This window comes from Salmo salar, chromosome ssa02 (assembly GCF_905237065.1).
Source record: "Salmo salar chromosome ssa02, Ssal_v3.1, whole genome shotgun sequence".
NCBI classification, from domain to species: Eukaryota; Metazoa; Chordata; class Actinopteri; order Salmoniformes; family Salmonidae; genus Salmo; species Salmo salar.
Window position 1 is genome coordinate 45514075 of NC_059443.1, and position 72089 is coordinate 45586163.

General features: G+C 43.8%; 1 protein-coding gene and 1 pseudogene across 1 annotated transcript; one reads left to right on the forward strand and one right to left on the reverse strand.

The window, feature by feature from the left end:
- Nucleotides 1-2052: 2052 nt before the first annotated feature.
- Nucleotides 2053-40004, forward strand: LOC106584038 (F-box/LRR-repeat protein 4-like). The gene is made up of 9 exons (XM_014168851.2): nucleotides 2053-2212; nucleotides 13819-14098; nucleotides 14282-14624; nucleotides 16599-16935; nucleotides 18076-18320; nucleotides 18756-18969; nucleotides 37249-37320; nucleotides 37487-37799; nucleotides 38027-40004. The coding sequence occupies exons 2-9, from the start codon at nucleotides 13945-13947 to the stop codon at nucleotides 38188-38190; spliced, it is 1842 nt and encodes a 613-aa protein (XP_014024326.1). The 5' UTR covers nucleotides 2053-2212; nucleotides 13819-13944; the 3' UTR covers nucleotides 38191-40004.
- Nucleotides 40005-42832: 2828 nt separating this feature from the next.
- On the reverse strand, nucleotides 42833-43789 carry LOC123737230 (serpin B6-like; annotated as a pseudogene).
- Between the last annotated feature and the right edge of the window lie 28300 nt (nucleotides 43790-72089).

The following is a 72089-nucleotide window of genomic DNA, read 5'->3' on the forward strand; positions in this document are numbered from 1 at the left end:
CGCTGATTTATTTGACGAGAGAAAAAAAATGATGTACATGGAAATAATACATCAGAACTATTGTAACATTGTCTACTATTGTCTGTTTTCTGTATTCAACTTTGATTAGGGTTGGTGAACATAGAAATATAATTATTAGATTGGACAATCCCATTCAAATCACATCAATGTTTTATGATGGGTGGACCGGTGGCCATATTGAGTGCACCCTATCTATTTCTATGTTAAGGCATGGCATTGGCCAGAGTCTATGCTAATGTCGAGGGGGATGCGCACTAGGCATGGCTAGATGTTCTATGCACCCCATGAGATGTTACCCCATGTGGCTTGACTAAGGCTGCCTGGGAAGGTGAGCATGGCTATAGCTATGCAGAGTGGCTTCTCTATCTACTGTCTGTCTGGTTCCAGGGGAAATGGAAGAAAGCCTGTGGTGCAACTTCCGCTTAGGGACGTTAACAAGGAGGCACTCCATCTGAACTCCTCCTCCACATTTACTGGTTTGGTTGAACAGTACAGAAGAGAAGAAGAGAACCTCCCCTGAACCTCACGTGTGCTAGTAAGGCAGAGGTCCTGAGTTTGCGCCAGGTATGGGCTGAATCGGGAGGAAGTGGTACTCGGCTAAACAAGCAGCGTAATGTATTTTACATTAGGTTAGTCTGACCCCCTCTTTAGTCTCTCCACAGAGGCAAGAGAGGGGCAGATTCGTTATTTAACTAAGTTTCTGACATCTGGGGCAAAGCACAGGGACAGAAATTAACTTTTGTGTGTGTGTGTGTGTGTGTGTGTGTGTGTGTGTGTGTGTGTGTGTGTGTGTGTGTGTGTGTGTGTGTGTGTGTGTGTCTGTGTGTGTGGTCATTTGCATTTGTGTGTGCTCACCCATGTGTATATGCATGTGTGGCACAGTGGGCTGGAACAAAGGCCTGACAGTAGACAGGCTAGACGGCGGTGATGCCTAGGGGAGCTGACAGCCGCCTGGACTGTCAATCACAGAACTGGCAGCCCCGGTGCCCGCTGGCTCCAAATCACCCCCCTTCTCTCTCGTTAACTCTGCAGCTGGATGGACACCAGCTTCTCCTCTGATACTCTCCTCTGTTCCAGTGTCTTGGTAATGTAACTTAGCCAGTGGCCAGTGACCACAGCAGCCTCAAAGCCTATTCTAGGGATAAGAAATAATCAAAGGAAATATAAGGAAATTATATTTATAAAATTGAACACATTGAATTGTTCTCCTTTATAATTTTTGTCTGAGAAGAAAAATATGCTAATCGTGTCAATTAAGTTATGATGACAAATATGTTTGGTTATTTGGTCATTGAATTGAAATCAAAGCTTCAAGGAGAAAAAAAGGATTTGTGATTATTAAATTATGTGTTTATTACTAAATAACCCAAAGGGTTATTTATTGTTAAAATTGAGAGAAAAGAGAAATGGAGCTCTGTTAGTCAAAGGTAATTAATCTGCTCAAGTCACCCACAAAGGATGCCTGCTAATGAGAGCTTGGCTTGTGATTGGCTGCTGAGGGTTCCGTAGGGACCCATTGCTCTTTTGTGGTGACAATAGGGCCTCAACTCACCAGAGAGACAAAGTGACTGGACAAGTCATTCATCTATGCAAATGCCAGCCAAGACATGACCATAAGCATCCATTAATCTCTGCCTCTCTCTCTCTCTCTCTCTCTCTCTCTCTCTCTCTCTCTCTCTCTCTCTCTCTCTCTCTCTATCTCTGATTTTGTGTGTGTGTTTGTGTGTGATGGACAGCCAACAATGCAGTCCCTCTGCCTCTGCCTTGAGAGGTCAGAGGCAGGTTGTGGCAGGAGAGTGCTCTGTTAGGAGAGGATAAATGTCACACCACTACATTCTCAGTCAATTCTGATGGACAAATGTTTTATTCATACTTTCTTTCCAGCCCTGATTATAATCACACACACACACACACACACACACACACACACACACACACACACACACACACACACACACACACACACACACACACACACACACACACACACACACAGTAGTAACAAGAATAAATCTGTTTCCAGTACAAAATACTATAATTCCCATAATGCTCCGCTTCATTGGCATTAATCCTCGATGTAAACAGAAGTGAGAACAAAAGTCTGTGCTTTCAGGATTTCTGCTACAATAATCTCAGATATGGAACTAAGACAGTCTTGCTATATTAATGCTTAATTTGATCTACTGTTAACGTAAGTACATATGTAATCCTTGTTATATTTGTTCTTATTATTGAGTCTGCCACAGTAGTTTGGTCGTTTGCTAGCTAGACAAATCATGCTAGCCAACGCTAAAATTGTAGTAGCTATCTGGCTGCAATATCTACTTAAATGTTCTTTAGTTACAAACGTCATATTATCATGTCATCCTTTCTTAATAGATTAAGTGAGCATTTGCATCAACTTTAGCAGAACTGATTTTATTTATTTTTACTGGTTTATTTTTGGTCCACCATATGTCAAGATAATCGCAGCTAACCTAGCCACATTTCTGGGTGATTAACGTTCATGTTTGTGGGTTCCATCAACGCGACAAGTTGGTTAATCATTAGCTAGCTATATAGTACATCACGAGAACAACTAACGTTACAACAGCAACATCGACGTAACAAGCTATATCTGGCATTTCTGCAATGGCATGTTCTGTCGCTAGTTGACAGGTGTTTGGGGTAGGGTTAGCTTAGCTAGTTATGTCAAGAATTTGGGTAAACTGTGAAGGGATTCTAGCTACAAAAATTGGCTAGGATGGGGGTAGACCCCCGGAGAGGGAAGTAGAGGAAAGATAAATTGACAAACTGCAGCATACCACTTAAAACATTAAACTGGTCCCTCTTTTCTCTCTCTTCTTTATTGCCATGTTATAACCAGCAGCACACAGCAATGCTGACCATATTTTGCTTTTATGAGAGATTTGCATTCAGAAATGCAAGCTGGCTCACTTTCGAGGGGCTGATGCGGTTTCTTCTCTCAGTAATTATTTGTCCCGTTTTCGAGAAGATCCTCTGAGGGAACGGATGTGGCCACTATGCAGAGTCTCCCTGTCATGACTTTAGTATGCCATGGGTAAACAGAAGCATTGTTCTTCCACCAGCTCAGAGGATCTGCAGATCTATTTGGAGGAGGGGCTCCTCCAAATAGGATCGGACCTCCATTATGGCATCTGCTGAGGGATTCCTTCGTGCTGCATCCCCAGTTGCTCTCTCGTCAAACAGCATCCAAACAGCAGACGTTTGTGGCACTACTGCTGGTGCTTCTGCCCCATCTGATCCCTCTTCTTCCTGTTGCCCTGGTGACTGAGCCAGCTGACTGCTGGGGCTGTCCCTCCCTGCTGCTGAGGTTATTCTTTCAAGAGCCTCCTCAATCGGTCTGGCATCACTGAAGGCTAACTTCTTAAATGTGTGGTCAAGTGCAGTGGTTTCTGATAGCATGTGATTATATTCCATTCTGTGGAACTTTCTGTCCATTGATGAACATAGGGTGTCCATCAACTCTGTCACATGTCCTGTGGTTACATTTGCTTCTCTCTGGCAGCTAGCTGTGATCTCCTTACACAGGAGTATCATTTTTGAGGCTGTCACAGCTGAAAAGAGCAAACAGTAACTTATTAGTTCAGGTTCATGTTTTGTCTACTGATACTACATTCTCGTCTACTGCTCATATACATATATAATACTGGATTAAATAATGATGTAGTAATAACTGCTTACTGTACCTCACTCCACTGATCTCCACAGTGACCTGCTCAAAGGGTTCCAGGACTCTGCACACCTCCACCACCACCTCCCATTCCTCTTGGGTCAGAGCATCAACAGGTGCATTGACAATGGCCAGGTTAGAGATGATGGCATCCTTTGACTCAAGAAACCGCTTCAACATATAAAATGTTGAATTCCACCTTGTAGTGCAGTCTTGTTTAGGCCTCAGCTCAGGCATCCCCATCTGGAAGTATTCCACAGATGCTTTCACTTTGTCCACAGTGGGCTTCATCACCGTCAAAGCATCTCTTACAATCAGGTTGATTGTGTGGGCAAGACATGGATGATGGGTCCATTTTAACATTTTCATGGCTTTGGTTAGGTTAGCTGCATTGTCGCTAACACAATAGACCACTTTTCTATCTACTTGCCATTCTCTGGCCATTCTCAACAGTTCCTCTGCCAAGTTCTCTGAGGTGTGTCTGTCGCTGAACTCAAAGCAGTCCAGAAGTCAGCGAGACATCGAAAAATCTTCAATGTAGTGACATGTAACCGACATGTAAGAAGTGGTTACCCTTGATGTACAGCATTCAGTGATAAGGCAAACTGCAGTAGCTTTTTGGACACTTTCCTGCACTGAAGCCAGTGTGCTCTCGTACAGTTGTGGAATAACTGATTTTGAAAGGGTTTTCCTGCTTGGAATTGTGTACATTGGATTTTGACTATTGCTATAATTTCTAAAACCTCTGTCCTCCACGATCGAAAATGGCTGGAAATCCGTGGCAATCCTTTTAGCCAATGCAATATCAATTTGGTCTTGTTTTGCTACAGACATAGACTTTGGCATAAACTGGTCTATAGAAGACTGCGTTGCTGTGGGTCGCGGAGTAGGCCTACTTGACTGAGTGGATACATCTCCACGTGTGGAGGTGCTGGCTCCACCACTATCACTAGCAGGCCCGCTAGTTTATCGAAGCTCCGCTACAGCTAGCTTCACAGTTGGGTGCACAGTTCTCATATGCCGGTGTAGGTTGTGCGTAGAACAACTTTTTATATGAGATTTTGTTTTGGCAAATTCTACACTGTGCTCTAACATTGTCTACATTATTAAAATGCATCCAAATGCTACTGTGCTTCCGACTCATTTTCCAGCTGTAGTTTTCACAGTTGTCCTTCGTCTCTCTCTTTGGCTGCTAAGTGTGTGACTGTGAGTGAGTTGGCTCGGCCCTCCCTCATGCATCTTTGGTTCATTGATTGACAGGAACAACAGGTGAGGCTGTTAGTCTGAGCAGACAGTCAGAACGAATGTGTGTGCGCTTGAGCATTTAGGCCTATATTATTATTATTTGTATTATTATTATGTATATATTTTTTCGTTCTTTAAATTAGTTAATTCTATTCATTTAAATCTTTTGATTATTCATATCTTAATTTTTGAATTTTTTTTATAAATGGATTCGTCTCTTCTGATATGCGAGCCGGCTCCCAACGTTCATCTACAAGAGCCGGCTTTTAGAGCCCACTCGTTTGCAAACGGCCCATCACTATTGCGTTCAGTCTGCATGGTCAATGCAACAATGTTGATGAGAACAATGCTGTTTTCACTTTGCTTTTTAATATAAATCCACTAGCGTTCTATAATGACACTTAGTTTGCGTGTCTTACATCAGCAAACAGCTAGTTTGTCCTTTCTTAGCAAGTTGCCCTAAATCTTGTGAGACGCTAATTGGTAGCCGCTAATGCTAATAGCTAGCTAATAAATGTACTGCATAAGAGCAAACGTAGCTAGCTAATACAGCATGATAATACCAGTGATGGTGTAGACCTAAATCGGCATGTTGTTTGTGCAACAGTATCTTCTAAATCGAAGAGGAATATGCAAGGCAAGAATATGTTAGCTACATGAAGTAGCTAAGAGAGAACATGCAATGTAGCCAAAGCTTATAGGGTCCCCTAGGAAACACATATCAACACTTTAGTTCCTACCCTGTCACAATAACTCCTCCCTGGCATTTTAATTCATTGTCATCTCAAACAACGCTGTATTCAGAGTTCCCACTATTATATTCTAACAATAGTGTTAGTATAGTCATTCTATTTCCATGATTCCAACAGTTTTGCTCTAATTCACAAGTCAAATCGCAATTGCAACATTTGGTTAAAAGTAAGTCCTAAATTATTTGCCCATATCGTGCAGCCCTATGTGGCAGTGTGGAAATTCTTTGATGATTCCAAGATGGCGTAGCAGTCGGTCGTTTGTTGTGTTTGTCTTTGTCTTGTCCCGTGTCTTATCCCGTGTAAATAGACGTTTCTTTTTCTCGTATACATTTTAATCTCACTTTCTATCTACGAACTAAATATACTTTCCTGCAGCTCGCCTCACCCAATGTGGTACGGATCTGCTATTTAAGTTCCTTATAACTGGAACCTCCGTCAGGAGCTAACTAGCTACTAGTCTTTGTTGGCCACGGCTAGCGGTCTTCACCTTTTAGCTCAGACAGCGCCAGCTTTGGCTCGACAATACATGCCAGTCTGCACAGCGCAATATCAACCCAGAGCATATCGGACTGCTTCTCTCTACCACATCACCGGATTCCTGCCGCTCTAGATCATTACACCGGATCATCGCAGCTAGCTAGCTGCTGCCGAGTGACTACTGTTAGCTAACGCCTCTGTCCCGACGCAGGCACCAGTTAGCCTTGAGCTAGCCACGAGCTAGGCCCATATACCAGCTAATTCTAGGGCTACAATACCTCTTTTTCCAATTGGCCTGGATCATTTGTTGTTGACGCGGAGCCCCGCCGATCCATCACGACTGGTCTGCTGACGTGGTCACCTGATGTGGTTTCAACAGGCTTTTCCGTTGCGATGTCGCCGAAGACCCATCTTCTCGCCCCGGCCCGCTAGCGTTCTATGCGCCGTGTCTCCCTCTCGCCTAGCGTAGTACTGACTACTAAACGGCTCCCTGACTCACCTATTGCTGTTCTTTGGACCCTATGATCACTCGGCTACACAGCTGATGCCCCCTGGACTGTTTCAATAACACGGTACCTCATTTTGTTTATCTGTCGGCCCCAGCCTCGAAATCACGTCCTGTATGTACCTAACTGACCTGCTCTGCCCATTCATTGCCATTTACCCGTTGTTTTCTTGGCCCTCCCGATCAACACCTGTGACTGCTTTATGCCTCTCTCTAATGTCAATATGCCTTGTCTACTGCTGTCTCGACTAGTCCTTATTGTTTTATTTCACTGTAGAGCCCTCAGTCCCACTCACCTTGCCTTAGATAGCTCTTTTGTCCACCCCCCCCCCCACACACACATGCAGAGACCTCACCTGGCTTAACTGGTCCCACCAGAGACGAAACCTCTCTCATTGCCACTCAACGCATACGTTTTCCTCCACTGTACTCACATCCTACCATACCATTGGCTGTACGTTATGCCCTGAATATATTCTACCAAATATGCTCCTTTTATTCTCTGTTCCCAACACACTAGATGACCAGTTCTTATAGTCTTTAGCCGTACCCTTATCCTACTCCTCTGTTCCTCTGGTGATGTAGAGGTTAACCCAGGCCCTGTAGACTCCAATACCACACCTATTCCCCAGGCGCTATCATTTGTTGACTTCTGTAACCGTAAAAGCCTTGGTCTCATGCATGTTAACATCAGAAGCCTTCTCCCTAAGTTTGTTTTATTCACTGCTTTAGCATACTCCGCCAACCCTGATGTCCTAGCCGTGTCTGAATCCTGGCTAAGGAAAGCCACCAAAAATTATGAAATTTCCACCCCCAACTACCACATTTTCCGCCAAGATAGAACTGCCAATGGTAGCGGGGTCGCAATCTACTGCAGAGGTAGTCTGCAGAGTTCATTCATGCTATCCAGGTCTGTGCCCAAACAGTTTGAGCTTCTACTTTTAAAAATCCACCTTTCCAGAAATAAGTCTCCCACTGTTTCCGCTTGCTATAGACCCCCCTCAGCCCCCAGTTGTGCCCTGGACTCCATACGCGAATTGATTGCCCCCGATTTATCTTCAGAGTTCGTCCTGTTAGGTGACCTAAACTGGGATATGCTTAACACCCCGGCCGTCCTAGATGCCCTCAATCTCACACAAATGATCAAGGAACCTACCAGGTACAACCCCAAATCCGTTAACACGGACACACTCATAGATATCATCCTGACCAACCTGCCCTCTAAGTACACCTCTGCTGTCTTCAACCAGGATCTCAGTGATCATTACCACAAAAATTACCGAAATTACAGGCTAAGAATGGACAGAGAGATAGGCCTGTGTTCATATTTCTTCAATGCCAAATCAGAGTGTCTTGTTTGCAACGAAACTGCCCCTGTTAATAATTAAATCTGAGATGTCATTAGGAATCTGAGCTTGGTACTTTCAAAAGTTAGGCCTACCCAGACAGAGTATGCCTGCCCACGCAGAAAAGTGTAAGCTTTAACTGCTGGTTACTCTTCTTCCGTGGCTTAACCCAATGAGAGGTTTCAAGTGTTTCCCTAAAAGCTGTCCGGGTTTAAACATATTTTATTGTACAAAGAGTGAATAGCAAAATCAATTGATAGTGACATAATAAGATTACTTCCCAAGCAAAGTCAATTTTTTGTTTCCTCGGCTACAGAAGGTTGTAGCTCAGTCTCTGAATGTCAACTAAGCAATGATATTCCCATATGCAGCGGAGTCACGTCTTTCCTCTGTATTTTACAGCTTGTTTCTAGCATAAAACATTGTGGACCAAAGCACTGTTATACAGTATTCAGACCCCTTCACTTTTTCCAGATTTTGTTACGTTACAGCACTTATTCTTAAATGGAATGAATAAATAAAAAATCCCCATCAATCTACACACAATACCCCATAATGACAAAGCAAAAACAGATTTTGACATTTTTGCAAATGTATTTACTTTATTCACATAAGTATTCAGACCCTTTGAGCTCAGGTGCATCCTGTCTCCTTTGATCATCCTTGAGATGTTTCTACAACTTGATTGGAGTCCACCTGTGGTAAATTCAATTGATTGGACATGATTTGGAAAGGTACACAAATGTCCACATAAGGTTCCGCAGTTGACAGTGCATGTCAGAGCAAAAACCAAGCCATTAGGCAGGTGTGCCAAGCTTGTAGCGTCATACCCAAGAAGACTCTAGGCTGTAATCGCTGCAAAGGTACTTCAACAAAGTACTGACTGAAGGGTCTGAATACTTATGTAAATGTGATTTTTCAGTAAAAAAAAAAAATACAAAAATTGCAAAAATTTGTAAAAGCCTGTTTTTGCTTTGTCATTATGGGGTATTGTGTGTAGATTGATGAGGGGGAAAAAAACAATTTAATACATTTTAGAATAAGGCTGTAACGTAACAATTATGAAAAAGTCAAGGGGTCTGAATACTTTCCGAATGCACTGTAAATCACTTTATATAATCGGATCCGTTTTAAGATGACAAGGGGTAGGCCTCTGCTTTTTGCCATTTTCTTTAATAAAAGGCAGGCTGATGGCATGCCCCCTCAATTTGAGTCTTGGATTCAACTTAACAGCCCTTCACTGACATGGAGGTAGGCTATTTTATAGAGTGCATGATGGGTGGAGTAATTGACCGACAAATCTATGGACATAGCAGCCTATAGCCTAATTTTGTCTGTCAAACAGGTAGGCCTATCTCTTATTTATTAAACGGAAGAAATAGGCTCCAACACAAATCCCTCTTGTTCAAATGAAGATGGTTGTAATTAATTATGCAATTATTGATTGTGCCGTGATGCTTCTTCAAGTTTCAGCACCACAATGTAAGTTACTTGAATCTGGCTTATTGTGAGGTCAATAACTCTGATAAATACATCATGAGCAAGAAACATCTTGTTTTTAGTAAACTCTTTTAATGTAATAGCAAGCTATAAAGTTGACTTCCGGTCCTCATCTTCACACTCTCCTTCTCAAACTTAACAGAAAATATGCTATAGGCTAGTCCGCACCCAAGATAAAACTTTTTTATGGAAGAAGCCCTTGACTCCTCCTGAACTGTCACTGTAGACCTACACAGCCATTGGTTAGGCAGCACACACAAAAAAACGTTGTTGATCAGTAAGAGCAGAACAGGCCAGGGCTCAGGGTTGAAATATCCGTTGCCGTGTGTAATGCAGCCTAGTTTTATTTCACCATCCCAGTAGCTATCTTAGAGGTATAACTTTGCTCTGTGCTTCTGGAGCATGCCCTTTGTAGCCTATAGCCTATATGCTATGGGTCATTTGATTGAGACCACACTAAATAGCCTATAGGCGCACTTGATATTGCGCGCCCAGCGGAGAATCAGAGATGAGGGGTGGCATCGATATATATATATATACATACACACACACACACACAGTGATGGGAAAAAAGTATTTACATTTACATTACATTTAAGTCATTTAGCAGACGCTCTTATCCAGAGCGACTTACAAAATGGTGCATTCACCTTATGATATCCAGTGGAACAACCACTTTACAATAGTGCATCTAAATATTTTAAGGGGGGGGTTAGAAGGATTACTTTATCCTATCCTAGGTATTCCTTAAAGAGGTGGGGTTTCAGGTGTCTCCGGAAGGTGGTGATTGACTCCGCTATTTGATCCCCTGCTGATTTTGTACGTTTTCCCACTGACAAAGAAATGATCAGTCTATAATTTTAATGGTAGGTTTATTTGAACAGTGAGAGACAGAATAACAACAAAAAAATCCAGAAAAACGCATGTCAAAAATGTTTTAAATTGATTTTCATTTTAATGAGGGAAATAAGTATTTGACCCCCTCTCAATCAGAAAGATTTCTGGCTCCCAGGTGTCTTTTATACACGTAACGAGCTGAGATTAGGAGCACACTCTTAAAGGGAGTGCTCCTAATCTCAGCTTGTTACCTGTATAAAAGACACCTGTCCACAGAAGCAATCAATCAGATTCCAAACTCTCCACCATGGCCAAGACCAAAGAGCTCTCCAAGGATGTCAGGGACAAGATTGTAGACCTACACAAGGCTGGAATGGGCTACAAGACCATCGCCAAGCAGCTTGGTGAGAAGGTGACAACAGTTGGTGCGATTATTCGCAAATGGAAGAAACACAAAAGAACTGTCAATCTCCCTCGGCCTGGGGCTCCATGCAAGGTCTCACCTCGTGGAGTTGCAATGATCATGAGAACGGTGAGGAATCAGCCCAGAACTACACGGGAGGATCTTGTCAATGATCTCAAGACAGCTGGGACCATAGTCACCAAGAAAACAATTGGTAACACACTACGCCGTGAAGGACTGAAATTCTGCACATATACATGCCCGTCTGAAGTTTGCCCATGAACATCTGAATGATTCAGAGGACAACTGGGTGAAAGTGTTGTGGTCAGATGAGACCAAAATGGAGCTCTTTTGGCATCAACTCAACTTGCGGTGTTTGGAGGAGGAGGAATGCTGCCTATGACCCCAAGAACACCATCCCCACCGTCAAACATGGAGGTGGAAACATTATGCTTTGGGGGTGTTTTTCTGCTAAGGGGACAGGACAACTTCACCGCATCAAAGGGACGATGGACGGGACCTTGTACCGTCAAATCTTGGGTGAGAACCTCTTTCCCTCAGCCAGGGCATTGAAAATGGGTCGTGGATGGGTATCCCAGGATGACAATGACCCAAAACACACGGCCAAGGCAACAAAGGAGTGGCTCAAGAAGAAGCACATTAAGGTCCTGGAGTGGCCTAGCCAGTCGCCAGACCTTAATCCCATAGAAAATCTGTGGAGGGAGCTGAAGGTTCGAGTTGCCAAACGTCAGCCTCGAAACCTTAATGACTTGGAGAAGATCTGCAAAGAGGAGTGGGACAAAATCCCCCCTGAGATGTGCGAAAACCTGGTGGCCAACTACAAGAAATGTCTGACCTCTGTGATTGCCAACAAGGGTTTTGCCACCAAGTACTAAGTCATGTTTTGCAGAGGGGTCAAATACTTATTTCCCTCATTAAAATGCAAATCAATTTATAACATTTTTGACATGCGTTTTTCTGGATTTTTTGTTGTTGTTATTCTGTCTCTCACTGTTCAAATAAACCTACCATTAAAATGATAGACTGATCATTTCTTTGTCAGTGGGCAATCTATCTATCTATCTATCTATCTATCTATCTATCTATCTATCTATCTATCTATCTATCTATCTATCTATCTATCTCTCTCTCTCTCTATCTATCTATCTATCTATCTATCTATCTATCTATCTATCTATCTATCTATCTATCTATCTATCTATCTATCTATCTATCTATCTATCTATCTATCTATCTATCTATCTATCTATCTATCTATCTATCTATCTATCTATCTATCTATCTATCTATCTATCTATCTATCTATCTATCTATCTATCTATCTATCTATCTCTCATTCTCTCATTCTCTCTCTCTCTCTCTCTCTCTACAAAGAAACGTCCTCTCACTGTCAACTGCGTTTATTTTCAGCAAACTTAACATGTGTAAATATTTGTATGAACATAACAAGATTCAACAACTGAGACCATATAAACTGAACAAGTTCCACAGACATGTGACTAACAGAAATGGAATAATGTGTCCCTGAACAAAGGGGGTGTCAAAAGTAACAGTCAGTATCTGGTGTGGCCACCAGCTGCATTAAGTACGCAGTGCATCTCCTCCTCATGGACTACACCAAATTTGCCAGTTCTTGCTGTGAGATGTTACCCCTCTCTTCCACCAAGGCACCTGTAAGTTCCCAGACATTTCTGGGGGGAATGGCCCTAGCCCTCACCCTCTGATCCAACAGGTCCCAGACGTGCTCAATGGGATTGAGATCCGGGCTCTTCGCTGGCCATGGCAGAACACTGACATTCCTGTCTTGCAGGAAATCATGCACAGAACGAGCAGTATGGCTGGTGGAATTGTCATGCGGGAGGGTCATGTCAGGATGAGCCTGCAGGAAGTGTACCACATGAGGGAGGAGGATGTCTTCCCTGTAACGCACAGCGTTGAGATTGCCTGCAATGACAACAAGCTCAGTCCGATGATGTTGTGACACACCGCCCCAGACCATGACGGACCCTCCACCTCCAAATTGATCCTGCTCCAGAGTACAGGCCTCGGTGTAACGCTCATTTCTTTGACGAAAAACGCGAATCCGACCATCACCCCTGGTGAGAAAAATCGCGACTCGTCAGTGAAGAGCACTTTTTGCCAGTCCTGTCTGGTCCAGTGACGCCCATTGGCGAAGTTGTTGCCGGTGATGTCTGGTGAGGACCTGCCATACAACAGGCCTACAAGCCCTCAGTCCAGCCTCACTCAGCCTATTGTGGACAGTCTGAGCGCTGATGGAGGGATTGTGCGTTCTTGGTGTAACTCGGGCAGTTGTTGTTGCCATCCTGTACCTGTCCCGCAGGTGTGATGTTCGGATGTACTGATCCTGTGCAGGTGTTGTTACACGTGGTCTGCCACTACGAGAACGATCAGCTCCCTGTAGCGCTGTCTTAGGCGTCTCACAGTACGGACATTGCAATTTATTGCCCTGGCCACATCTGCAGTCCTCATGCCTCCTTGCAGCATGGCTAAGGCACGTCCACGCAGATGAGCAGGGACCCTGGGCATCTTTCTTTTGGTGTTTTTCAGAGTCAGTTGAAAGTCCTCTTTAGTGTCCTAAGTTTTCAGAACTGTGACCTTAATTGCCTACCATCTGTAAGCTGTTAGTGTCTTAACGAAAGTTCCACAGGTGCATGTTCATTAATTGTTTATGGTTCATTGAACAAGCATGGGAAGCAGTGGACGTTTCGTTTTTTGCTGCGTTTATACAGCCTAATAAGCAATTAATTCTAAAACACAGAGAAATACATTTCATAAATTACAAATGACATGACCCGCCACTGGACTAAATAAATATATATTTATTTTCAATCCATCCGTAAGACAGATACATTTGCTTATTTCTTAGCAATTTGTGAAAAAAAGGATTGGCCCAAAGTTTTACTACTAGCACTCTTGAAGATCAACGGGGAATATTTTTCTGTCTTGCTTTTCTAACTCTTGCCTTGTGTGTCTTTTTGTCTCCCCCTAATGCACAGGTCCTGTATGTGGCTGGGCCTGTAGCCTGCACTGTGTTGGGCACGATCCCCCGAGCCAGGCGGGCTTCTGGGACCGCTTCCCAAAAGCCACACCCAGCCCACTGCTCCCCTGACCCACTGTTCCTTATGCTAACCCTTCTGAGCATGTTTTACTATATCTGTCTGCGGCGCCGGTCCAGGAGCGGAACTCGGGGTGAGGCGCTGACCAGCAGGCGCGCCGTGGAGTCAGGCCACAGGGCTACCCTGCCCATCAGCGTGGAGGTGGAACAGTATGCCAAAGGTATGATCATTCACCTGCTATTGTGCCCTTGAGCAGGGCACTTAGTCCAAACCTTTAAAATAGCTCCAGATATGCTGCACTGGAGCCGACACTGTGTGCTCCTTCCATAATGTGTGCTGTGTGTTTGTGTGCTATTGTCTGGTGGATTGGGAGCAGATGGACTAACCTTATCCTATCCTATAGAGGTGCTGGACTTCAGCTCCCACTACGGCAGTGAGAACAGCATGTCGTACACCATGTGGAACCTGGCCGGCATGCCCAACGTCTACCCCAGCTCTGGGGACTTCACCCAGACGGCCGTGTTCAGGGCCTACGGGACGTGGTGGGAGCAGTGTGTCAGCGCGCCACTGCCCTTCCGCCGCACGCCCAAGGCCTTCCACAGCCAGGACTACATCGAGCTGGCCTTCGAGGAGCCCGTCTACCCCACAGCTGTGGAGGTGCTGGAGACCTACCACCCGGGGGCTATCGTCCAGATCATGGCCTGCTCCCTCAACCCCTTCTCCCAGAACCCTCCCACCGACGTCCGGTAAGGACCAGTGGTGGTGTGGGACTCGGGTTGTAGAAATGTCTTCTTTTTTTGCTTTTCATCCATAGCCACTTTTACACCTTCCCTGTATACCACCCTGCATCCCACTGCTGGCTTGCTTCTGAAGCTAGGCAGGGTTGGTCCTGGTCGGTCCCTGGATTGGAGACCAGATGCTGCTGGAAGGGGTGTTGGAGGGCCAGTAGGAGGCACCCTTTCCACTGGTCTAAAGAAAAATAGCCCAATACCCCAGGGCAGTGATTGGGGACATTGCTTTGTGTAGGGTGCTGTCTTTAGGATGGGATGTTAAACGGGTGTCCTGACTCTCTGTGGTCACTAAAGATCCCATGACACTTATCGTGAGTAGGGGTGTTAACCCTGGTGTCCTGGCTAAATTCCCAATCTGGCCCTCATATCATCACGGTCACCTAATCATCCCCAGTTTACAATTGGCTCGTTCATCCCCCACTCCTCTCCCCTGTAACTATTCCCCAGGTCGTTGCTGTAAATGAGAATGTGTTCTCAGTCAACTTACCTGGTAAAATAAGGGTAAATTTATATTTATTTGCTTCAATCTCTCAACACAACTGGTGCTTCTATTTGAGTCAGTCGTCTATTTCCTTAATGCACACAGCTTTTGCTTAAAACATTTTTGAAAAGACTACCGCGTTGTTTATTGTAACCATTAAAATAACAAGTCTATCGGAGGTTAGACTTGCAAAGACTAGGCTGCCTATCATACACCCCAATTTCGCCCTTCAGCACCATGGAGAGCAGTATCGGCAATCACCGAAGTCCCGTTTTCTTTTTGGTGGCATCATGGCTTGCAACAATGACAGAATTTTGAAAGAATGTTTTTAATGTACATGACCGTAGGAATATCAAAGCTGTGTCCATGGTAACCTCAAACAATTCATTTAGACCCAGCGTTTATTTGAAACAGGCGTTTATGTGCTGAAATGTGTGCAGATGCCCGACTATTAAAATGTACGTGTGTGTGTAGAGTCAGTATGAATGTGTATGTGTGTGTGAGCAAATTAAGGACTGAGTGAGTGTGTGCATAGTCGGTGCAAAAATAAAAATGTAATACAAGGTTCAATGCATATAGTCCGTGTAGCCATTTTGTTATCTGTTTAGCAGTCTTATGGCTTGGAGATAGAAGCTGGTTAGGAGCCTGTTGGGGTCAGACTTGTTGCTCCGGTACCAGCTGCTGTGCGGAAGCAGAGAGAACAGTCTATGGCTTGGGTAGCTGGATTCTTTAACAATTATCTGGGCCTTCCTTTCATACCGTCTGATATAGAGGTCCTGGATGGCAGGGAGCTCGGCACCAGTGATGTACTGGGCTGTCCGCACCACCCTCTGTAGTGCCATGCGATCGAGGGCCGTGCAGTTGTCATACCAAGCAATGATGCAGCCAGTCAAGATGCTCTCAATTGTGGAATGTAGTTTTTCTATTAATTAGTAAATAGACCAATAAGAAAGAGAGTTCCAAATCTCTCTGCCAATAACAGCTAATTTTCAGTTTTCCCCTCTCCACTCAGACCACTCTGACAGTCCTAGCAAAATTCTTGCTTGAGAAACTGCTCTTTGCTAAGAAGCTATTTTGTTTGTTTTCAATTAAACGGCTGGATTGGACCTTTTTAAAGTCATGCTTGCACTTTTATTTGTATTTCTTTTAACATATGGGTAGTTCTGGGAATCTAACCCACTGTCCTGGCGTTGCAACCGCCATGCTCTAACAACTGAGCTACAGAGGACCACAACGAAATTTGTGTTTGTACTCTATTGGCTGGTTTCCCGGACACAGATTAAGCCTAGTCTCAGAATAAAAAGCACTTAGATTCTCCATTGAGCCCGTTTTTATTAGTTCAGGACTAGGCTTAGTATGGGCAAACTGCCCTAAGTGAATGTCTCAGATTAAAGAGCGGTGAGTGTGTGTGTGTACCTCTTGACAGGTGTACCTCTGTCTGTCCCCAGGTGGGAGGTGTTGTGGGCTGAGGAGCCCACCAGGGTGCTGACTCCCCAGGCCAGGCAGTTCTCCCCCAGCATCACGCAGCTGAGCTTCCCCACCAACTTGATCCGCGTGGAGGTCAACAGCTCCCTGCTAAAGTACTACACGGAGCTGGACGCCGTCGTCCTGCGCGGCCAGAAAGAGAGGCCCATCCTCTCCCTTTATAAGATGCCCAGAATCGACATCTGTGACCTGAGTGACAGCGATGAGGAGCTGTCTGACCCGGGAGTCTCCTTCAGACAGGCCGGGGATGGCAAGCACATTAACCTAGGGAATGGATACTTTGATAAACTGCCCTACGAGGTGGGGAGAATACGCTATTAGACACTCACATATACTACAACACTCGTATATGGTTGCTGGCAGCATTTTCTGTCCACGAAATGGCACTGAAATTTGAAAAAAAAGGTTGGCAATAGTTACAGGACAATTGCAAGATGCTGTTTTCCCAAACAATTCTCGCTTTGGTTTTAAAGATGGACTATGCAGAAATCGCTCCGCCATTTCCTGTTTGCAAACATGTGACTAGTTTGCCTGATTTCAGTTTGTGACTAAAACAAGCAAGTATAGTGTAGAGAATCATTGTACCATCTAAACTGCTATGAAATATATTTTTCATAACCATTTTCAGCTGTTTGAAGCTGGTGTACAAAACTGAAAGTAAAAGACAGAAACGAAACTTAACAATAAAAGCATAGAAATAGCACACACAGAACAGATATAATGCTTCTTAGATGTGGTTTTAATGAGAATGACAGATCTATGACATATTATATATAATTTCTATGTGAATTCGGTTGGGTCTCCCAAAAAGTGAAAATATTTATGTTTAGGGTATCTTGGGCAGTTTTTGTACTTTGCCAGGACTTAATTTGACAAAAGATGTCTCCCATAGACCGACACATACTGTCTTGGACCCATGGAGATATTTGATATTAAGCTTACAAAATAGTAATTTTCATGTTATAAAGACATGTCATATTTTCGAAGACAAGCTGTTCTCTTGGTTTTATGTACTACTCTCCAAACCGCTGCCACTCACCTCACTGAAATACAATATAGCTATTAGCTGCCAGCTGAAAACCTGTTGAACACACAGCGTATTGTTTATTCACTGCACACATACACACCTATTCTCTCTCTACCTCTGTCTTACTGAGAAGCACACTTCCATATTGCACAAACAGGCAGATTCACTGCCACGCTGAAACTCACTGCCACAAGAATATTGCTTTGTGTGTGTGTGTTCCACATACACTTTTTTTTTATTATTCTGCTCTGCCTGACATCATCCCTTCTGTCTCTTTCTTGCTTTTTTTCTTGCTTAGCTTGTCTCTCTCCTCCTCCATCATTATTTATCTGTCTCCCTCTACCCCCTCTCCCACCATCCTCCCTTCTCTCTTATTATCTCTCTGTAATTCTCTCCCTCCTCTCCCCCTGCAGTTGATCCAGCTGATAGTTAGCCACTTGACCCTGCCCGACCTGTGTCGCCTGACCCAGACCTGTAAGCTACTCCACCAGCACTGCTGTGACCCCCTCCAGTACATCCAGCTGAGCCTGCAGCCATACTGGGCTCGCCTCAGTGACACCTCCCTGGGCCACCTGCAGGGCCGCTGCACCCTGCTTCAGAGGCTCAACCTCTCCTGGACCGGCAACCGTGGAGCCCTCACCCTCACCGGCTTCAGCAGGTGAGGCATGGGGCTGGGGGGACTAGAGAATCTGGACATTTGTGGTTCATCGGTCTCTGTCTTCAGAGTGGCATGTGTGTGCCCATCACTTCCGTTGATTTCAGGGTGAGGAACCGTCTGTGTAAATATTGGATTATAAATTGTGCCTTTCTGTATTTTACTTGTGCTAAAAATCTTTATTCTATTCTACTGAGCCATTCACTTTATGTTCGTATTCTTACCTTTTTATTATTTATTGTTGTTGCATTGTTGAGAAGGAACCTGCAAGTAAGCATTTTTTAGTTGGACAGTGTATACCATGTGTATCCCGTACATACAACTAATAAAACTTGAAACTGAAACTAACATAAAGTTGTCAAATCCTGACCTTCCGTGTTAATGTTGTTGCCACGCCACAACACAGGTCTGACCCCCTCCCCCCCTCCTCCCTCTCAGCTTCATGAAGGCGTGTGGTGGGAGCCTGGTGTGTCTGGAGCTGTCGTGTTGTCACTTCCTGAGTGAACCGTGTCTGGAGGTCATCTCCCAGACGTGTCCCGGGCTGCAGGAGCTCAACCTGTCCTCGTGCGACCGCCTCCACCCGCAGGCCTTCACACACATCTCCAAGCTCACCCGCCTGCGCCGGCTAGTGCTCTACCGCACAAAGATAGAGGTACAGTGCCTTCAGAAGTACCCTTTGACTTATTCTACATTTTGTTGTGTTACAGTCTGAATTTTCAAAATGGTTTAAAAAAATAAATAAATCACCTATCTACACACAATACCCCTTAAACCTCTCTGGGATATGTGGGATGTTAGCGTCCCACCTCTACAACAGCCAGTGAAATTGCAGGGCGCCATATTCAAAACAACAGAAATCTCATAATTAAAATTCCTCAAACATACAAGTATTATACACCATTTTAAAGATAAACCTCTTATTAATCCAGCCACAGTGTCCAATTTCAAAAAGGCTTTACGGCGAAAGCATACCATAGGATTATGTTAGGTCAGCGCCTAGTCACAAAAAAACATACATCCATTTTCCAGCCAAAGAGAGGAGTCACAAAAAGCAGAAATAGAGATAAAATTAATCACTAACCTTTGCTGATCTTCATCAGATGGCACTCATAGGACTTCATTTTACACAATACATGTATGTTTTGTTCGATAAAGTTCATATTTATATCCAAAAATCTCAGTTTACATTGGCGCATTATGTTCAGTAATGTTTTGCCTCCAAAACATACAGTGAGTTTGCAGGGAGCCACATCAATTTACAGAAATACTCATCATAAACGTTGATATAAGATACAAGTGTTTTACATAGAATTGAAGATACACTTCTCCTTAATGCAACCGCTGTGTCAGATTTCAAAATACTTTACGGCAAAAGCACACCATGCAATAATCTGAGTACAGCGCTCAGCCACCAAAACAAGCCATACAGCCATGTTGTGGAGTCAACAAAAGTCAGAAATAGCATTATAAATATTCACTTACCTCTTCATCGGAATGCACTCCCAGGAATCCCAGTTCCACAATAAATGTTTGTTTTGTTTCGATAAAGTCCATATTTATGTCCAAATACCTCCTTTTTGTTCGCGCGTTCAGACATGACTTTTCACTGTGAAAGGGCTTTATCTATGTTGCTTGGTGATACGGATTCGCACACATCCTTGCACTTTGAAGAGCGATGATGTCGAGGTGAGTGAAATAAGTAAACAGCAGTTTGGTGTTGTCAATGTTTGATGCTGTGAGATTAGCAAATCATAATTTGGTTGGTACAGGTGAGCACATCCGTGCCAGCGGTCAAGATCGAATGATTGCTCTCTGTCTCATGGAAATAGTTTTAATGTTTAGCTGTGTATAGTCAACTAACTAGTTGGTTGTTTTGTCTTGTTTCTACCAATGTAATTATATGGAAACTGCTTGCTATAGCTAGCTAGCTAATTAGTTAGTCTGTCAGGCAAGAAAAGTTGTGCATAGCGGTAAATTTGGACAGCGCTCACGAAGCGTCAACCTCAGCTGTCACTTTCACTACTACAGACAACCTGCTAACTAGCACTGCAAACTGTCCCAGCTTCGTAACAAATCAGCTAACATTCGTGAACTCTAGTTAGTCTGTCAGGCAAGAAGGCAAGAGTTGATTGGAAGAGAGAGGGAGTGTGTGGAATGGGAGGTGTGTTGCTAACTGTGTCACCAGTGGCGGAACAAGAGTTTTATACATGGGGTGTCCAGGGGGTGGCCAAGGCTACTTCAGGGGGTCCATAGACCATTACAGAAAATGTGTGTGTAACCCTAACCTGGCATCTGAGGAGCATGAATGAATCCTATGATTGCTGATTAGAGGTAGAAGTGATAATTCACTAAATCTGGAGTTCTTCAATGTGGCAGATAGTGTGATCAAAAGGGTTACTTCACTAGAATTCTTTAACATAGTATGAATAGTCAGTGTCTCTACCTCGGAACTGCAGCTCAATTTCTTTCTTTCTCTCACACACACACACACACACACACACACACACACACACACACACACACACACACACACACACACACACACACACACACACACACACACACACACACACACACAATGTACTCACATACTGGAGAGACTTGGGTCACTCTGTTTTCATGAATATATCATCTGTGTCTATAAGTGTTATAAGAGTCTATAAAATATTTTCAGAAAATTAAGCTCAAGCACCAAGGAGATAAGATAGCATTTGTGTGTTACATAAATTACATAGTTTATTTACAAAAAAACACTGCAATTTGACATACCTGGTATCAAGCAGAAATGGACTTGAAAAATAAAAAAATATTTTGATGCCCATCAATATTACAAACTTACAGTATCATATTTGTGCCCATATATATTATGTTAACTAATAGCAAAGAAAAGTTTTGGAATTGGCCTAATCAAGACCAAATGAAATCTGTGTGACATGATACCCTTTGGATTGATCATTTTAGAAAGTCAGTGTACTAGTTAGTACACAGTGCAGGTTTTAATCATGACCAGAGGGAAAGCCTAAGTGCCAAATTATCCTAGGTAGATTTAAAACAGCATAATTCTGCGGTTCTGGTGAGAACTGGAAAAATGTTTCACAAATTCATCCATGTTGAGGGAGCGTGCCCTCCTTGACTCAACACTGAGAATTCCGAGGAGACTTAACATGTCATCAACCATTGTTGTCTTATGGTGGGTTTTTAATCAGTTTTAAAGCTTAGAAGCTTCTCTCGCAAGACGCACTGCTGACTGGTGTAACAGAAATCTTACAATGTCAAAATAGCTCATGGAAGGCCTATTTATAAGGTTCTAGAAACACAACAAAGTCAAGGAGAGTAGACAATCTGTCCCTTCCACTTTTCTCTCTCCTATTAAGAAGCCGCTTGGTTTGATGAAACCTCATGTTTGAGGTCCTCTAAGTCTGACTCAAAGGTCTGAGCAAAGGGAAACAGAGGCTCCTCATTCAAGAATGTTGTACTCTTTGGGTTGAGCGACTGGACCCCTTCCATTATCTTGCAATTCTTTGAAAAACGCCTCTGCAGCTCAGCTGTGAGACTGTCAAGCTCCTGATAAAAGATAGCTCTTTGGTGGCTCTCACCATCACTTTGGTCTCTATTTTTCTGTCCTACAGTGCTCATCATCAATGAGTCGTAAAATCTTAAGCTTGTTTTGGGTCTTTTACACACTGTACACTTATTTTGCAGTGCTCTGCAATCTCTTCAACTAGGGATGCACAATATATCAGTGAACATATCGGAATTGTCCGATATTAGCTAAAAATGCCAACATCGGTATTGCATCGGCCAAGGTTAATGCCGATGTTAAAAACTGATATCAAAGCTACCCTGCATACCTATATAACGCACAGTTGAAGTCGGAAGTTTACATACACCTTAGCCAAATACATTTAAACTCAGTTTTTCGCAATTCCTGACATTTAATCCAAGTTCCCTTTCTTTGGTCAGTTAGGATCACCACTTTATTTTAAGAATGTGAAATGTCAGAATAATAGTAGAAAGAATGATGTATTTCAGCTTTTATTTCTTTCATCACATTCCCAGTGGGTCAGAAGTTTACATACACTCAATTAGTATTTGGTAGCATTGCCTTTAAATGGTTTAACTTGGGTCAAATGTTTTGTGTAGCCTTCCACAAGCTTCCCACAATAAGTTGGGTGAATTTTGGTCCATTCCTCCTGACAGACCTGGTGTAACTGAGTCCGGTTTGTAGGCCTCCTTGCTCGCACACGCTTTTTCAGTTCTGCCCACAAATTTCTATGGGATTGAGGTCAGGGCTTTGTGATGGGCACTCCAATACCTTGACTTTGTTGTCCTTAAGACATTTTGCCACAACTTTGGAAGTATGCTTGGGGTCATTTAACATTTGAAAGACCCATTTGTGACCAAGCTTTAACTTCCTGACTGATGTCTTGAGATGTTGCTTCAATATATCCACATCAATTTCCTACCTCATGATGCCATCTATTTTGTGAAGTGCACCAGTCCCTCCTGCAGCAAAGCACCCCCACAACATGATGCTGCCACCCCCGCGCTTCACAGTTGGGATGGTGTTCTTCGGCTTGCAAGCCTCCCCCTTTTTCCTCCAAACATAATGATGGTCATTATTGCCAAACAGTTCTATTTTTGATTCATCAGACCAGAAGACATTTCTCCCAAAACGTACGATATTTGTCCCCATGTGCAGTTGCAAACCGTAGTCTTGCTTTTTTATGGCGGTTTTGGAGCCGTGGCTTCTTCCTTGCTGAGTGGCCTTTCAGGTTATGCCGATATAGGACTCGTTTTACTTTTGTACCGGTTTCCTCCAGCATCTTCATAAGGTCCTTTGCTGCTGTTCTAGGATTGATTTGCACTTTTCGCACCAAAGTACGTTCATCTCAAGTAGACAGAACGCGTCTCCTTCCTGAGCGGTATGACGGCTGCGTGGTCCCATTGTGCTTATACTTGCATACTGTTGTTTGTAGAGATGAACGTGGTACCTTCAGGCGTTTGCAAATTTCTCCCAAGGATGAACCAGACTTGTGGAGGTCTACCATTTTTTTTCTGAGGTCTTGGCTGATTTCTTTTGATTTTCCCATGATGTCAAGCAAAGAAGCACTGAATTTGAAGGTAGGCCTTGAAATACATCCACAGGTACACCTCCAATTGACTCAAATGATGTCAATTAGCCTATCAGAAGCTTCTAAAGCCATGACATCATTTTCTGGAATTTTCCAAGCTGTTTAAAGGCACAGTCAATGTGTATGTAAACTTCTGACCCACTGAAATTGTGAATTATAAGTGAAATAATCTGTCTGTAAACAATTGTTGGAAAAATTACTTGTCATGCGCAAAGTAGACGTCTTAACCGACTTGCCAAAACTATAGGAATTTGTGGAGTGCTTGAAAAACGAGTTTTAATGACTCCAACCGAAGTGTATGTAAACTTTCGACTTCAACTGTAGGTACATGACGTAATAACACTACGTCAAATTTTGCGCCTCACGTGCAACACAGCATTCCTAACCTAGCCCACACAAAGTTTGCTGTGTGGATCAAGCAGTCAACAAGTCGAGCAGTTATTTGAAAGAGTAAGAAAATTTCAGCGAGACAACTCAAAGCCGAAATCCATTAAAGCCAAGATAATGCAATTCATTGCCCTTGATAATAAATCGTTCTCTGTTGTGGGTGATGTTGGCGTTCACCGACTGGTCGAGCACCGGAACACTCTACCAAGTGCGCTATTTTTCAGATGTTGCCCATTCCGGAGTTACACAGTAATAGCGTCACTGCTATTATCTTCATGACATACATACTATGGAACGCCGTTTGGGTCTTTGCGTGTCAAAAAAGATACAGTAGCACTGTCAAAGCTGGACAAAAAAGTCTGCAAACAAGTAAACACCGGCCACGAATGATGTGTTAACAATACCACGTTGGTAATAAAGCATAATTTGTTCGACCGCAACTTCTGGGGTAGCATGCTTTAGCTTGGTACCTAGCTAGCACCAATACAACCAGCCTGAAAACAATGACCAGTAGAAACTGCAGTCATTTTCATCATTCTTAGCAATGATTTAGAAATGCTTGTAAGTATTAGCTAGGTTGCCACTTGTTGTTCGCCTATTGAAATTGAACTTCAGTTCATGAAAATAAATAGCTAACCAGCTACTTAACCCTGTTGCCCAAAGCTAACGTTATAAGCAGCCAGCTAGCTTCATCTGGCTAGTGAGGCTCGACTAGACCGGGTTGTGTTGTGAAGCTAGCCACAATAAGGATTAGGCACAATAGTGGAATTTGCGGTTTGCCTTCTGAAGGCTAAACGCAAAGTCCACTGTTGTGGCTAATCCTTATTGTGGCTAGCTTCACATAGATGGGTCCGACCACCATTAATCAAATAAGAACTGTCTTATAAATTAGGGTTATTTTAGATGATGACACATAGCTATATAATTAGCTAGATAACTATAGCTACTGAAACAGATGTCGTGTTATTTGGCACATCAAATAGTGTTATTTGACATGTATCATTTTTGTCACGCAAAGACCCAAACGGCGTTCCATAGAAATCCTGGTTGAGAATGAAACGACTAAACATCGAAACAGCACAGCAAGTAAGTGAAAGAAATATAGGTTTTGATTATGTTTTACTGGTAATGGGGACATACGTAAATGGCAACAAAATAACTTTTTGGTCACAGTGTTGTGTGTGTGTGTGTAACCTTTATTTAACTAGGCAGGTCAGTTAAGAACAAATTCTTATTTGCAATGACGGCTCAGGCAATGCTGGGCCAATTGTGCGCCGCCCAATGGGACTCCCAATAACTACCGGATGTGATACAGCCTGGATTCGAACCAGGGACTGTAGTGACGCCTCTTGCATTGAGATGCAGTGCCTTAGACCGCTGCGTCCATGTGTGTTTGTGTTAACTATTTAATTGTACTAGAATGCTTAAAAGGATGCAAACATTTTTAATATCGGGTATCGGGTTTTGTTGGCAAGGAAAATATCGGATATCGGTATTGGCCAAAAATGTCATATCGGTGCATCTCTATCTTTAACCTCTTTCTATAGTTCTCCAAAGTAACCCTCACTTCTGTAGTGCTGTAATGTGTCTGTAAGGGCTAGAGCCACTGCCCTTGCTAGGTCAAGAGAGCTTGATTGGAGCATGTCAGAAAGGCATTTGGCATCACCAAGCACTTTACAAAAGGTAACCAAAAGCCCAATGAAATGTAAATCTATCTGAGAAAAAAGGCCCCTTGCCTCCACTGATCTATCACCACTACTTTCAAGTGTGATATCCTGTAGCACTCTCAGAACTGCTGGAAGCCTGTCCCTCCGATTCCGGCATGCCATGTATCTGCATGCCCACCTTACATCCGTAAGTCTCTGTAGTTCCCTGGGCTGCTGCTGTGGATACAGCTCTTTCTGAACTGCAAGCCACTTGAGATGAACGTACGAGCCAGATACAAAGTTATAAAGCTTCTGCAGGAGAGCAAAAACGTGAACTGCCTCAGGCACTGATTTTACAGCATGGACAAGAACCAAATTCAAACAATGTGCATTATAGTGCACATAAAATGCAAATCTTGCACTGTTTTACAAGTTTATTTCTGTAGTCCAGACCATGTTTTTCAAGGCAATCAATTATCATTTATTGAGACCTGCTGCATCTAAGCTTTCAGCTGACTGAAAGTGTAAAAAGCTTTCATGGATGGCCCCGTTGTAACATTACCTCACAACTAAAGACTTTTGTTATTTTTTCTGTAAATCTTTGGTTTCATCTTCAATTACACTAAAAACGTCACTTTCTTTTACTTTTCTTGCTATTTCACTTTGTACCATCTCAGCTAAGCATTCAAGAACTTTGTTCTAGATTTGGTGGCTTGTGTACTTAGCATTGCCACATGCATTCATCCTTTTCTCTATGAGAGGGTCATGCTTTGCTATTTCTTCACAAAATGACCATTAGACTCTCTGACCTCTCTGCGCTATATTTTGAGTGGCAGTTAATAGGAGCACATCTGCAATTGTTTTAATGTAAGCACAGTTTTCCTCCCCTTTTTCCTGTCCTCATTTATGACATCTCTAACATTGATGAGTTGCTGTCAATAGCCCTTTTATGCTGATTCCAAGCATACATATCGTTGGTATGATGCTCTGCCTTCGAATGGAGCTTAAACCCAGAATCTTTAAACAGTGCCTTTTTCCAGTTACAAAAACCTGACTGTGTTGTGAAGGCAGATTCAGGTGTATTGGACAGAGAAAAATGCCTACAGGCGAAACAATAAGTCAAATCTTGATTTACAGAATATTCAAGCCATGAATTGTCCTTATACCAGGAGCTGTTGAATGCCCTTTTCCTAGTACCATGCTGAGTTCTGGGAAATGTTTTCAAACACGGCTGTACAGGAGGGACCCTCTTCTCTGGATCTTGAAATGTCTGAAATGCACGTTAAATAATATGTCATATCTCTATGGAAATGTATAATTAAAGGTTCCACAAGATTAGATACTAACAGCTGCTAACTAAAATGCGTAGTTCAAGGTATAGGCCTGGCCTACCATTGGGTCCTTTTGGAACAGCATATCTGGTGCTTGATGTAGTTGTAAGGGGCTCGATGACATCTCCTGGCAGCTCTGGCTCACTGTCTTGCTCAGAGCCAGAGGTCTCTGTGTCATCCCTTGATACATCTATTACATTAAAAGAACACAAGAACCATTAGTGTATAATCACAATACAAATGCCACAGCCATCAAAACAAGAACACATTAATCAATAACCAACATTTTTTAAAGCGAGGCTTAATCTGACAATCTATTACAAGCTGAAGCTAAACTTAAATTCTGAACTGGGCATGTGACTGACTGCCTGGTAGATGCTCTGATCTGGTGCTGGTAGACTGGGTCCTTGTGAAGTCTGACCACACTGACTCTGTCGGTGATGATGCAAGTGCTGGTGTCTGTTTGCACCTGATCTGCCTGTTTGTGCTTCTTTAAAAAGAAGTCTGTTATCGCTCCCTTTCTTTTCATGTTTAATTGACCCTAAGCAAAAATAAGATGGTTACATCTAAGCATCCAATTACCCACATTTTAGTCCAATCTCAATCTTAATTACAAATCCCAATTATCATAACTGTATCTTAAAATCAACTACCAGCCTAAGTTACTAGTTAGATCATGGCTAGCCCTACTCTGCAGTAAGTAACTTAGCTAGCTATAATTTCTTACATCTTTACGATAGCAAACAGGCTATCTGCAAATTGTGGTAATCTTTTGAGTAACGTTAACAGATTGATAATAACAATTGTTCGTTTTGAGTTCAAGTAGGAAAATCTAACTGAGTTAATGGATTTCAAGTTGCTGAATGTTAACTTGCTGAACACTGACAGCTGTAGCCTACTAGTTACCCCACATTAGCTATCTCTCTTATTCTTCTGTATGTTCTTCTTATTCTTCTCGCAACCAACCTTAATATTCTCTCTTCCTCGATTTGAAAACGTTAAAATAAATGCTTCTTTCAACAAGAGGTGAAATGAGATGTCAATCAGCATCAAACTGCCAGTAGTGAATTACATTTTAGGGTGGCACCCCTCTGGTGCCACGCCTGTCTATCACATCATTTTATTATGGAAACCCCTTATTAGGAAGAGAGTATGTGTATGGTTGAGATAAAGGAAGAACGAGACAGGGAGCGACATTATGTTCCTGACTTACAATTGTATCCTATTTGTTGCTCCTCTTCTCTCCCTCTGTTACTGTTGCTCTAGGTCAGTGAAAGCGAAGGAAGTGATGTCGAGAGTCAGGGCTCAGCAGTAAAAGGCAGGGAGTCAGAGATGATTGGAGGGATAGAGATGTGTAGGGAGAGAGGAAGTGGAGGAGGGAGAAAAGAGTGGAGAGAGAGGGAGCACACCCGAGAGGGGAGCCTACATTTCCATGGCGTGTCTGTCTTAAGTCCCACCATTCACCCTTGTACCACACAGCCTGGGCCTAAAGTGACAGTGGCATGGGTTTTGGAGTTTAAAAGTAGTAGGAACTTCTATCTGTTTCAGAGCTTGTAATGGATCACAACAAGAAAATGGACTGAGTTGACCATCTTGACCAACTGAGGAGCTATTACAATGTTGGACGCACAGATAGATAATGGTGGAAGTATGTGTTTTGGTTATGCTCAACATTGCCATCATAAGCGTACATTATATGGGGGACCCTGCAAAGGCCCCCTCCCAGAAACCACAGGCGCTGGTTCCTGAAGGCATTCAAAATGCTCCTTGTGCTTTCCCTTTGATATTACTAAAGTGGCAGGAAGAGGGGAGCGAAGAGTGTGAGTTCAGGGCGTGTGGATCGAGTTGTAACTCATTTGAAAGCAGGTGAAGTTTGAAGTGCACAAGAGGGTGAGTGGTGTGCATCCGGAGTGGACGCAGTGCAAAGAGTGGGAGATGTGTAGAAACCTCCTTTGGGTGCACGACGTGTTCTATGCCACTTTGCAGGATGGGGCCGTGCTTCCAGAAGTTCTATGTTGTAGGCTAAATGCAAACACTAAAGTGGCAGTGTGACGTATGAATTTGTCCTACAAATTCTTTTGTCTCTGAACAGTTGTGGTGTTTTGTATATTCTATTTTCCTGTCTCTATCTAATACTTGTTGCATTCACTGAATTGTTGTCAAAGTAGGCTACTCTTTCTATATTTTGTCAGCCCTGGTCTGTACTAAATCTTACTGAGAGAGGTTACCTACGTTTTGAAATTCTATAGTCTCTGAATAGTTGTTTGCATTTCTACATTGTTACAGAAGTAAGAGTCATTGTCAATCAAATAGCCTACTCTGTGTGCGTTTTGAAATAGTTTCTGAATATTGTCCTCTGGTCACATTTTGGATAATTTATTTATTAATATGTAAATAATTTTTATAAGTTTGGGTTGTACTTGGTACATTTTTAAGTGAGTAATTTAAGTCAAATTTACTACAATTTAAAAACTGTAGTTTTTTTTTGTTGTTGAGTGTTAATCCTTTTTTGAAAGTGTCTTTACACAACGGAAGACAAAATGAGTGTATTTCTATTGACATGAATGTGGTGTCATATTAAACGAGGTTGTGCTCTTTAAAACTAAGTTAACTTGTAATTGTCATTTGTTCTTTGTTTTTGAGCTATGTCTGTTTGAAATGTTTGAGAATTAGCATTATCTTGAAAATACTCAGCAATCTACAGCAGCATTCTAGAATTATATTGGCGTTGGGTTAAACACTATTATTGCACACTGAGTGAGTCCATGCAATTTACAGTTGAAGTCGGAAGTTTACCTACACTTAGGTTGGAGTCATTAAAACTCGTTTTTCAACCACTCCACAAATTTCTTGTTAACAAACTATAGTTTTGGCAAGTCAGTTAGGACATCTACTTTGTGCATGACACAAGTAACTTGTCCAACAATTGTTTACAGACAGATAATTTCACTTATAATTCACTGTATCACAATTCCAGTTGGTCAGAAGTTTACATACACTAAATTGGCTGTGCCTTTAAACAGCTTGGAAAATTCCAGAAAATGATGTCATGGCTTTAGAAGCTTCTGATAGGCTAATTGTCATCATTTGAGTCAATTGGAGTTGTACCTGTGGATGTAGTTCAAGGCCTACCTTCAAACTCAGTGCCTCTTTGCTTGACATCATGGAAAAATGAAAAGAAATCATCCAAGACCTCAGAAAAAAAATTGTAGACCTCCACAAGTCTGGTTCATCCTTGGGAGCAATTTCCAAATGCCTGAAGGTACCACGTTCATCTGTACAAACAACAGTACGCAAGTATAAACACCATGGGACCATGCAGCCGTGTTCTGTCTCCTAGAGATGAACGTACTTTGGTGCAAAAAGTGCAGATCAATCCCAGAACAACAGCAAAGGACTTTGTGAAGATGCTGGAGGAAACGGGTACAAAAGTATCTATATCCAGAGTAAAACGAGTCCCATATCGACATAACCTGAAAGGCCGTTCAGCAAGGAAGAAGCCACTGCTCCAAAACCGCAATAAAAAAAGCCAGACTACGGTTTGCAACTTCACATGGGGACAAAGATCGTACTTTTTGAGAAATGTCCTCTGATCTGATGAATCAAAAATAGAAATGTTTGGCCATAATGACCATCGTTATATTTGGAGGAAAAAGGGGGAGGCTTGCAAGCCGAAGAACACCATCCCAACTGTGAAGCACGGGGGTGGCAGCATCATGTTGTGGGGGTGCTTTGCTGCAGGAGGGACTGGTGCACTTCACAAAATAGATGGCGTCATGAAGAGGAAAATTATGTGGATATATTAAAGCAACATCTCAAGACATCAGTCAGGAAGTTAAAGCTTGGTCGCAAATGGGTCTTCCAAATGTTAAATGACCCCAAGCATACTTCCAAAGTTGTGGCAAAATGTCTTAAGGACAACAAAGTCAAGGTATTGGAGTGGCCATCACAAAGCCCTGACCTCAATCCCATAGAACATTTGTGGGCAGAACTGAAAAAGCGTATGCAAGCAAGGAGGCCTACAAACCTGACCGAGTTACACCAGCTCTGTCAGGAGGAATGGGCCAAAATTCACCCAACTTATTGTGGGAAGCTTGTGGAAGGCTACCAGAAACGTTTGACCCAAGTTAATCAATTTAAAGGCAATGCTACCAAATACTAATTGAGTGTATGTAAACTTCTGACCCACTGGGAATGTGATGAAAGAAATAAAAGTTGAAATAATAATTTTCTCTACTATTATTCTGACATTTCACATTCTTAAAATAAAGTGGTGATCCTAACTGACCTAAGACAGGGAATTTCTACTTGGATTAAATGTCAGGAATTGTGAAAAACTGAGTTTAAATGTATTTGGCTAAGGTGTATGTAAACTTCCGACTTCAACTGTACGTTATATAGGTATGCAGGGTAGCTTTACATTTACATTTAAGTCATTAAGCAGACGCTCTTATCCAGAGCGACTTACAAATTGGTGCATTCACCTTATGATATCCAGTGGAACAACCACTTTACAATAGTGCATCTAAATCTTTTAAGGGGGGGGGTTAGAAGGATTACTTATCTATCCGGTATTCCTTAAAGAGGTGGGGTTTCAGGTGTCTCTGGAAGGTGGTGATTGACTCCGCTGTCCTGGCGTCGTGAGGGAGCTTGTTCCACCATTGGGGTGCCAAAGCAGCGAACAGTTTTGACTGGGCTGAGCGGGAACTGTGCTTCCTCAGAGGTAGGGGGGCCAGCAGGCCAGAGATGGATGAACGCAGTGCCCTTGTTTGGGTGTAGGGCCTGATCAGAGCCTGAAGGTATGGAGGTGCCGTTCCCTTCACAGCTCCGTAGGCAATCACCATGGTCTTGTAGCGGATGCGAGCTTCAACTGGAAGCCAGTGGAGAGAGCGGAGGAGCGGGGTGACGTGAGAGAACTTGGGAAGGTTGAACACCAGACGGGCTGCGGCGTTCTGGATGAGTTGTAGGGGTTTAATGGCACAGGCAGGGAGCCCAGCCAACAGCGAGTTGCAGTAATCCAGACGGGAGATGACAAGTGCCTGGATTAGGACCTGCGCCGCTTCCTGTGTGAGGCAGGGTCGTACTCTGCGAATGTTGTAGAGCATGAACCTACAGGATCGGGTCACCGCCTTGATGTTAGTGGAGAACGACAGGGTGTTGTCCAGGATCACGCCAAGGTTCTTAGCACTCTGGGAGGAGGACACAAGGGAGTTGTCAACCGTGATGGCGAGATCATGGAACGGGCAGTCCTTCCCCGGGAGGAAGAGCAGCTCCGTCTTGCCGAGGTTCAGCTTGAGGTGGTGATCCGTCATCCACACTGATATGTCTGACAGACATGCAGAGATGCGATTCGCCGCCTGGTTATCAGAAGGGGGAAAGGAGAAGATTAATTGTGTGTCGTCTGCATAGCAATGATAGGAGAGACCATGTGAGGATATGACAGAACCAAGTGACTTGGTGTATAGCGAGAATAGGAGAGGGCCTAGAACAGAGCCCTGGGGGACACCAGTGGTGAGAGCGCATGGTGCGGAGACAGATTCTCGCCACGCCACCTGGTAGGAGCGACTTGTCAGGTAGGACGCAATCCAAGCGTGGGCCGCGCCGGAGATGCCCAACTCTGAGAGGGTGGAGAGGAGGATCTGATGGTTCACAGTATCAAAGGCAGCAGATAGGTCTAGAAGGATGAGAGCAGAGGAGAGAGAGTTAGCTTTAGCAGTGCGGAGAGCCTCCGTGACACAGAGAAGAGCAGTCTCAGTTGAATGCCCAGTCTTGAAACCTGACTGATTAGGATCAAGAAGGTCATTCTGAGAGAGATAGCAGGAGAGCTGGCCAAGGACGGCACGTTCAAGAGTTTTGGAGAGAAAAGAAAGAAGGGATACTGGTCTGTAGTTGTTGACATCGGAGGGATCGAGTGTAGGTTTTTTCAGAAGGGGTGCAACTCTCGCTCTCTTGAAGACGGAAGGGACGTAGCCAGCGGTCAAGGATGAGTTGATGAGCGAGGTGAGGTAGGGGAGAAGGTCTCCGGAAATGGTCTGGAGAAGAGAGGAGGGGATAGGTTCAAGTGGGCAGGTTGTTGGGCGGCCGGCCGTCACAAGACGCGAGATTTCATCTGGAGAAAGAGGTCAAAGCACAGGGTAGGGCAGTGTGAGCAGGACCAGCGGTGTCGTTTGACTTAGCAAACGAGGATCGGATATCGTCAACCTTCTTTTCAAAATGGTTGACGAAGTCATCCGCAGAGAGGGAGGAGGGGGGGAGGGGGAGGAGGATTCAGGAGGGAGGAGAAGGTAGCAAAGAGCTTCCTAGGGTTAGAGGCAGATGCTTGGAATTTAGAGTGGTAGAAAGTGGCTTTAGCAGCAGAGACAGAAGAGGAGAATGTAGAGAGGAGGGAGTGAAAGGATGCCAGGTACGCAGGGAGGCGAGTTTTCCTCCATTTCCGCTCGGCTGCCCGGAGCCCTGTTCTGTGAGCTCGTAGTGAGTCGTCGAGCCACGGAGCAGGAGGGGAGGACCGAGCCGGCCTGGAGGATAGGGGACAGAGAAAATCAAAGGATGCAGAAAGGGAGGAGAGGAGGGTTGAGGAGGCAGAATCAGGAGATAGGTTGGAGAAGGTTTGAGCAGAGGGAAGAGATGATAGGATGGAAGAGGAGAGAGTAGCGGGAGAGAGAGAGCGAAGGTTGGGACGGCGCAATACCATCCGAGTAGGGGCAGAGTGAGAAGTGTTGGATGAGAGCAAGAGGGAAAAGGATACAAGGTAGTGGTCGGAGATTTGGAGGGGAGTTGCAATGAGATTAGTGGAAGAACAGCATCTATCTAATCAGCTTTGATATCAGTTTTTAACATTGGCATTAACCTTGGCCGATGCAATACCGATGTTGGCATTTTTAGCTAATATCGGACGATTCCGATATGTTCACTGATATATTGTGCATCCCTAGTTGAAGAGATTGCAGAGCACTGCAAAATAAGTGTACAAACAGTGTGTAAAAGACCCAAAACAAGCTTAAGATTTTACGACTCATTGATGATGAGCACTGTAGGACAGAAAAATAGAGACCAAAGTGATGGTGAGAGCTACCAAAGAGCTATCTTTTATCAGGAGCTTGACAGTCTCACAGCTGAGCTGCAGAGGCGTTTTTCAAAGAATTGCAAGATAATGCAACTGTATATGACTTGTTAAGCAAATATTTACTCCTGAACTTATTTAGGCTTGCCATGAACAAAGGGGTTGAATATTTATTAACGCAAGACCTTGCAGTTTTTCATTTTTAATTATAATTTGTAAACATTTAAAAAAACATAAATTCCACTTTGACATTAGTGTTATGTGTAGGCCAGTGACCAAAAAATCCAAAATTAATACATTTTAATTTCAGGCTGTAACACAACAAATTGTGAAAAAAGCAGTGGGGTGTGAGTACTTTCTGAAGGCGCCGTATGCTAAATAAGGATGTTAACCGTTAACCGGTTAGCCACCAAAAATACATTTGACCGGCCATGCTTATCAATCTATAGGTTGATTTGCATAATTTTTGGGAATTAAATTGGCATGTGTGTATTTTCGTTAGCTCATGTATCTTACTTATCACACGTGCACATGATACAGAGCCTAGTCTAAGGAGCGGAATGGCCTATCAACTGTCAGACAGCTCGAGAGCAACTCCTCAAAAAGCTGGTAGCCTACTGGAGTGAAACATGCTTTTATAAGCCCAGTCATTGTGTAACAAATAACAATTCTAAATGCAATCGCGTGTTAACTGTTTTGATGGCCACAATTTAAAAATTTACAATTTGTATTTCTCAATCTCAACTCGTAATAAAAACGCGCCTCCCATTCGCCATTCGTGTGCATAGGCTATTCTCAACAGTAGGCAGGCTATCAGCTCGTCACCCAACACTTTACTATGTGAGCTTGAGGCAGTATTTTTAAAATGTGTATTTATTTAACCTTTATTTAATTAAGCAAGTCAGGTATGAACAAATTGTTATTTACAGTGACGGCCAAACCCTAACCCGGACGACACTAGGCCAATTGTTCTCCGCCGTATGGGACTCCCAATCACGGCCGGTTGTGATGAAGCCTGGAATCGAACCAGGGTCTGTAGTGACGCCTCTAGCACTGAGATGCAGTGCCTTAGACCGTTGCGCCAATTGTTTGAAACCTGAAAGTTTTACCTCCCAGTAACGAGGAAAGTCCTACCTTGCTTCAAAGTAGCCTACCCAAAATCCATCCATAGAAAGACTTCATGCCATTAACCAGCATTTCTTTCCTCTTCTATTGGTTTTCATATCAACTTTATTTCATTGTCTGGAAGCCAAAGGAACAAAACTAGTCATGTTAGCAACCCATCCTAGTTTTTGCGATTAGATTCCCCCTCTTTCTAAATTTCACATATGTCACATATGGAACCGCCCGTTAGGTGTGCTGTTTAGAACAGTGATGCTATTGCTCCTTCTGTCCGGTGTGGCTCAGTTGGTAAGAATGTGGTAAGAGCGTTATTATTATTTATTTCCACAGGAAAGTCATACTGACACTAGGGTCTCTTTTACAGATGAGCCCTGCATAAAAACCTCAAACACATAGAGTATACAAAATTACTCAACATATTAAGAAAAACGGACACATTTTATCAACAAAAAGGTCTCCGATCATCACTCAGAACTGACCAAGGGGGACCAGAACATCTCATTTCAGAGAGCTCTGGAAGTTGTTCCACATAAAGGGCGTAAAAAACCTAACAGCAGCTTTACCCAACTGTGTGGAGAGCGAAGGGGAGTCTAGTGTTATCCAAGCCTGAGACCTGGTTTGGTCATTTGTACGTCTAAATTGAATTAATGATGATAGATACATAGGAAGTTTCTGTATGAGAGCTTTGTAGATAAACACAATAAAATGCTGCTCTCTCCTTGCATACAAAGAGGCCCAACCCACTTTTTGATACAAAATACAATGGTGATTTCTATAACCATCAACAAAAATTAACTTAAGGGCACAATGGAAAACAGCATCTAAGTGGTTTAAGTGTAGATGCTGCTGCATGCATATAAATAATATCCCCATTATTAAAGAAACCAACCTTGAACTTCAACTTCTTTACCAGCTCAGTGACATGTTTTTTTAAATGACAGTTTGTCATCAAGCCAGCCCAGATACCAAGATATTTGTAGGAAGGAACTCGCTCAATTTGTGTACTGTTCAAACTAGTAATTACAAATTCCTTTAAATCTGGGTTATGGGACCTAGGGAAAAAAAGCATGTGTTTTGTTTGCGTTTAGCACTAACTTTAGATCCAATAGTGACCTCCGCAGTGCTTGAAAATCAGGCTTGGCCAACCGATGGAGCAACACTGTTTCATATGCATTTTACAGCATTACCGATGTTATTTATATAGATTGTGAACAGTAGTGGGCCGAGTATCGAACCTTGGGGCACCCATTTATGTAACTTAAGCATGATGCCGCCACCAAGGTTGTGGGTTCAATTCCCACAGAGATCACATACTAAAAATGTATGCAATCACTGCATTGTGTCACTTTGGTTAAAAGTGTTTGCAAGTAGCATATATTGAGACGATGTTGTAACACAAATTCCGCCATATTTTTAGGCTAATGCACATTGGCATATTGGTGGTGTATGGGTTAAGAGGTAGTTGAGTTTCCTATTAGATACATGGCCTGTGCATGGCACCATTGTGGTTTACGTAGGACTAATTCTCTGCTGTCATCATTTGTAATGAACTCAGAGTTTGGGTCCTGTTCTCGCCCAGGCCTGCTACAAAACTTTACAGGGCATTTCTGAGTGTTGTTCTCATGTTTCAGCCTTTCCTAAGGCAGACACCATACCGTAGTCTTTCCAGTGCAGTGAGGTTGAGGTCTAAGCTTTCAGGTTGTTTACTGTAGGCAGGCTGTGTGTGTCTGCAGTCCTATGTGTCATCAAGCCCTGTTGTCTGTCATTAAGTTGTCACTGGTATAATTAAATAGTTCTCTGACTGTCAAAAGGCATAAAAAGAGACCACCAAACACACACTCTCGAAACACATAGCATACACATCAGAGATGCTTGCTAAAGTACACGTCACGCACGCTCAATTGCCATTGGGTGGCATGTTGACAGTTACACATTGAAATCTCACCTCTATCCCTGTCTAGCAATGGTGGATAGGTGGTAAGCAAATGTATTTTTTTTACGTTTTGAAATGTTATACTACCCTAATACTGTTGAGTTATGTGTTTGCCAGACTTGGAGAGATATTGAATAACATGGGTAGACCTGTTATTGTAATTTTTGACGTGACACCTTTGATACACATTCCTCAGTCTCATTTTACTGTGTGTGTACAAAAAGGGGTGCAATCATCATATTTTGGGTCAGTTGATAGAGAAAATGTCAAAGTTGAATTAAGTTTCTATCTCACTTGCTTTGTTTATGTTGCTGCAGCAAACAGCCATGTTGAGCATCCTAACCTTCTGTATTGAGCTGAGACACCTCAACCTGGGGAGCTGTGTGATGGTAAGATGCCCCCCCACAAATACACTCATTATCATACACTCTTCTCTTGCACCAGATAGACATTCTAGGATCAGCCTAACCCCTTAACTCTGAACCACAACCAAGAATCATGACAATTGATTCAGTCATTCTGTGTTAGCAAACAGCCCCTATGTTCTCCCTGCAGATAGAGGACTATGACGTGGTGGCCAGCATGCTGGCTGTCCGCTGCCGCTCACTGCGCTCCCTGGACCTGTGGCGCTGCAGAAACCTGACGGAGCGTGGCCTGGCCGAGCTGGCTGCAGGATGCAGATTACTGGAGGAGCTGGACCTGGGCTGGTGCTCCACACTGCAGAGCAGCTCGGGCTGCTTCCAGCACCTGGCCCGCAACCTGCAGTGCCTGAGGAAGCTCTTCCTCACTGCGAACCGCACCGTGTGCGACTCGGACATTGAGGAGCTGGCTGCCAACTGCCCCGCACTGCAGCACCTCGACATACTGGGTAGGTACTACCTCCCTCCCTCTTTCTTTCTTAATCTTAATCTATCTCTCTTTCTCTCTGTCTATCACACAAGTTAATATTAAGTCATTTTAGGTACAACCACAGATATGTTCACACCCGATATTTGAATATAGTATTTTACTTGGCGCATTTAAAACACAGTATTCCCCGAGGGGTCACATAAATGTTGCTCACTCATGTGGTATGTTTGTGTTGTTGATTGACAGGCACCCGGATGGTAAGCTCCTCCTCCCTGAGGAAGCTGCTGCAGGCGTGTCCTAAGCTCCTCCTCCTGGACGTGTCCTTCTGCGCGCAGGTGGACGCCCGCATTGTCCAAGAGCTCTGCGGACTCTTCCCCAACGTGGCCATCAAGAAGAGCTTTACCCAGTGACCTCACCCAGCCACACCCTCACACAGGGACACCGACACAGGGACACCAGGGGGAGGCACTACTTTTGACTAGTGGGGTGGAGTATTACTGGATGCCCAGTGGGTAGAATGAATTGGTCTGATGGCTGAGAGCACTGAGGCCTATTATAATATGGATTGAATGGTTAGGAGTGTTGTGTTGTGGTGACATGAGCATCAGCTGAACACCTCACCTACATCTCAACATAGTCTCCTCATGTTAAGCCGCTGAATGCAAGAGAGAGTCTTGAGAGGAGAAACTGGTTGAGATCAGGGTCACGGGTGCCAAAGCCGCTAGATTTCATCGTTGGTCAGCCTAGTAACTGACACATCTGGTGGTGGCTGCTTGTCATCTGTCCACCCCTCCTGTGACGCATTTGTAAAATGTCTGACCTCAGTGTTGCATCTGAATCTGAAATCTCAGGGTTTTTATCTTGTTCATATTGTTAAATTATTATATATTTTTGTTCAGAAACCAGCTGAAGAGCCTCCTTTATTCTGAGAGAAACATTTGAGTCCTGTTTGATTTGATTTGATTTGTTCTGAGACAATGAAAATTCTGGGAAAACCTTACATTTGGCACTAATACTGAGACAACATTTTTGGGGTGTATTTGATGTTGAATATTGTGGAAATTGTATGATTGTAAAATGATATCACTATCCTTAATTATTTATTGATCTTGTAATATATTATTGCACATCCCCAATGCTACGTTAGCATTTCCTTTAAACTGAGACTCAGCGATACGAGCAGCAGTGTGAAACAAAGATATTTAGGAATAAACGCTATACAATAGGCTGTACTTGTGAGCACCCACAGTCCCATACAGAGCATCTTCGCATGTGCATGGGATGCCGCTTCACTCTCCTGCAAATGTGATAGCTGAGGGACAACTACTGCGGAGTAGATTAGCCTCTCGCTTCACTCTCTTTGTTGTTGGGGATATCGGCCTGATATGCAGCTACTGAAATTTGTATAGCTGAATCTACCTTTAAGCAAACTTGAAGTTTTGAGCAGTAGCTAGCTAGTATGTGAGGTATTTTTGTGCCTTATATTCATGACTGAATGTGGTGTCTATGTGTCAGTGATTGTAATGCTTTGCTCCCTGCCCTCTACCAAAGTTCCCATCAAATCCCAGGTCCCTCACTATAGCTTTATTTGACCAGTGAAGAAACCCGTGCAGATCTGTCATCTTGATTGACATATGCAAAGCCATATTTATTTTTAAGCGGAATCTTATCTCCATCTTTCAATTCCCTTTTTTATTAAGTGGCAGTTATGTGAATGTCTGCTTTTTGGATTACATTTTATCTTATCTGTGGGAACATGGTCTGGTCACACTCAAATCACTAAAGTAACCTGCACAGGCAAACTATTGAAAAACACATATTAATGTTAAGACTCGTACAACGAACACACACAATGTCATCCTGCTACACAAATCTAGTTTCTCTCCTTTGTCCGGTCACTAGCTGACCAAAGTCACCACATTTTTCACGACATTGTAATGGTACTTTTATTTAGAGGCATTTATTTATGTGGACCTGCTATTTTTGCGTTGATTGACCTTTCCCAGTCAGTTTTGGATGTGTGTGTGTGTGTGTGAGGTCAAACTTTGTGCCATTTGTAGAACCTTTTTATAATGTACCCTTAACTAAGTGTGAATGTCAGGTGTGGTGTCCTCAAGACTCACTGGCAGATAACCACTCTAAAGTATTGAAAAGGTTGCATCTGTACTATGACGAAACTGTGTGCTTTCATTTTAAAATAAACTGAAGGTTTATGTCCGTCCAACTGTATGTCCGTTGAAATGCCAGGTTCGACTGCCTTGTATTTATGTCTCATTGTTGTGTCTCATCGTCTCATCGTTGTGCTGACATTACACCACCTTGTTTTGATCACTCTTTAACTCTTTAATTGGAAAGGTGCCATTACAGTGTTCTCTGGCTTGTCCCTGTAGGATAATTATTTTTGGATCCAGGTAGAACCTTTTCACCCAACAAAGAACCCTAAAAAGACAAGTGTCTTTAGATAAAAAAGGTTCAATGTAGAACCCTGTTTTCTGAGGTGCCTTTATCATGAGCGGAGACTCAACAGTAATGACTATATTGAAGAGTAGGGGTAAGGTCATCTTGTCTGATGACTCCAACTGAATCTTTTTCGCTGCTCTATCGTTTGCTACAAACTTCAGTCTGAGATTGCTATCATTGAAGTCGTTTGTGGTGACGTCAAAAGGACGGGTGTTGTACCAAACAATGTAATCAGCGATTGGATCATCTCTAACCAATCGGAGTAACAAAGCCAATGACACATTTTCAAACCTTCGCTTTACACATAGGCGTGTGTTCACACGCGTGTGTTCTGGCTCTTGCCCAGCCCATCGTTTTCTGGGACCAATCAGAACGGTTCATGTTTTTTCCCGTTCTAGAAATTGTCATGTAGGTACTCCGATCCAGACTCATTGCAGAGAAGAGACATCTGTGGGCGTGGCGTAGCATTTGGCCGGAACACGGCGTTTGGGTAGCCAGGCAAAGGGCCATCTTGTGTTTCTGGAACAACTAGAGGCCATTAGTCAGGTTGACTGGGAGTTCAGCATTAGCCTTAACCCTCTGCCGTTTTACTGCCTATTAATACTACAGGGAGAAGTGACATTCGCTTGTCTCCTTAATTGCCTTTTAATGAATTGTTTATGCCCGGGTTTAATGATGTATATTGTGGCCCTGTAATGTGCCCTAATGATGGAGAACGAGGCGGCCGCCGATGAAGTATTAATTTGGACTGCCTCCCCGATGATTACTGCGCCACCGCCTCTGCCTGTCCCCCCCACACAAAACGTGATTCGTGGAGACTTTCCGCTCGATGCAGCGGCTTGATTTTTCACTGTCTTGCTCTACTATAATCCTGATGCATCCGCAGGGGATCCTCAGCAATTAGTTTAGCTTGTATTTGTTTTGCAAGAGCCAGGCCAGATGAATCTAGAAGAATAAAGTCTGGATGAAATTATTGCCTCAAATTAAAAGTTCTGAAGTCAAATGTTTGAACCCTAAACAAGTGAGGAGCAAGATGTTAACTGTCCCAACAGATGATGTTGAACTATTATGGTTACTGCTGGTCTAACAAGCAAATATCTAAGCATGGCATAATGAGAGCTTCCACACTACTGAGCCAAACCAAACCAAGCTTGGCCTGGTTATGGATCCATCATAGTTGCTGGAACTAGGCGGGAAAGGATCATGTGAAAAGAAAATATCTGAGCCAACACAGGTCGGATCTTGTTGGCACACTTGCGTGAAAAAGCAGTGCTTGGATCAGTGATGTCACTGTTGGAAATTTCCATGTCCAAGCTGTAGTTTTTTCAGAATGGTGGTGTTCCTTTGATGTTAATTTTATGGTTTCTACTAGTTACCACAGCCACAAAGTCAAAATGGGCTATATCTGATTTTATGGATGATTTCTGATGTATAATGCATGTTTCTGTAGGTTGCCAAACCTTTTGTAGTTTTTTTTTTTCAGACACAAATTACAAACAAAAATATTCCACTCAAGATTATGCAAACAATATTATGCAATTTTAAAACGATTACATTATTAAACATAATTTCGCAAACATAAAAGAACAGTATAATCTCTTGTAGGGAGATTCTGTGTGTAGACGAAAGAATCAGTTGGAAGTGAATGGGATGCGTGAGATAACAAGCAGCAGTAGTTCTGTTATTTTGGATGTTTTAGGATTGGGCGAAGGCAGTGCTTATTCAAGTGCTTTGCCCGTGGTGGGGCTTTGGCTTTGTGAGGTTGGAGACTTTGGTCCCAATTCAATCAAATCATCTTTAGTCGAAATCCGCATAGCTGATGTTTTGACAGTGTAAGAGGTGGGACTGTTTTAGAGCTGTCAAATCCACAAGCGGCTCCCAGCATTATACCTAAAGCAGACATTGCCATTGGTTGCACTGAGTCGCATTAAGAGAAATCCCATACAGCTGAGCTTACAGGTTCTAACACTAGAATGTGAAATTGTGTATACACCTCCATTAAGCTGATAGAAATCCTCATGATCACATTTAATGATTTTCAATTTGAGCGTCATTATTTCTATGGGACGGGTGTGGCTTCGTGACAATGATCACAAGAGCAGCTCCTCACCGATTTGACAGCTCCAACACAGTTCCACCTCTTACATCGCCAAAACATCAGCTATGCGGGTTTTGGCTATCGCCGGTTAGTGCTTGATCTGATTGAATCTAGGCCTTCATCTTTGCCGGAACTCTCAACTTCTAACACGTATAGTCCCAGAAGTGAATCCTGCAACTGACCAAATTACACAAGATTTTACTTCTGGGTTAACTGAGATTACATAAATTAACATAATAATTACAAATTACAACATTGTTGACAAGCATTTCAAAGTCCAATGGTACGAATTGGAATTCGTAACATGTCTTCTTTTTTTCCCAGGATGTAACATCATACGAATTGGATGACGTCGCACACAATTGGGCAAAATCTTTGGGGACCGTTTATACAAAACCACTGTAGTACCTGCCACAGAAGAGGATGTTCTGACTACTGTTGTGGCGGAGGAAGAACAGAAAGTGTGGTCGGCTTTGAAGGTACGTATATTATGCTTTCTTAACATTACTGATCGGGGTCACAGCCTTGTGGCAGCCGCAGCCTCTGCGCTTTCCTCATTCACCTCTACAAAGGCCTTGTGCACCACCTCAGACATCTCCAGGTTGTTGGGTGACACCTGAGAAATTGCTCCTGAACCCTTCAAAGGAGTCCATCATGCCCATGCTGACCAGAATGGCTTTCAGGTTCAGTCTGGACAAGTGCATATGTCCCACGTGGGCCTGGTCCATGCAACAAAGTTATAATACGTGAACTCCCTCACCAGCTTCTCCAGCCCAGTTTGTCCTCTATCTCTTCCGGGAGCATGCTCAGATTGCTCCAGAATCTGGCAGTTGACGTCAGGGATTAAGGTCAAGCAGAACATGCTCTCCTGATACGCAATTTTCACTGGCTTACTCAAATGTTCTCTCACCTTGAACTGAGCTTCTCTGGTGGATCTCTTCTTGAACTGCTTTCCTCACTTGCCCTTGAAATAAATGACATTCACCAACAAGTTTTGGTTGTTGACAGCTCCCTTTTGCAACCGGTCCTGGAGTTTTCCCTTTGTCTTTTTATCCACCCAGTTGTTAATGTTAACCCTCCACATTGGACTCGGAAGTCGACAGACTCTAACCTGGCACCGTAGTACTTCCTAGTTTCACAGAGGAAAGCTTTTGAAAAGGCTTTGCCAGGTTCAGTGCATGGGGGTAGTGCGTACGGGACCCAGACAGGAGTTTTCTGAACACCTCAGCTTTGTGGAGGGGCAGAGCCTCTAACATCCATGTGGCAGTATTGCTCCTGGCCCCACTATTGGCCCCTGGCCACTCCAAACAGGCGGTTGGCCAGGCTCAGTGTTTATGGGGTTTGTCTTTGTTCAGCTCAGACAGGAGCTGGATGTCACCCTCAGCTTTTTGGAGGTGCAGCGCCTCTGACATCTGTGTAGCAGTATTGCCCTTGGCCTCAAGGAATACCATAGCCAAAGCAGAGGAGATTTGTATTTATTATGGATCCCCATTGCAGCTACTCTTCCTGGGGTCCAGCAAAATTAAGGCAGTTTATACAATTTAAAAACATTACAATACATTCACAGACTTTGTGCCCTCAGGCCCCTACTCCACCACTACCACATATATTCAGTAACAAATCCATGTGTATGTGTGCCTATGTTTGTGTTGCTTCACAGTCCCCGCTGTTCCATAAAGTGTTTTTTTATCTGTTTTTTAAATCTAATTTTACTGCTTGCATGAGTTACTTGATGTGCAATAGAGTTCCATGTAGTCATGGCTCTATCTAGTACTGTGCACCTTCCATAGTCTGTTCTGGACTTGGGGACTGTGAAGAGACCTCTTGGGGCATGTCTTGTGGGGCATGCATGGGTGTCCGAGCTGTGCGCCAGTAGTTCAAACAGACAGCTCGGTGCATTCAACATGTCAATACCTCTCATAAATACAAGCAGTGATGAAGTCAATCTCTCCTCCACTTTGAGCCAGGAGAGATTGACATGCATATTATTAATATTAGCTCTCTGTGTACATCCAACGGCCAGCTGCCTTGTTGACAGTGCTGTCAAGAAGGTAGAGCAGCGCCTTATCATGGACATACTTCTCCCCATCTTAGCTACTTTTGTATCAATATGTTTTGACCATGACAGTTTATAAGTCCAGGGTAACTCCAAGCAGTTTAGTCACCTCAACTTGCTCAATTTCCACATTTATTTATTACAAGATTTAGTTGAGGTTTAGAGTTTAGTGAATGATTAATCCCAAATACAATGCTTTTAGTTTTAGAAATATTTAGGACTAATTTATTCCTTGCCACCCCTCTGAAACTAACTGCAACTCTTTGTTAAGTGTTGCAGTCATTTCAGTCGCTGTAGTAGCTGACATGTAGAGCGTTGAGTCATCCGCATACATAGACACTCTGGCTTTCCTCAAAGCCAGTGGCAATTCTAGTAAAGATTGAAAAAACTAATGGGCCTAGACAGCTGCCTTGGGGAATTCCTGATTCTACCTGGATTATGTTGGAGAGGCTTCCATTAAAGAACACCCTCTGTGTTCTGTTAGACAGGTATCTAACTCTTTATCCACAATATAAGTGGGTGTAAAGCCATAACACAATTTTTTCCCGCAGCAGACTATGATCGATAATGTGAGATGACGCACTGAAGTCTAACAAAACAGCCCCCACAATCTTTTATCAATTTCTCTCAGCCAATCATCAGTAATTTGTGTAAGTGCTGTGCTTGTTGAATGTCTTTCTCTATAAGCATGCTGAAAGTTTGTTGTCATTTGTTTACTGTGAAATAGCATTGTATCTGGTCAAACACCATTTCTTCCCAAAGTTTACTAAGGGTTGGTAACAGGCTGATTGGTCGGAAATTTGGGTAAAGGGGGCTTTACTATTCTTAGGTAGCGGAATGATTTTTGCTTCCATCCAAGCCTGGGAGCATACACATTCTAGTGGGCTTAAATATGAAAATGTGGCAAATAGGACGCTATTAACCTCAATAATCTTCCATCCAAGTTGTCGGACCCCGGTGGCTTGTCATTGTTGATAGACAATTTTTCACCTCTTCCACACTAAGTTTACGGAATTTAAAATTACAATGCTTGTCTTTCATAATTTGGTCAGATATACTTGGATGTGTAGTGTCAGCATTTGTTGCTGGCATATCATGCCTAAGTTAGCTAATCTTGCCAATGAAAAAAATCATTAAAGTAGTTGGCAATATCAGTTGGTTTTGTGATGAATGAGCCATCTGATTCAATGAATGATGGAGCTGAGTTTGCCTTTTTTTCCAGAATTTAATTTAAGGTGCACTAAAGTGTTTTACTATCATTCTTTATTTCATTTATCTTTGTTTCATAGTGTAGTTTCTTCTTCTTTTTTATTCAGTTTAGTCACATGATTTATCAATTTGCAATAAGTTTGCCAATCGGTTATGCAGCCAGACTTATTTGTCATTCCTTTTGCATCATCCCTTGCAACCATACAATTTTGGAACTTTGGTTTTCCTAGATATGACTTCTATATTGTGATCACTACATCCAATGGATCTGGATAGTGCTTTCAAGCTAATATCTGCAGCATTAGTAAAGATGTGATCGATACATGTTGATGATTTCATTCCTGTGCTGTTTGTAACTACCATGGTAGGTTGACTGATAATCTGAACCTGGTTGCAGGCACTGGTTACAGTTTGAAGCTTTTTCTTGAGTGGGCAGCTTGATGAAAACTAGTCAATATTTAAATCACCCAGAAAATGTACTTCTCTGTTGATATCACATACATTATCAAGCATTTCACAAATGTTATCCAGATACTGACTGTTAGCACTTGGTGGTCTATAGCAGCTTCCCACTAGAATGGGCTTTAGCTGAGGCAGATTAACTTGTAGTCATATTACTTCAACAGTATTTAACATGAGATCCTCTTTAATCTTTACAGGAATGTGGTTCTGAATATAAACAGAGGAGAGAAGATGTTTCCTTCGCTGATCCTCTCGCTGATTTTCTTGAAGAGATTCAGGGAGAAGTTGTTGTTTGACACAGACAGAGATGCCATCGTAACTGTTGTGAGAGATGGGGAAGAACTGAAAATGAACTGATGTGAGATTTATAGAGCAGGATGTGGTCTCAAAGGTGAGAAGGAAATGCATTCAGGTCAAAAGTACAAGTGTGACAATCTTTTTTTCCCGAAGCAAAGCCCACCACTGGTGTGCATGGCCAAAGAGCTCTATTTTCATGACATTGAACAAATGTAAATGCCTGGAGTTTGCTTAACAGCATTGGCATTTCCATTGGAAGCAGTGCTATGGTCAGGTGACATGAAAATAGACCTCTTTGGCCACACTCACCAGTGGTGGGTTTAGCGTTGAAATAAGGAAGCATACAGTAATAAGAAAAGAACCCCATACCTACTGTAAAAATGGTGCTGGATCTTTGATGTTATGGGTCCATTTTGGTTCCACTGGTCCTGGGGCCCTTGTTAAGGTCAACGGCATCAAGAACTTTACACAGTACCGGGACATTTTAACCAAAAACCTGGTTGCCTCTGCCAGGAGGCTGAATGTTGGCCTCAAGTGGATCTTCCAGCAAGACCATAGCCCCAAGCACACATCAAAATCCACAAAGAAATGGTTAAATGACCACAAAATGTTGCAATGGCCATCTCAGTCTCCGGACTGGAACCCTGTTGAAAACCTGTGGTTTGAATTGAAGAGGGCACAGAGGAAGGATATCAAGGATCTGGAAAGATTCTGTATGGAGAAATGCTCTAAGATCCCTCTTAATGTATTCTCCAATCTCATAAAGCATTTTAGAAAAAGGCTAAGTGTCGTTATTCTAGCAAATGGATTAAATAATAACATTGTTTAAAGAAATGTAGCATACAATATAGCTCAGTATTTGTATTATTTATTTTATATAGTCTTTTTTGCTCATATTTAGAGAGAGAGAGAGATTCAACCTAACCCGCCTGAGGGATGCCTCACCATGACAATCGTCATTATGTGGCTTTGTGTCCTCTCTGATTACCCGGCTTTGATTTGGAAGGAGGGCAGACTGGGTGGAACAACAATGCATATTTACGGTGTAAAGACAGACAAATTGCTAACATCATGTTTTTATTATTATTATATCCAGGCGTGAGAATAAAAGCATAACATATATAACCACCCCCTCCTTCTTTTCAGCACCATATGCTTTTATCTTGACAACTAGGATCATAAGAGACATTGAACCATTAAACGGCTGCTAATGTTTCTGTTGAGGAGACAGCCAGTGAGCGCTTCCCAATTTACAGCCTATTCGCTATATAGTGCACTACTTTTGATCAGGGCTCTGATCAAAACTGGTGCACTATGTAGGGGATAAGGTGCTATTTGGGACACAGCCAGTGAAATGAAGGCATGTGAGATGGCCATGCTGAGGGATGAGCAGTGCTTTATACTCCGTGAACAGGGCCAGCAATTAGCCTGAATAATTACTCACTGAAGGGGAGACATGCTTCACTACACTGATCAGCGAAGTTCACGGCAAGATATAATTAACAATAACTTGTTTACAAATGAACGCACACAAACATTTGTGTACTTAAGGGCGCACAGTGTAGTTAGCTCAGATGCATCTGAGAGAGGTTGAAATACAACAATGTCAAATGGTGGAATTATGGGAGCTGGTGGAGTTATGGGCGCTGGTGAGCCTTTGTCACAGTAATCTGTCTGAGGGATAGAGGGAGCGAGAGAATCATCCCACTGGGCACAAACATCTAGTTTTGATTTACATTTGGTTGAGTTGTCAACTAAGGTGAATTCAATGTGAAATCAACAAAACATTTCACCATGTCATTGGATTTAGGTTAAAAGTTGGGTGAGGTCTTCAGCATTGAAGGTCCCCAAGAACACAGTGGCCTCCATCATTCTTCAATGGAAAAAGTTTGGAACCACCAAGACTCTTCCTAGAGCTGGCTGCTTGGCCAAACTGAGCAATCGGTGGGCCTTGGTCACTCTGACAGAACTCCAAAGTTCCTCTGTGGAGATGGGAGAACTTTCCCGAAGGACAACCATCTCTGCAGCACTTCACCAATCAGGCCTTTATGGTAGAGTGGCCAGATGGAAGCCACTCCTGAGTAAAAGGCACATGACAGCCCTCTTGGAGCCTGCTAAAAGGCACCTAAAGACTCACAGACAATGAGAAACAAGATTCTCTGGTCTGATGAAACCAAGATTGAACTCTTTGGTCTGAATGCCAAGCATCATGTCTGGATGAAACCTGGCACCATCCCTACGGTGAAGCATGTTGGTGGCAGCATCATGCTGTGGGGATGTTTTTCAGCGGCAGGGACTGGGAGACTAATCGAGAAAAAGATTAACGGAGCAATATACAGAGAGATCCTTGATGAAAACCTGTTCAGGACCTCAGATTGGGGCCAAGGTTCACCTTACAACAGGACAACTACCCTAAGCACACAGCCAAGACAATGCATGAGTGGCTTCGGGACAAGTCTCTGAATGTCCTTGAGTGGCCCAGTCAGAGCCCGGACTTGAACCCGATCGAACATCTCTGGAGAGACCTGAAAATAGCTGCGCAGCGACACTTCCCATCCAACCTCACAGAGCTTGAGAGGATCTGCAGAGAAGAATGGGAGAAACTCCCCAAATACAGGTGTGCCAAGCTTGTAGCGTCATACCCAGAAGACTCAATGCTGTAATCACTGCCAAAGGTGCTTCAAAAAGTACTGAGTAAAGGGTCTGAATACTTATGTAAATATGATATTATAAAAAATATTAAATTAGCAAAATGTCTAAAAACCTGTTTTGCTTTGTCATTAATGATGTGGGGGAAAGGGAGTTGTTAGCCGTGGTCAAGGCTTTGACGGTGTGGAGACATTGGCTTGAGGGGGCACGACACCCTTTTCTCATCTGGACTGACCACCGTAACCTGGAGTACATCCGGGCAGCGAGGAGACTTAACCCTCGTCAGGCCAGGTGGGCCATGTTCTTTACGAGGTTTCAGTTTACCCTCTCATACATTCCAGGTTCCCGGAACTGGAAGGCCGATGCACTGTCGCGTCTCTACGACACCGAGGAGCGGACCATTGATCCAACTCCCATACTCCCCGCCTCCTGTCTGGTGGCACCGGTGGTATGGGAGGTGGATGCGGACATCGAGCGGGTGGGTCAGTCAGAACCCACTCCACCTCAATGTCCCGCGGGTCTGAAGTACGTTCCGCTTGGTGTTCGCGATCGCCTGATCCGACGGTCCCACACTCTACCCTCCTCGGGTCATCCTGGGGTGGAACGGACAGTGCGGGGCCTGAAAGGAAAGTATTGGTGGCCCACCTTGGTTAAGGATGTTAGACACTATGTCTCTTCCTGTTCGGTGTGCGCCCAGTGTAAGGCTCCAAGACACCTTCCTCGAGGGAAACTACAGCCCCTCCCCGTTCCACAGCGACCTTGGTCTCACCTCTCGGTGGATTTCCTCACAGATCTCCCGCCGTCTCAGGGGAACACCACGATCCTGGTCGTTGTGGATCGGTTCTCGAAGTCCTGCCTTCTGCTCCCTTTGCCCGGTCTTCCTACGGCCCTACAGACTGCGGAGGCCCTATTTACACATGTCTTCCGGCACTACGGGGTGCCCGAGTACATCGTATCTGATCAGGGTCCCCAGTTCACATCGAGGGTGTGGAGGTCGTTTATGGAGAGGCTGGGGGTCTCGGTCAGCCTGACCTCGGGTTTTCACCCCGAGAGTAATGGGCAGGTAGAACGCATTAACCAGGATGTGGCCAGGTTTCTGCGGTCATATTGCCAGGATTAGCCAGGGGAGTGGGCGAGGTTCGTGCCATGGGCCGAGATGGCCCAGAACTCTCTGCGCCACTCCTCTACTAACCTGTCACCTTTCCAGGTTGTGTTGGGGTATCAGCCGGTCCTGGTGCCATGGCATCAGAGCCAGACGGAGGCTCCTGCGGTGGAGGAATGGGTACAGCACTCGAAGGAGACCTGGAGTGCTGTCCAGGATTGTCTGAAACGGGTGGGAGGACGGCACAAGGAGAGCGCTGACTGCCGCTGCAGTGAGGCCCCCGTGTTTAAACCGGGGGACAGAGTCTGGCTCTCGACCCGGAACCTGCCCCTCCGCCTGCCCTGCCGGAAGCTGGGTCCGCGATTTGTGGGGCCGTTCAAAGTCCTGAGGAGAATATACAAGGTGTGTTATAGGTTACAACTTCCTTCATATTACCGTATTAACCCCTCGTTGCATGTGTCTCTCCTCAGGCCGGTGGTAGCTGGTCCGCTGCAGGACGTTGAGGTGAGGAAGGTCCCTCCGCCCCCCGGACATCGGGGGGGCCCCGGCGTACACAGTCCGGGCCATCCTGGACTCCCGGCGTCAGGTAGGGGGCCTGCAGTACCTCGTGGACTGGGAGGGGTACGGCCCGGAGGAGAGGTGCTGGGTCCCAGTGGGGGACATTCTAGATCCAGCTCTGCTGCAGGAATTCCACCGCCTCCATCCGGATCGACCGGCGCCTCACCCTCCGGGTCGTCCCCGAGGCCGGCGTCGGGGGGGTACTGTCACAGTATCCACAGAAGGTGGCGCCCCTCCCCGGTCGGGCGGCGCTCGGCGGTCGTCGTCGCCGGCCTACTAGCTGCCACCGATCTATGTTTCTGTGTTGTTTGGTTTGGTCTGTCTAGGTCTGCACCTGTTCCTTGTTTGTAATTAGTGTGGGGGTATTTAGTTTGTCTTTTTTGTTCAGGTATTTGTGCGGGATTGTTTTGTGTCTGTACGAAGGGCTGTTTGTATTTACGCTGCTTGTTAGTTCAGCATTTTGGTGGAGCTTTCGATTTATCATTGCCGGGTTGCGCCCGTTCACTTTATTGTTTTGCAACTTAGCTCCTGTCGGGTGTTTAGGCGCACCCAGTATTACGACTGCCTTTTTTTCCCCATATGGTGTTAATAAACATCTGTGTTTTTGGACCTCCGTCTCTTGCCCTTGACTCTGACCCTTCCTGCTACACCGATAGCCATGACAGCTGCTCAGATAGCTGATGTTTAAAGTTGGTGAGGGAAATTTAAGTCTCCAGCTTCAGCGATTTTTGCAATTCGTTCCAGTCACTGGCAGCAGAGAACTGGAAGGAAAGGCGGCCAAATGAGGTGTTTGCTTTGGGGATGACCAGTGAGATATACCTACTGGAACGTGTGCTACGGGTGGGTGTTGTTATCGTGACCAGTGAGCTGAGATAAGGCAGAGCTTTACCTAGCATAGACTTATAGATGACCTGGAGCCAGTGGGTCTGGCGACGAATATGTAGCAAGGGCCAGCCGACTAGAGCATACAGGTCGCAGTGGTGGGTGGTATAAGGTGATTTGGTAAGAAAACGGATGGCACTGTGATAGACTGCATCCAATTTGCTGAGTAGAGTATTGGAAGCTATTTTGTAGATGACATCGCCGAAGTCGAGGATCGGTAGGATAGTCAGTTTTACTAGGGTAAGTTTGGCGGTGAAGGAGGATTTGTTGCGAAATAGAAAGCTGATTCTAGATTTGATTTTGGATTGGAGATATGAGTCTGGAAGGAGAGTTTACACTCTAGCCAGACACCTAGGCATTTATAGTTGTCCATATATTGTTTTTTGAAAGGGGCATGCTTATCTAAGATGGTGAGGAAATTACTTTTAAAGAACGACCAGGCATCCTCGACTGACGGGATGAGGTCAATATCCTTCCAGGATACCCGGGCCAGGTCGGCCAAACAGTTCTATTTTTGTGAACCAGAGCAAGTCCTTTTTCTCCAAACATAACGATGGTCATTATGGCTAAACCGTTATTTTTTTTTCATCAGACCAGAGGACATTTCTCCAAAAAGTACGATCTTTGTCCCCATGTGCAGTTGCAAACCGTAGTCTGGCTTTTTTATGGTGGTTTTGGAGCAGTGGCTTCTTCCTTGCTGAGCGGCCTTTCAGGTTATGTCGATATAGGACTCGTTTTACTGTGGATATAGATACTTTTGTACCTGTTTCTTCCAGCATCTTCACAAGGTCCTTTGCTGTTGTTCTGGGATTGAGTTGCACTTTTCGCACCAAAGTACATTAATCTCTAGGAGACAGAACGCCTCTCCTTCCTGAGCGATATGACGGCTGAGTGGTCCCATGGTGTTTATACTTGCGTACTATTGTTTTGTACAGATGAACATGGTACCTTCAGGCGTTTGGAAATTGCTCCCAAGGATGAACCAGACTTGTGGAGGTCTACAATTTTTTTTATGAGGTCATGGCTGATTTCTTTTGATTTTCCCATGATGTCAAGCAAAGAGGCACTGATTTTGAAGGTAGGCCTTGAAATACATCCACAGGTACGCCTCCAATTGACTCAAAGGATGTCAATTAGCCTATCAGAAGCTTCTAAAGCCATGACATAATTTTTGGGAATTTTCCAAGCTGTTTAAAGGCACAGTCATCTTAGTGTATGTAAACTTCTGACCCACTGGAATTGTGATACAGTGAATTATAAGTGAAATAATCTGTCTGTAAACAATTGTTGGAAAAATTACTTGCGTCATGCACAAAGTAGATGTCCTAACCGACTTCCCAAAACTATAGTTTGTTAACAAGAAATTTGTGGAGTGGTTGAAAAACGAGTTTTAATGACTCCAACCTTAGTGTATGTAAACTTCCGACTTCAACTGTAGGTATCAAACTTCGTACACTAATACTAGATACCTTTAAGAACATTTTAAAGATTGGAGGCAGCAGGGTGCGAATTATGGGGGATCCCCTGAATGAAACATTAGCTCCCCTAAATGCAACAAAAGTCAAACTTTGGTGGAGGAGGGTGTCTCTAAATAATGTTAATTTGACGACTATCCTTTTTGTTTAAAATGCAGTGGTAAATATGTTTTACTGTGGTAAATATGAAAATAAATGCTTCCAAATGAAACTAACACCCCCACCTCTATGTCATGGTTTAAACCATTTATTTGTTGGTGGCTCCACAAACAGCCTCCCGGTCCACTGCCTGTCCACTCAGTATAAAAATAGCCTTTATTCTAATGCATTAGATTCATCCGTTGATTTATCATTGTTTGCTTTTGTCAGTCAGCTGTTTAGAGCACTCCTTGCTTTGTTTTTCAGGTGCGCGCGGGGTTTTGGTGTTCTCTGTGCCATCCGTGGCCAGAAGAAGTAGACCATTTATTTAGCTTCATTACTTTCTATCACACAATATTTGTTTTCTTTCCTGGATCAGCTGATGATGGTTGCCAATATCACTAGACTACTAGCCTACAGCTAGACACCAATGTGCATCCAATCCATCCAACATGGATGACAGTAGGCCTATAGTTGACTCTTTCAGTTAGAAGCATTCGATTTTGCAATGGCATAGGCCTACATTCATTTGGATTTGTGTGCCCATATGAACTGTTTTCACAGTGAAACATAATGAAATGCTACGTAGGCATAGTTACACTTGCATTTTCCGAGATCTCCAAGATCCAGGAATTGTGCAGGGTTTAAGTTCAATGTTCTAATTAAATTGTTAAAATGCTTATAAATGACAAAGAACACTGTCATAAATGCCATTAATGTAAGGAAAGAAAGTTTGTGTTTTATGCCACACGATCTGTGAAGACTCCAAGCATTCAAATCATAAATTATAGACAACTCATGAACTAGGGTGTAAACATGTTTTGATTCAACTTGTGTACTATATTAAATGTAGGCTACCTGCTCTGCGTGTGTTCATGTGTGTAAAATTGCCTCGGCTGAGAGAGTAGACTTGGCCTACACCACTACAGTGGTTTGGTTTTAGAAGAGGGGGGGACATAACCTAGCGGGATGTCTGGGGGTCCTCTCCCAGAATTGTTTGGGGCATCTAAAGCTAATTTCCTGTATTTTTACACAATCCAATATGCCGTCTCCATTTTTGAAAAAAAGGAAGCAAAAATGCCCACAGTCATCAAGCTAGGTAAGAGATCATTATTAAATATGTTTAAGTGATTAATAAGACTGAACTAGATCGAAGGTAATTGAATAATAAATATTGTGTTGCACCTTTTACCGAATAGCCTACCAAATGAAGAACTCAAATACAAAGACTTTTGATTGTCTTTATTAAGTCAAATTTCAGCCAGGCCGACCAGCCAGCCCGAGCTGCCTGCACGCACAACCCCCACCAGTCTAGACAATAACTCTCCTAACAAAATTTCCTTCACAGTTTATACCTTAAATTTTTGGGGAAACAAACTAAACACAGAAACCTCAAATCCTCCATATAATTAATCTCATAAGACTAATTGTACTCTAGAGCTCTTTTTTTTTTACTTGCACATAATATACCTGGGTCGCCCCGTCCTCTCCTTAGGGGTCCACTACCCTGCAGTGCCCCAACACACCCCACTCACCTTTAGGATCTTAGTGAAACATTCATTATTGGTTTCGGGTGCGTTTGGCCAAGGCCAGAGTGATAACTCACAGGATGGCAGACCACCAGGGCCAGGACTGAGCAGCCCAGCAGCTAGGGATTGCCTAAATACATATCTCCCCCTTTTCAATACAGACTCCTTTAGTTGTACCGTATTCCATATAAGGCACCCAGACCTTACGGAAGTTTCCCAGTATACCCTTAATCTAGTAATAAATAAAATCTAGTGATACATTACTTGACATTGTGCGAGGATAAACAACCTTCCAATAAATGGCAATGCATTTCTTAGCAGCTATAAATGCTTGGTTATACAGTTTATTCAGATAAGTCTCCAGTATCAACATTTCCAAGCAAACAAAAACAGGGAGAAGGGAGAATCTGTAGACATGCTGAGATAAAAGAACATACTCTTTGCCAGAATTCAGCCAGGCTTCATAAGACCGTAATATATGCAAATATGTCCCCTTTTGTGTTTTACATCTCCAGCCAGCAGAGGAATGACATATCTGAGTGCATGGAATTCAGTTTCACTGGCATATAGGATGTTCTGTGGATGACCTTAAACTGTAGTAATTTATGTCCGAGATGATATGAACATGACTGGGCATTTAAACACATCTGTATCCATTCTCTATCAACCCTTGATACAGTTTGGAAATCAACTTTGGAGGTTTGTCAGACTGCCTTAAAATAACATCTGGCTTGTCCAGTGTTTACTGTACAGAGAGAATAAAGTTTTGTATGTGCAAAAATTCACCTCACCTCTGTCACAGACTGGTCTTCCCTGGCTGCCTGACCCTGCTGAAACCCCTGTCACCATCTAATCCTCCTAAAATGAGGTATGACAAAGAATTACCTTGGTGTACATTTATACATAATATTATCCAATAATATAATCAATGGTTCAATAATTGAAATGACCATTATTCCCAGATCCCAGACAGTAGCTTTAAGCTTAAACTGCTGTCCTGTAGATACTGTAGGTCTACCCATCAATTCAAGATGGAACGTTGTATCCTTCACTGCAATTGTTAATATAGGCTTACTGCAAAATTCACCTGAGCTCCGTAGACTGATTTTCCTTTGCTGTCTGACCCTGCTGGGAACACTCGCCCTCTGATGCTGCGAAGGCATGATGAGTATAGTGTTGTGTACTGACTGCACTAGAGGGCTGCATCCCTACGGAATGCCTGCGGGACCTATGGGTCCCAACCAGAGATCATTGTGGCGCGGTCTGTATTTTTCATGCTGCGGGCGGGAGCGGGCTGTCAGACAGACGACTTTGGAATGAACATATTTTGTTGTCCCACAGATTATTTGGAACGGTCCTCTTTCTGCTTTGTGTGCATTAGCCTACATATTGTATTAAAAGCAAAACATTTTCTTGCATTATTCACACACAGAATTCACTTCTTCAACTTCAGTAGCCTACCACTGCTCTCCTAGTTTGGCGTGAGAGTTCAAGTGCGCCTAGTGTGTGTGGTCTCATTGAAATAGAGTAGGCTACCTACATGGGTGGAGAATCAAGGGGCAGATCATTTGAATATGAAATTAACTTAAATATGATTAGACTGTAGTTTACTACAGTGTCTAAATACATATTGATAATGGAAAGAAGTGGAGGGTGCTCAACCAACGTGAGTCAAAGTGCAATCAAAAAATGTAATCATTGAAAAGGCACAATGCGCACATTGGTTAGGCTACTATGGTGTGCAAGCGTTGTGCCTTTTTCATTTTCTATAAATATTGATTGCCCATTTATTTGTCTCTGCCTGTAAATCGTCCTCCTATAAGGTAGACTATATCTTATAGGCCTTTGCAAAACGTAGCAAGTGTTGCTGTCATCCTTCTTGCTGCCTCCAGTTCAGTAGCTATACCTGCAAGATCAGGTGTGTGTGTGTTCTCAATTAAATAGTAGGCTATAGCCTATTCATGGGCGGGGAATAACAGAGCAGTTATCTTTCCAAGGAAGTGTTATTCCAAAATAGGCATATGACTAGGCCATAGTTTACTACATTGCCTAGAAATAGGCCTAAATATTGATCACTCATATTCAGTGGCGATTTTAGCATGTAAATCTTTGTGGGGTACAAAAAGAAATGTGGGATGCATGCCAGCAAAGCCACAACACTAAACAATACATTAATTGCACTCAAACTGTGCCCACAAACTGTTAGGGCTTACATAAAGCTGTCCCAACAGCAGAATCCCAACAGGCTATTGCTATCTGACTGATAACTAGAGGCTAGAGCTGACCTGGCTGTGGTAGCTACTCGCTAGCGTAGCTTATTCATTCACCTCAGTCGAGAAGGGATGACACATTAGTTAACATTACATGTCAGGTTACAATACTTGCTCAGCACTGCGAATAAACACTAGTTTAGTTTTTTTCTGTTAAGTTAAACATTGGTGACCTTGCCAGCTACATCAGTCAACTAAAGGATAGCCACTTTCTGCTCTGCTTGCTTTTACAACTCGGTGAAAGAACGCAACACATACACACTGAACTATTCTCAACTCTCCAGTGCTGGTCCAGCCAGCCTTCCAGAAGCTTTGCCTTCACACAGCCTGTCAGCCCGCTCTGTGGTGTCCACAAGTGGTCCTAAATCTAGCCGGCTGAACACTCCAAACAGCCTACCTGACCGCTCGGGAGGTGTCTGCATGGTCCTAAAGCACCCCATCGCCGATTTTGTATCACATGCAATGATAAAACTGGAGGGGGACAAAAATGCAATTTCAGAATGTGGAGGGGACATGACCCCATCCCCAGTGAAAGTTGCTCACCTGAACAAGCTACAGACTAGCCAACCTGGATTGTTTCCATCAGAGCATATTTATCGTATGCCACGCGTTGTTTAATTTTGGCCGCATCATGAGAAAAAAAAGCTAACATTCAGCACAATCATCCTTAAATGACGTGGTGTTTTTGGTCCTACAGTAACGTTATAGTATGCTATTATATTCAGGCTGTTATGCAGAATACTAATTAATCATTCAGTAAGTGATGTGAGACAGTAATTCATTGCCATTTCCAATAGAACTCTACTTAAGTGATAATGCCGTCGAAACCGGTGTTTAGGGGATATATCGGCATCTGTGTTGTTAGAACCGAGATTAAGTCGAGGGCTGGCAAACCGTGCCAATATATTCTCCAAACACCGGCTTGAGGGCATTATCACTTTTATACACTTGGTTACCAACATATTCAAATAATGATTTAAATTTTTTCATTAAAAATGTTATTTTGATTCATTTCCACAAGATATAGTACCGACAAAAATATAGGGTTGCTACCCAAACCGGTTGGTCGTTTGTTTGGTTGCCAGGGACGCGACCCAATACAGCTAACACAATCACGTCAAACTGAAGTTGGAAAGACAGCAAACTAGCTGTTTTACCTGTTTTCTATTGGTAGTTCTTTGAATATATCCACAAAAATGATGTTGATTCATGATATTCATATGTTGATGATGTAAAGAATATTTGCTTCTCTGTGGTGTGTAATGAGGAGCATCAGATGCTGCACTTGACGCATTTATGAAACTACTTATTCCAGTTACTCATAAACACGCACCCATTAAGAACATGACTGTAAAACTGTTAAATCCCCTTGGATTGATGAGGAATTGAAAAATTGTATGGTTGAGACGGATGAGGCAAAAGGTATGGCAATTAAATCTGATTGGCAAACATACTGCAAATTAAGAAATCATGTGACTAAACTAAATAAAAATAAACTACACTATGAAACAAAGATACATTATATAAAGAATGATAGTAAAAAGCTTTGGGGCACCTTAAATTAAACTCTGGGGAAAAAAGCCAACTCGGCTCCTTCATTTATTGAATCAGATGGCTCATTTATCACAAAACCCACTGATATTGCAAACTACTTTAATGGTTTTTTTACTGGTAAGATAAGCAAACTTAGGGATGACATGCCAGCAACAAACGCTGACACTACACATCCAAGTATATCGGACCAAATTACGAAAGACAAGAATTGTACTTTTGAATTCTGTAAAGTCAGTGTGGGAGAGGTGAAAAATTGTTGTCTATCAACAATGATAAGCCACCAGGGTCTGACAATCTGAGGATAATAGCAGACGATATTGCCACTCCTATTTGCCACATCTTCAATTTAAGCCTACTAGAGAGCGTGTGCCCTCAGGCCTGGAGGGAAGCTAAAGTCATTCCGCTATCCAAGAATAGTAAAGCCCCCTTTACTGGCTCAAATAGCTGACCAATTAGCCTGTTTCCAACCCTTAGTAAACTTCTGGAAAAAATGGTGTTTGACCAGATACAATGCTATTTCACAGTAAACAAATTGACAACAGAATTTCAGCATGCTTATAGGGAAGGACATTCAACAAGCACAGCACTTACACAAATGATTGATGATTGGCTGAGAGAAATTGATGATAAAATGATTGTGGGGGCTGTCTTGTTAGACTTCAGTGCAGCTTTTGACATTATTGATCATAGTCTGCTGCTTGAAAAACTTGTGTTATGGCTTTACACCCACTGCTATATTGTGGATAAAGAGCTGCAGTTAGTTTGAGTGGGTGGCAAGGAATAAGTAAGCCCTAAATATTTCTAAAACTAAAAGCATTGTATTTGGAACAAAACACTCACTAAATCCTAAACCTCAACTAAATCTTGTAATAAATCATGTGGAAATTGAGCAACTTGAGATGACTAAACTGCTTGGAGTAACACTAGATTGTAAACTGTCATGGTCAAAACATATTGACGCAGTAGTAGCTAAAATGGTGAGAAGTCTGTCCATAATAAAGCGATGCTCTGTCTTCTTAACAACACTATTAACAAGGCAGGTCCTACAGGCCCTAGTTTTGTCGCACCTTGACTACTGTTCAGTCGTGTGGTCAGGTGCCAGAAAAAAGGACTCAGGAAAGTTGCAATTGGCTCAGAACAGGGCAGCACGGCTGGCACTTGGATGTACACAGAACTAATATTAATGTCAATCTCTCCTGGCTCAAAGTGGAGGAGAGATTGACTTCCTCACTGCTTGTATTTATGAGAGGTATTGACATGTTGAATGCACCGAGCTATCTGTCTAAATGCATACCCCACAAGACATGCCACAAGAGGTCTCTTCACAGTCCCCAAGTCCAAAACAGACTATGGGAGGCACACCGTAATACATAGAGCCATGACTACATGGAACTCTATTCCACATCAAGTAACTGACGCAAGCAACAAAATTTTATTTAAAAAACAGATAAAAACACCTTATGGAACAGCGGGGACTATGAAGCAGCACAAACATTGGCACACACACATATGGATTTAGTACTGTAAATATGTGGTAGAGTAGGGGCCTGAGGGCCCACAGTGTGATGTGAAATCTGTGAATGTATTGTAATGTTTAAAAATGGTATAAACTGCCTTAATTTTGCTGGACCCCAGGAAGAGTAGCCGCTGCTTTGGCAGCAGCTAATGTGGATCCATAATAAATACAAATACTGCGGTGGCAGTCCGCTTGCTCCTTCTGGTGGCAGACGGCGCATTGGAACCTCACGTGGGCAGGATTCCAAACCTCATCTCGTCCACCCCAGGGGCTTCGGTCTGGCTCAGAGTCCATGGAACCAGGGCCGATATCCCAGGATGCACTGGAAAGGGGTGACGACGTGAGTTCTGAGTATACTCCGCCCAGGGAAGGAACCTCCCCAGCTCCTGGTTGGTCCTCTCCACCTGCCTGTGGGACTGAGGCCGGATCATATCACCTGCACCTTACCTGCCACCCTAGACCCACTTCAGTTTGCATACCGCCCCAACAGGTCCACAGACGATGCAATTGCTATCACACTGCACACTTCCCTATCCCATCTGGACAAGAGGAATACCTATGTAAGAATGCTGTTCATTGACTACAGCTCAGCATTCAACACCATAGTACCCTCCAAGCTCATCATTAAGCTTGAGGCCCTGGGTCTCAACCCCACCCTGTGCAATTGGGTGCTGGACTTTCTGACCGGCCGCACCCCAGGTGGTGAAGATAGGAAACATCTCCACTTCGCTGATCCTCAACACTGGGTGTATGCTCAGCCCCCTCCTGTACTCCCTGTTCACCCATGACTGCGTGGTCATGCACGCCTCCAACTCAATCATCAAGTTTGTGGACGACACAACATTAGTGGGCTTGATTATCAACAACGACGAGACAGCCTACAGGGAGGAGGTGAGGTCACTCGGAGTGTGGTGTCAGGAAAACAACCTCTCAGTCAACGTCAACAAAACAAAGGAGATGATCGTGGACTTCAGGAAACAGCAGAGGGAGCACATTGATGCGACAGTAGTGGAGATGGTGAAACGTTAAGTTCCTCGGCGTACACATCATGGACAAACTGAAATGGTCCACCCCCGCAACAGCGCCTCTTCAACCTCAGGAGGCTGAAGAAATTTGACTTGTCAACCACCTGAACCACTGCCTGTTCACCCCGCTGCCATCCAGAAGGCGAGGTCAGTACAGATGCATCAAAGCTGGGACTGAGAGACTAAAAAACAGCTTCTTTCTCAAGGCCATCAAACTGTTAAATAGCCATCCCTAACACATAGAGGCTGCTGCCTACATACAGACTCAAATCATTGGCCACTTTAATAAATGGATCACTAGTCACTTTAAATAATGCTACTTTAATAATGTTTACATATCTTACATTACTCATCTCATATGTATATAGTGTATTTTATACCATCTATTGCATCTTGCCTATGCTGCTCGGCCATCGCTCATCCATATATTTATATGTACATATTCCTATTCCCTCCCTTTACATTTGTGTGTTTAAGGTAGTTGTTGTGGAACTGTTAGATTACTTATTAGATATTACTGCACTGTTGGAACTAGAAGCACAAGCATTTCGCTACATGTGCATTAACATCTGCTAACCATGTGTATGTGACCAATAAAATTTGATTTGGTACCTGTATGTGAGGCTGGCCGTGGCCCCAAACTTCTTCACGAAGGCTCTCCATACCTGTGACGTTAATTGGGGGCCACGGTCGGAGACAATGTCCTCATAGTGCCGGAAGACCTGCTGGAACAGTGCATCAATGTCCTGGAGAGCAGTAGGGAGACCAAAGAGAGGAATAAAATGGCAGGATTTGGATAATCTGTCCACAACAACCACAACAGTGGTGAAACCTTCAGATGGAAGAAAATCAGTAATGAAATATATGGACACATGGGACCAAGGCCTCTGAGGCACAGGAAGGGGAAGGTGTTTCCCTGCTGGAGCGTGCCGGGGAGATTTGGTTTGGGCACACACGGAGCAGGAGTTGACATAACGGGCGATGTCCTGCGCAAAAGTGGGCCACCAGTACTTCGCAGAGATGGATTGAATGGTGCGGGTGATAACTGGGTGTCCAGTGGCAAGGGATGTGGGCGTCCAGGTCAACAGCTGATCCCTTACCTTTGTGGGGACGTAGGTGCACTCCGGAGGGCTGGTAGTAGGCGCGGGTTCCCTCTCCAGAGCCTGGTGGATGTCCACGTCTATGTCCCAAAGCACGGGGGCAACGATTCGGGAGGGCGGAATGATGGGCGCACTCAGGACAGGAACCTCTCCCGAATCGTAGAGACGGGACAGGGAATCGGCTTTGATGGCCTTTGAACATAGGCGATATGACAGGGTGAAGTTGAATCTAGTGAAGAAAAGGGTTCAGCCGCCTAGCTGTCCATATGTACTCCAGGTTCCGATGGTCGGTGAGGATAAGAAATGGGTCTTTGGTCACCTCCAGCTAGTTTCCACTCCTCTAATGCCAACTTCACTGCCGGGAGCTCCCGATCGCCGAAGTCAAAGTTCCCCTCTGCAGAAAACTGTTTCTTAGAGTGGTATGCACATGGATACAATTTGTGGGTTACTTTGGCGTTGGGACAGGATGGCCCCCACGCCCACTTCTGAGGAATCCACCTCCACCACAAAGGACAGTATAAGATCTCGGTGGTTCAGCAATGGGGCGGAGATGAAACGCCCCTTTAGTAGGCGGAAGGCCTCATCGGCTGCAGGACTCCACACCAACTTTTTTTTCCTTTTTTCACACCTTTATTTAACCAGGTAGGCTAGTTGAGAACAAGTTCTCATTTGCAACTGCGACCTGGCCAAGATAAAGCATAGCAATTCGACACATAACAACACAGAGTTACACATGGAATAAACAAAACATAAAAAGATGTAAAAAGATATATACACAAGGGACACGACAGGACAAAGACGTCTGACTGCTACGCCATCTTGAAGCTGAAGTTTTTAATTAAGTGGCGGTAGAAGTTGGCAAACCCCAAAAACCTTTGTAGTCCCTTTATGGTGGTTGGGACTGGCCATGACCTGACTGCCTCGACTTTCCTCTCCTCCATCACCACTCCCTGCGGGCTGATGTGGTATCCCGGGAAGGAGACAGCAATCTGATGGAACTGGCACTTCTCCGCTTTGACATACAGGCGGTTTTCCAGGAGGCATCCCAGGACTACCAGGACGTGGGCGATGTTATGCTCCAAGGTGGCCGGGTAGACCACGATGTCGTCAATATACATCACCACCTAGCACCCGAGCATGTCCCGGAACACCTCATTCACGAATGACTGGAACACCGATGGCGCATTGGCTAATCCACAAGGCATCACCAAGTTCTTGTAGTGCCCAGATATTGTGCTGAAGGCCGTTGTCTATTCATCCCCCTCCTGCATGCAGATCAGATTTATCAGTTTAGTAAAGAAAACTGGCCCCGCAGAGCTCCTCTATGGCCTTGGTTTCAGCCACCGACAGAGGGTAGACGCGGTTGCGTGGGAGCGCAGAGTCTGCAAGCAGGTCGATGGTACTGTCCCAGGGGTGATGAAGAGGGAGACAGGGGGCTCGGGTCTTGGAGAAGACCTCCCAGAGGTTTACCAGACAGGGGGCTCGGGTCTTGGAGAAGACCTCCCAGAGGTTGGGCTGGAGGGCTACCACAGGACTCTCAACTGACGTTGAACCACAGGGTAAGGGAAAGCAGGTCTTCCGTCATCCTCGACCAGGAGATGGTGGGGTCATGACATTGGGGCCACGGGAGGCCCAGGATGACTTTGTGTACTGGTGTGTTGATGAGGAAAGAAAGGCTTTCTTGGTGCTGGGGTCCCACGGTGAGGGTGAGTGGTGCTGTGATGTGCATGATTGTGCCAGATCCCAATGGTCGATTATCCAAGGCTTGGACAGGAAAAGGAGAGGAGAGCGGGTGCGAGGTGGTGTTCAGGGAGGAGGCGAGGGCCTCCTAGAGCTATAGCGACAACACATGAGGAACAGCCAGCCAGTGAAATGGGAACGAGGAAGGATTTGGTGGAAAGCGATGATGATGAAATACTCACGCCTACCCAGGAGATGGATGATCACGGGACCGCCCATCTGTCCCTGTGGACCGCGGGTTGGAAGGTACCGGATACCGCTGAAGCTGGTGCCCATTCTGGCCGCAATAGGAACATAGCCCCAGCTGTCTCCTGCGCCGCCGCTCTGCCGCGGAGAGGTGTGTGGCCCCTACCTCCATGGGTTCAGGCTCTGCCTCAAGACGGCCAAAGGAGGAGGGCGAGGGGATGTCCAGACAGATGGCCATCGCGATGAGTGCATCCAAGGAAAGGTTGTCATCCCGACAGGACAACTCCATCTGGACCTCCTTGCTCAGTCCACTTTGGAATATGGTGCGGAGCGCCAGCTCATTCCATCCGCTGGAGGCTGCCATGGAAGGTGAGGGCATATTCCGCAGCAGTCTGGGCACCCTGCCGGAGTAGGATTAGTCACTCACCTCCCCCTCTGCCCTCCAGTGGATGGTCGAAGAACACCCTGAACAGAGCCATGAACTTCTCGTAGGAACCCAGCTCTTCCTCTCCTGTCTCCCAGACGGCTGTAGCCCACTCCAACGCCCGCCCGGTGAGCAGGGAAATGACCGCGACAATCTTGGACCTCAGTGGTAGGGGCTCCCATCTGATGGGTGAAATAGAGGGAGCACTGGAGTAGGAAGCCACGGTATTTGGATGGAGTCCCGTCATACGAGCGTCGCTGACCTGGACGGATTGCTGGGTAGGCTGGGACGACTCGTGGTAGGAGGCCCTCCACTAGTTGGAGGCGAATCCTCTCGGGTGGTGTCGAGGTGGTGGAGGACGAAGAGGACCTCATCCACAGTCGCACCCAGTTGCGCCAGCTGATCGTGGTGTTGGCGGAGTAGGTGTCCCTGTTCGTCGACCGTCTGGGAGATGTCCTTTTCTTCTGCTGCTTCCATATGGTGAGGCAGTATTCTGTAACGTATACGTTTGGAGTCAGGAAGCAGGTGCAGAAGATGAGTTTAATGATAAGAAAGGCAGATAAAAAGAACAGGACAACGTGACCTGTCCTGTTCTGTTCTATGTCCGTTCCAAATTAAATATTGATTCCCCGTACCTGATTCTCATCTCCAGCGTTGGTTCTTACACTGCCTGAATACTGAGGGCTAAATAAAGGCAAAGTAATCAAGGTGATGATGAGGTCCATTTGTGCGTAATGATCGGGAGCAGGTTTGCATAATGATGATGCCAGGACCGGTGGTTAGTAGACCGAGCGCTGGAGAGGGAGTAGGCGTGACAGGATGGCAGCCATTTTATTAAATTGACCACACTGGTTGACTGACGGGCTTCCCAGACTGCCTCCATCTTTAAAATGTTCCTTAAGGTATGTTGTATTCGTGTACCAAGACTGATACTTGTATCATAAAATGTAACAATTATTTCACCTACCTCCTGGACTAACACAGATTCAACCACAAAGAGCAGGGAGGTTTTCCAATGCTGCGCTAAGGAGGGCACCTATTGTTAAAAGTCAACTTATTTAAGAGAGATTTACACGGTTATCAAAACATCACGCCAGGGTAAGCCTACACTAAGCAAAGCCTTTATGTGCGTTTCTAAAATCCCCCATGGGAAAAATGATTGGTGTAAAAATGACTGGAACCATTTCCCTGTTTGACTGCTAGGTTTAATGGGTATTATTACTCATACTGTGGTACTCTATAGTGTGTAAGCCAGTGACACAAAATCACAGTTTACTCAATTTTAAATTCAGGCTGTAACACAGTTTTTTCCACATTTTGTTGAGGGGTGTGAATACTTTCTGAAGGCACTGCATGTCTTTTGCCACAATGTAACAAGCTGTATATTTGGCGTGCATGCAGCCTACCCAAATGTAGGCAACTGGTAACTGTCAAAATAAAGGAAACACTTGACTAAATGAGGGATATAAGTAATATGTCATGGTGTGGGGTGCATTTTCCTGGCATGGTTTAGGTCCACTTGTAGTATCTATGTCAAGGCTCATTGAAGCTGTTCTGGCAGCTCGTGGTGGCAAAACACTCTTAAGACACTATGTTGGTGTTTAATTTATTTTGGCAGTTACCTGTATGTGCTTGTGATAAAATTGAATCCACAGTTATGTTTTAGAACCTATTGATCCTCTGTGGCTAAATTACTCTCTGGTGTATTTTGAACATTGAGAGCGGGCTCCTGTGGTTGGCAAAAATATATACAGTACCAATCAAAAGTTTGGACACACCTACTCATTCAATGGTTTTTCTTTATTTTCACAATTTTCTATATTGTAGAATAATAGTGAAGACATCACTTGGCGCTCAGGTACCGCTTGCCGTGAGGTAGCAAAGAGAACAGTCTATGACTTGGGTGACTGGAGTCTTTGCAAATTTTTGTGGGCCTTCCTCTGACACCGCCTAGTATTTAGGTCCTGGATGGCAGGAAGCTGGGCCCCAGTGATGTACTGGGCCGTAGGCACTACCCTCTGTAGCGCCTTACGGTCAGATGCCGAGCAGTTGCCATACCAGGCGGTGATGCAACCAGTCAGGATGCTCTCGATCGTGCAGCTGTAGAACTTTTTGAGGATCTGGGGACCCATGCCAAATATTTTCAGTCTCCTGAGGCGGAAAAGGTGTTGTTGTAACCTCTTCACAACTGTCTTGGTGTGTTTGGACCATGATAGTTCGTTGGTGATGTGGACACCAAGGAACTTGAAACTCTCGACACGCTCCACTACAGCCCTGTCGATGTTAATGGGGCCTGTTTGGCCCTCCTTTTCCTGTAGTCCACGATCAGCTCCTTTGTCTTGCTCACGTTGAGGGAGAGGTTGTTGCCCTGGCACCACACTGCCAGGTCTCTGACCTCCTCCCTATAGGCTGTCTCATCGTTGTGTCGTCAACAAACTTAATGATGGTGTTGGAGTCGTGCTTGGCCATGCAGTCATGGGTGGACAGGGAGTACAGGAGGGGACTAAGCACTCCTCCCTGAGGGATTAGTGTGGCAGATGTGTTGTTGCCTATCCTTACCACCTGGGGGCGGCTAGTCAGGAAGTTCACTATCCAGTTGTAGAAGGAGGTGTTTAGTCCCAGGGTCCTTAGCTTAGTGATGAGCTTCGTGGGCACTATGGTGTTGAAAGCTGAGCTGTAGTCAATGAACAGCATTCTCACATACAGTTGAAGTCAGAAGTTTACATACACTTATGTTGGAGTCATTAAAACTAATTTTTCAACCACACCACTAATTTCTTGTTAACAAACTATCATTTTGGCAAGTCAGGTAGGACATCTACTTTGTGCATGACACAAGTAGAGAGAAGCTCAGGTTCAGCCAGAACCTCCAGTCTCACACACTGCTGGGCCCCCGTTGCTTTACATATGTAAGCCCAGCAAGACTTCTGCTGGCATCCTCCACAGCATTCTCGCTCTCTCCTCCTTCTCTCTCTTTCGCTCTCTCTTTTACTCAATCATACACTTTCTCTGTATATACAGTTGAAGTCGGAAGTTTACACACACTTAGGTTGGAGTCATTAAAACTCGTTTTTCAACCACTCCACAAACTTCTTGTTAACAAACTATAGTTTTGGCAAGTCGGTTAGGACATCTACTTTGTGCATGACACAAGTAATTTGTCCAACAATTGTTAACAGACAGATTATTTCACTTATAATTCACTGTATCACAATTCCAGTGGATCAGAAGTTTACATACACTAAGTTAACTGTGCCTTTAAACAGCTTGGAAAATCCCAGAAAATGTCATGGCTTTAGAAGCTTCTGATAGGCTAATTGACATAATTTGAGTCAATTGGAGGTGTACCTGTGGATGTATTTCAAGGTCCTCCTTCAAACTCAGTGCCTCTTTGCTTGGCATCATGAGAAAATCAAAAGAAATCAGCCAAGACCTCAGAAAAAAAATGAAATACATTGTAGACCTCCAAGTCTGGTTCATCATTGGGAGCAATTTCCAAACGCCTGAAGGTACCATGTTCATCTGTTCAAACAATACACAAGTATAAACACCATGGGACCATGTAGCCGTCATACCGCTCAGGAAGGAGACACGTTCTGTCTCCTAGAGATGAACGTACTTTGGTGCGAAATGTGCAAATCAATCCCAGAACAACAGCAAAGGACCTTGTGAAGATGCTGGAGGAAACGGGCACGAAAGTATCTACATCCAGAGTTAAACGAGTCCTATATCGACATAACCTGAAAGGCCGCTCAGCAAGGAAGAAGCCTCTGCTCCAAAACCGCCATAAAAAAGCCAGACTACGGTTTGCAACTGCACATGGGGACAAAGATCGTACTTTTTGGAGAAATGTCCGAGATGGTCTGATGAAAAAAAAATTGAACGGTTTAGCCATAATGACCATCGTTATGTTTGGAGGAAAAAGGGGAGGCTTGCAAGCCGAAGAACACCATCCCAACAGTGAAGCATGGAGGTGGCAGCATCATGTTGTGGGGGTGCTTTGCTGCAGGAGGGACTGGTGCACTTCACAAAATAGATGGCATCACGAGGAAGGAAAATTATGTAGATATATTGAAGCAACATCTCAAGACATCAGTCAGGAAGTTAATGCTTTGTTGCAAATGGGTCTTCCAAATGGACAATGACCCCAAGCATACTTCCAAAGTTGAGGCAAAATGGCTTGAGGACGACAAAGTCAAGGTATTGGAGTGGCCATCACAAAGCCCGGACCTCAATCCTATAGAAACTGTGGGCAGAACTGAAAAAGCATGTGTGAGCAAGGAGGCCTACAAACCTGACTCAGTTACACCAGCTCTGTCAGGAGGAATGGGCCAAAATTCACCCAACTTATTGTGGGAAGCTTGTGGAAGGCTACCCGAAACATTTGACCCAAGTTAAATAATTTATAGGCAATGCTACCAAGTACTAATTGAGTGTATGTAAACTTCTGACCCACTGGGAATGTGATGAAAGAAATAAAAGCTGAAAGAAATAATTCTTTCTACTATTATTCTGACATTTCACGTTCTTAAAATAAAGTGGTGATCCTAACTGACCAAAGACAGGACATTTTTACTAGGATTAAATGTCAGGAATTGTGAAAAACTGAGTTTAAATGTATTTGGCTAAGGTGTATGTAAACCTCCACCTTCAACTGTAGATGTTCCTTTTGTCCAGGTGGGAAAGGGCAGTGTGGAGTGCGATTGAAATTGCGTCATCTGTGGATCTTTTGGGGCGGTATGCGAATTGGAGTGGGTCTAGGGTTTCGGCATGATTTTGCTAAATATCAAAATACATCTGCTCAGTGTTACTTTTCAGATGCTATTCTATTCGTGGTGGCAGTGGTAAGTATTCACATACAATTTAAAGTGTGTTTAACTTACGGCCTAGATTCAATCAGATCAAGCACTAACCAGCATTAGCCAACACCCACATAGCTGATGTTTTGGAGGTGTCTGAGATACAACTGCGTTGGAGCTGTCAATTTGGTGAGCGGTTGCTCTTGATTATTTTCATGAAGCCACACCTGTCCCACTAGAGTTAGAAGTTCAGAACCGGAAAGTGTTAGGCTACATAGAAATAATGACGCTCAAATTTAAAATCGTTAAACAAAAGAAGAATTTCTATCAGCCTAATCGATGTATAGTACTCCTCTCTCATTCCAGTGTTTGAACTTGTAAACAAGGCTGCATGGGATTTTGGATTTCTTTAAAGTGACTCAGTGCAGCCAATGGCAATGTCCGCTTTAGGTATAATGCCAGGAGCCTCTTGTGGATTTGACAGCTCTAATGCAGTTCCACATCCAACACCGCCAAAACAACCCCTATGCAGATGTCAGCTAAAGCAGATATGATTAAATAGAGCCCTAAGATTGATTAATTTAATTATTATTATGAGGCCTATAATACATTATAAATCGGCCTAGGCTACATAATGAATGTTAAGTGGCCTACTGAACGGGATCCCACCACGAAAGACCAGCTATGTTAGCCTGATGAGAAGGTGCCTTAAATTGTTGAGTTTGTTAATTGACCAATGATCGGAAATTATGAAAGCATGTCTTAAGAATGAAATGAGCAGTAGGCAAGCTGTAAACTCATGTCCCTATCAATTTAAGAGGTTCTAAGAAAGAATGTGTTCCATGTGTCGGCCTAGACTAAACTGCCCCGCCTTTTAGGCTATTATTCAGCCAAGGACTCGCTAGATGGCGCCATAGGATTGACGTTGCGCAACTTGAGCTGCGTGTAGCGGATAAGCACCAAGCAGAACCGTGCACTGCGCGAGCCTAATGGGAAATTTCAAGCAAACTAAATAAAGAGGAAGGTGTAATTAACATGTCGCAGTATTAATTGCATCTGCAAGTGAACGAATGAAGTAAATGTAGTTATATATATATATATAAAATTAGGCGTTGCTTCTGTAAGGGTCGAGATAGATCAGAGGCCGGTGCATTTTATGCAAAACATTGAAATGGCATTGTGGGCTCCTACACACTTTCCTTTGGAATATTTGGTTTTTATTCAAATATAACATGTTATTGGTATATGCAAAGATGCTCAGTAAACAAACCAAGGCTATATAAACAAGTAATAACAATAAAAACGAATCACACTTTGCAATAATAGTAAATGTTCATAGGCCTACACATTTGTCACGTAGGCTAGGATATGCAATTTCCACAAGTTCCCAAAAGAAAGCCCCTATGGAAGAAGGCATGTAGACCAAGCTCTGCAGTTCTCATATTTACATTTCTTCTTTCGTAGGGAGTCTTTGAGGTAGCCTGCAGCCAAGTCCATCCAAATGTATCAAGCAGGTGTTAATGGTGGATTGGCACTAAGAAGTCATCTAACCATAAATGTATTAGGCTATACAAGCATCGCCGTACAGGGATACTGACTGAGCACATTTCGTTAAAAAAAATGCCTTGCTTAAAAGGAAAGCTATGCTTCTTCGCCTTAAATAAACACTCTTTGCTGTTGAACGCATATATTTGCTTTACCACGTCATTACAGTTAGTAGCCTAGGCCTACCTATCAATATCAAGACTATTGAAATTCCATTAGAGCCGGTCACATTAACACGTTCAAACCATCGATAGTATGCCTTCCACCTTTTCACATCAAAACGTTATTGAACTTGTGAAGCATCCAGTGTTTGTGTCGGTAGAAAGGCTGATAAGTATGATTGGTTCAGATTATCATCATATGATCGCATGTAAACAAAATGGGAAAAATAAGGTACATCCACGTGTATTCAATCTTTCTAAATTATGCAATACAATATGGCATTTTGCTTTGAATTATTGGGCTCCCGAGAAGTGGTCTAAGACACTGCATCTCAGTGCAAGAGGCGTCACTGCAGTACCTGGTTCGAATCCAGGCTGCATTACATCCGGCCGTGATTGGGAATTCCATTGCGCGGCGCAAATTGGCCCCGCGTCGTCCGGGTTTGGCCGGTGTAGGCCGTCATTGTAAATAAGAATGTGTTTCTTAAATGACTTGCCTAGTTAAATAAAGGTAAAAAAAAAAAAAGGGATTATATTATCGCTCAAAATGTTTCATCCGGTCAAGATAAACATGATGTTGTGATGTAACGTAAGTATTACGATCATACCAGGTGCATCGTTATTTACTTTTTCCCAGACAAGCAAGTATAGAAGTGCGTCGTTAGACCATTTGTGTCGAAAGAGAAGCAGCGCCCCACTGGGCATGCTGGTTGAATAAACGTTGTTTCCACATCATTTCAATGAAATTACGTGGAACCAAGGTGGAATAGACGTTGAATTGACGACTGTGCTCGGTGGGCCTGCTCTCTGATCAGCTTTCAAATATTACCTTAGCACTATAATTCATCTACAATACTGACGATGGATCAGCTCCTATAGATATCACCACCTTTGGCTGCAGATATTTAAGCGATTTATTCTAAATGCTTAGGCCTACCCTATAACAATGCACTAAATCAAGATTTGGCGCATCATTCCGCACATGTTGTTCGATATCGTGAAATATATTGAGGCAAAAAGTACAGACAATAGCCTAGAATTAGCCAAATATAATTCAATTGAATGAACATCAAA

Coding starts and splice junctions, on each gene's coding strand:
- LOC106584038 (XM_014168851.2), top strand. CDS start 13,945: ATGCTAACCCTTCTGAGCATGTTTTACTATATCTGTCTGCGGCGCCGG. Junction 14,099..14,281: donor GGTGGAACAGTATGCCAAAG/GTATGATCATTC, acceptor CCTATCCTATAG/AGGTGCTGGACTTCAGCTCC. Junction 37,800..38,026: donor GCAGCACCTCGACATACTGG/GTAGGTACTACC, acceptor GTTGATTGACAG/GCACCCGGATGGTAAGCTCC.